The 72089-nt window shown below is 40.7% G+C and overlaps 1 long non-coding RNA gene across 1 annotated transcript; it reads right to left on the bottom strand.

Moving 5' to 3' along the window:
- Positions 1–41276: 41276 nt before the first annotated feature.
- LOC310846515 lies at positions 41277–56820 on the bottom strand. The gene is made up of 3 exons (XR_014565372.1): positions 56714–56820; positions 42149–42252; positions 41277–41319 (listed from the first exon to the last, which is right to left on the bottom strand). It is a non-coding gene; the product is annotated as an uncharacterized lncRNA (long non-coding RNA).
- Positions 56821–72089: the final 15269 nt, after the last annotated feature.

Genomic DNA, 72089 nt, shown 5'->3' with positions numbered 1-72089 from the left:
TCAAAAGACTTCCTGAAATTAAGATATACTACGTCCTCAAAATTCCCCTGATCCACCAAGCTTGTAACTATCAAAAAACCCAAATGAGATTCATCTGGCATGATTTGTTTTTGACAAACCCATGCTGGGTCTTAGTTATTCCAGCATCCTTTCCCAAGTGCTCACAGACTGACTGTTTACTTATTTTTTATTCGACCTTTCCTGATAAGGATGTCAAGCTCACCAGTCAGTGGTTATCTGAATCATCTTCTTTTTCCCTTTTTGAAGAAGGGAACATTTGCCCGCATCTCCCCAAACCATCACCCCAAACTGAACAGAATTCTTCATTAGAATTCTTCACGTAATTTGAACTTGAAAAATCACAGTGCCTCATAGTAGGGCCAGTGAAATAGTGAATAGTGATACCTTAATGTAAAAAATATATATAATTGAAACCTGTGAGAACACAAGCCAAAACTGTTGCTGCATTGATAATTATTGATTATTGTTGGTGGGTGCGGTTTCAGGTCATGTAAATTGTTTTAATTTTATCATGCTTTTTCAACAGTTATTTGTTCTGGGATCAAGAAAATGATGGGCAGGATATAAATCTAAGAAATAAAATAAATAAATAAATAACCAGCTTCTAGTGTCAGGTCTCAAAGGAATATAATGTTCAGATGCCTGGATGCTTTCCCCCCAGTGATGTTTGGATATTTCCTTACCTGATAGACAGTTGGCAGCCTCAAAGTCTTGTATTTAATTTATTTATTATTTTAGGAATCTTGCTGCCTGAGTTTGACTTATTCATTATTTAACTAATCCCTTGCATCTTTGGTTCAAACACAGCAGAGGCAGGAAGTTGATTCCGAGGGCTGAAAAGTGGTGCACTCAGGCTAAATGGAAGCCTGAAAACCAGAGGAGAAAAAAAAGCTCTTTCAACTGGCATCTGCACAAGCATATCAAAGAACTCCCTGCATGGTGAATTATCCTCACACACTCCCTGCAGCAGGAAGGTTTTGCAAAGTCCTGACAACACAGCATTTGAATGCAAAGCTCTGAAACTCCAGGTCAGACTTACACTTAAAGAGATGGGCTCTGTGTTGTATATAAATGAGTCTCAGTACTGAGATTTTTGCATCGTTGTCTGCCTTCTGGCAAACTCAGGAACAAACCCCGCCGAGTCTGACAGTTTCCTTTATTTGCCTGGTAGGCCAGCTTAACTTTCCCCATTATAACCATTATGGAAACATTAATGTTTAAAGGTCAGATCAGGAGAACTACAGCCTGCCTTTATTTGCACAAGAAAGTTGCTATGTTGTAAATGTTTCAGAACTTCCACACACAATTGTTCCAAGTTCTCTTTGAAAAGCTGGCATAGCACAGCTGAGATTTCTATGGCTCAGGTTGCCTACAGAGATCGCTCTTGTCCACTCTAGACCTGTCTACTGCCACAAGTTGTGGTGATCCTGCCAGGTCTGGAGAGTGCAGAGAACATTTATTTATTTGAAAAATATGTATATATCCTGCCTTTCCTCAATGGAACTTAAGGAGTTAACCATTATAATTTGACAGAAGAAAAAATGAAAACAGCAGAACAACAACAAAGAATAAAAGCAGCTATTAAAACATTTCAGCAATCAATGTGCATTTGTTTAAAATAAAAATTGAATAAAGGTAAAGGTAAAGGTACCCCTGTCCGGGCCAGTCGTGTCCGACTCTAGGGTTGTGCGCTCATCTCACTCTAGAGGCCGGGAGCCAGACACTTCTGGGTCACGTGGCCATTGTGACAAGCTGCATATGGCGAGCCAGCGCAGCACACGGAACGCCGTTTACCTTCCCGCTGGTAAGCGGTCCCTATTTATCTACTTGCACCCGGAGGTGCTTTTGAACTGCTAGGTTGGCAGGAGCTGGGACCGAACGACGGGAGCGCACCCTGCCGCGGGGATTCGAACCGCCGACCATGCAATCGGCAAGTCCTAGGTGCTGAGGTTTTACCCACAGCGCCACCCGCGTCCCTCTAAAAATTGAATAGAATGATAGAATTATAGAGTTCAAAAGAACCCAAAGGATCATCTGGTCCAATCTCCTGCAGTGTAGGTATCACAGCTAAAGAATCCCTAGCAGATTCCCATCCAACTTCTGTTTAAAAACCTCCAAGGAAGGAGAGTCCACCACCTTCTGAAGTAGTCCATCCAGGGGTGTAGGAAGGGGGGCGGTGGGGGTGGACTTCCCCGGGTGCCCTCACAGGGGGGTGACATTTGGCGCACTGCCCACCCGCTACTCCCAAGCCTACCCTGAGCCGTTGGGGTAAGGGGGGAACTGCGGCATTCACCCCTTAACTCTTCATTTTGACAGCTTGGGGGAGGCTTGGGAGTTGCGGGTGGGCGGCACGCCGAATGTCCGCCATGGACGGCTTGCTCTACTCCCATGGGCGGCTTTCTCCACCCCCTGCCTGCAGGGCGCACATGCCTCTCCGGGCACCAGAGTGGCTATCCTGCACCCGGGAGGGTACCCTCTGTGCCAGGCCCCCCTTGGGAGCGCGCCCGCCCTGGGCAGCGCAGGCATATGCTCCACCGCTGAGTCCATCCCACTGTTAAACAGCTCATACCAGCAGAAAGCTCTTCCTAATGTTTAGTCGGACTCGCCTTTCTTGTAATTTGAATCCACTGGTTTGGGTCCTGCTCTCTGGAGAAGCTTGCTCCATCTTCCATGTAACAGCCCTTTAGATATTTGAGGATGACTACAAGCCCTCAGTCTTTTCTTCTCCAGGCTAAGCATACCCAACTCCCTCAACCATTCCCAATAAGGCTTGGTTTCCAGATCCTTGATAATCTTGGTTGCCCTCCTCTGCACATGTTCTAGCAGCATAGAACTGCAGCAGATGGGGATGAAGAGTTGAACCTGCCTGCCCCATCTTACTGATGAAAACCAGTCCCCAGGAGCTGTCATGTACAGTTTTTTTAAAAAAAAATATGTAAAAAAATATGTTATGTACATTGTATTCATGCAGTTGATGTCACATCCAGTTCAGCCCTTCCTCTCATTTTTCTTATGTGACAGCAATAAAGTAATTGCTCTGTTTGAAGAAAAAAAACTTGTGTGACCATTGCCTGTTCACCATCACCACCCTGCTCTGCCTCTTGGATAACTGACTGACAGGTTCCTTGGGTGCAGGGTTCCTTGGCCAGTCAAGTTCACCATCACCACCCTGCTCTGCCTCTTGGATAACTGACTGACAAGCATCACTGATATACTAAAAGGCTACTGCATACACAGCCACAGCAAGTAAATAAGAGGTGGGAATCAGACGCATGCAACACCCGTCTGGGTGCAGGGTTCCTTGGCCAGTCAAGTAGGAACACACAGAAAACTGCTTCCTCCCTTGTCATGTCCCCAGCTTGGTTGAGGTGGCAGGACTGTGATGTATAATTTGGGTACTCCAGTGTCTTTTCAATGTATTACACAACCATACCAACCAGGTGTAGCCATATTTTCAAACGTATGGTGGATCATTTGGTGAGACCACAAGGAATGGTAAAGAAAAGGTTAATGAGAAATTTTAGTTTCAATTGATTCAAATCAATGCAATTTGAGATTAAGGAGTCAGGAACTGATTCTAAAATTTATTCTTGCTTTCTTTCTTCTCTGTGCAGCAGTTAAATGTTCTATTGTTGATATGCAATTGTCAGTGTTGCAGAAATTGCCTTTTGAGAACTAGGCAAGTATCTTGTATGTGATACACATTTTTAACCCCAAATGAACTTTTGGAAAGGAATAGATTGAGGTTGGATTGAATTGCCAATTAAATTATTCTAACTTTTCATAAATCAGCACTTCATGAGCTGTTGATTATAGGATGCAGACCTACAAAGGAAGGGCATAATTTTTAGACACCACTGGAATTTGCATTCATTACCACTGCAGGGTTAATCAAGAACCTCCCAATTAAAACCACTTCAGGTGCCTTTTTCATTAACCACGGCTTCAGTGCACAGGGTAGATAATACAATTATTATAACTTTTTACTATACAGCACCATCCTTGTGGATGGCACTTTAAAAAACAAAATGAAGATGGCGAAGCATCTGTGCATGTCTAAGGTAAGACATGCAATCATCTCAAACAGTAATCATCTCAAAAGCTGTTGCTCTAAAAAAAAAAAAAAAAAGGATTCCAATATTAGGCTCCATTTCATTGTATCCTTTTATTTCTTATGTGATTTGTTGCATGTAATACAGATTATATTTCCTACTGTTAGCACAATAAATCCGTTGCCCCCTTGCACCAAAACCAGCACTCCGTATCAATCTAAATAACTTTAGCAGTGTTCGCATTCAATGAGTGCACAATCTAAAAACCTGTGTATATAAATAGTTAAGTGTACAATCCTAATTATGAACACTTAAAGTTCAATGAGTATACAGTCTGTGTACCTGTGAATAATAATAATAATAATAATAATAATAATAATAATAATAATAATAATTCCACCTTTCACCAGCAGGTCCTAGGGTGGGATACAACAATTTAAAATTTAGAATTAACAATAGTTAAAACAAATTGGAGTCACAAAAATAGGGTGATTCCTGAAAACACACATCTCAGGTGGCAAAGGTCAGGGTAAAGAGGTGTGTCTTCAGCATTTGCTGAAAACTTTATAGTGACATATACAGTTGAGTATATGTGTACATTCTTTCTCAAGAACACTTATGCATATGTAGAGACAGCTTGTACCTACATTCTGTGTAACGTACCAACAAGCCTATCTGGTATTAACCAGAAGTAAACTTCTCCTATATTGAGGTTCCACTTCTCCATGAATTTCTCCCGTGGTTTTTTAATCCCTTTCACACATGCACTTGAAGGTGCTCCAGATGTTGAAAGGGGCATCTGGGTGTTATTTCTGGCTTCACACTGACCGGATACCGCATGTCTTGCCTGGTTCCACCCCCAGGACCCTCGCATTCAGCAAGGATAACTGGGCTAGGGATAGGGATAGGGATGGAATTTTCTGAATACCTGCATGTCGACACAAAGTGTTTCTTACACCCATTCATTCCTTAATCTTGACAAGATTATCTACTATTGATCATCATCTATTATCCTGCACAGGAGTGAGGACTCAGGTTTTGTTTTCATTTTTTTAAAAAAACTAGACTAATATTTTGAATCAGGTGAGTGGATACTACCTGGAATAGGAAAAATGACATATCACCATGTATATAAACTACTGTGCACATCTGGTGCATTTCTGCTAGTACATAATCATTTCCTTCTTAAAAGAGGGTTAAAAACACACACCCAACAACCCGATGTCATTTAACACAAGGAAGGAAAGACATCAGTGCCAATCCATGGCTGATATTTTTACACAGCATAAAAGCCGTAAGAGGGGAATATATAAAATCCATCGCCTTTCCTTCTCAGGAGTAAAATAATTTATATTCTCTATGTTTTGTTTAGAAATACTAAATTGACTCACTTGGAAGTCTCAAAGCAAAAACTGATCAGTACAAGGACATTTTTTCCAGATGGGTTTTGCACAAAGCTAGTTATCAGGTCTATATATAAAAATGACATCTGATAAAACCTAGCTTGGTTTATAAATTTGTGCTCAAGTACAAAAGAAAATTTGGTGCATTACTCTGTAGCTTGTTAAGTAGCATTACCCTGGAAGAAACACTGTCCTGGTGAGATGAAAATGCTGACTGTGGAACTCCCTCCCACAGGATAGACATTGCTCTCTACTTGTTGCTTTTAAGTGGGCCTTAAGGACCTTTCATTTTATTCTGCTTTTAATTGCTGCTGTTGGTTTGGAGTTTTAAAATTCTTATTGCTCTGTATATAATTTCTGCTGATCTAGATTTGGATGCTTTTATGCTTCTGTCTTAGTTAAATGCAGATCATACATTTTAAGCTTGCATTTTAAACTGCCTTTATCATGCTGTCATGTCTTAAATTATATTTGCACAGTCTGCCCCAAGAGCCAGGAAGAGGTAGTAACTTAGGAGCAATAAAATGACATGACAAGATCTTGGAATTAAATTGGCCACAACTTTATTTATTACAGATGACAGTAGGCTTTGGCATACTCACTGGGTATGTATCCTGCATCATTCGGCCTGACTGTTGGATGACTATTCACATGGGTCTGTCCTGGGTTAAGGATCCTCTCAAGATGCAGGTCAACTAAGGTAAACCGCTTCCCCACCCCCAGACCACCAAATGGAAGTCCTATGACCTGCCAGCCACCATCTGGACCTTCAGATAGAAGCCTTTTATTGGGACACCCTGTGATTTTGACCTGTATAAGAGGTGAGGCTCCCTCTTGCTCCTTGGGTTGACCAAGGCCTTTTTTCCACCAAAATTGTGACAGTTGCCATGAGGAAAGCAAAACTCCCAAATGGGCCCAATTTGTCTGCAGGCAAATTTCTCCCTGGCCCTATATACAGCGACTGATTGAACTCCACAGCAAGGACATACACAAATAGAGCCAAACGTACAGGGAGGGAGGGAGGAAAAATCAATTGCCAACTGCACCTTGGCTCAAAGCACAGCCAGCTTAAGTGCGGCAGTGATGGACTGGAGTGAAGACTGAGTTCACCTGGTCAGCAGCTGAAGCCCCCCCCCCCTCCAAAGGCCATGATTGGCCAGTTTGGATTTAAGATTTTGATGGGCTATCCTTTTGTCCCCCTTGGGCTGGCTGAGGCTAAAAATGGAGCTGACTGGCCCCAAGACACAAGGCTGACAGGCTCCTGCACCTCCTGCTTCCCTAAAAAGTTAAGCAGTCTTTATACTAATTGGATTGGATTGTAAGGCACTTTTGTGGAGGCCTTCTGCCTGGGAAAGCAGGCTATAAATTTCTAAAGAAGGAAACCAGCAACACATGCATTATAATGTTTGTACCTGGAATAGAAAGACTAGGCACTTGTTGAGTTGTTTAGGGCTTTATCCTTAGCATTAAACAAAAAGGAGATCTACAATGGTGACTGGGGGGGAAGTTGTAATAATGCAGGAGCGAACTTTCAATCGCCCTTGCTTTAAGTCAGGGCAAGCCTGGCTTGGCTAAAAAAGGGAAGACAGATGCTCATTAATTGGTTCCCAATGCATTTAAAGATATTCTCTTTATCAGGGGATATTTTCTCCAATGCTTCCTGAAAAAAAACACCTTGATATGACTTCTCTTCCAGCTTATCAAAGCGCTCTCAAAGCACATTGGGAAACAATTTGCATGTGCAGCTGTCCTGCTTAATGTGCCTGGTGTTTCTGTTGTTCTAAGTATCTTTCTCACGCTTCCACTGTGACACTGCTCAGACACTGAGGTCCAGCTCCAAGGGCCTTCTGGCTGTCCCCTCACTGCGAGAAGTGAGGTTACAGGGAACCAGGTAGAGGGCCTTTTTGGTAGTCACACCCACCCTGTGGAATGCTCTCCCATCCAATGTCAAGGAAATAAACAACTATCAGACTTTTAGATGACACCTGAAGGCAGCCCTGTAATGTTTGTAATGTTTGATGTTTTATCGTGTTTTTTAAAATTATGTTAGGAGTCCCCCAGAGTGGCTGGGGAAACCCAGTCAGATGGGCGACATACAATTATTATTATTATTATTATTATTATTATTATTATTATTATTATTATTATTCCAGTTTAAGTGGCAAGTGATGAACACAGTTTCTCTAAGCTCAAACTTATAAAAAACAACATACATTTGCTCAACTATGTTGAAAAAGAGACTAGTTGGCCTGGCAACTATATCCACTGAACACGCCCAAGCATCAGCAATTTTGCTGAAGGAACTGGTGACACAATCTGCAAAGGAAAAGACACACAAAGTGAAATTTTGATGTGCTTGAAATTGCAACTTTTATGAGACTTAAATTTTAACACCGTAATTCATGAGATTATTCTAAATGATTTGTGTGCTAAAACATTTTCTTTCGCATCTGAGAAAGATAATCAAAGATTTGTTGCATTACTTCCTCTTGCAATTTAAAATAAATTTAGCAGTTTTAAGTATTGTGATTTTACTACATGGCATCTGTTTTTGAAAAGTGAAGTTAGGAATTTTATTATATTTTATTTTGGTTCCTCTGTGTGTTTCCCCGAACTATCTCCGACGTGTTGAATCTTCTGCTTGGAGTTTATAACATTTGTAGGAGGAGCACCACATTCTGCTCCCTCAGTGCTAGTTTCAAGAAGAGCATAGTCATATTCTTGTTCTTCACTTGCTTTCTGTGTACAAAGATATTTAGGGGGGGGGGACCTCTCTTGCTTTGCTTGCTGCTTAGCTTTTTCTGCCTTACGTTTGCACTTCTGAGTTGCAGGTGGTAATTTTTTAATCAACCATAGCTCACTAGAAAAATGAATACGATTCAAAGATTAAGATGTTTCTGTAAGATTTAAAATTAAGCACATTCTCACTTGTGTGTGTATATGTATAACATAGCCTCCAATCAACTAGGACCTATCTGTTTCATATACAGGCAACCCCCTGTTCACGCATGTTCAATACATGCATGACCATGGGAAGTGACCCAGAAGCATCATAAAGGCATCACTGAAACAAGGATGGAACAGGGTTGGGTGGTGGAATGGGGGTGGAGCAGGGGCGGAAAGGGGTGTCTGTAGGCTTTCTCAATGGGTTTCAATTATATGCGCTTTCACTGAGTGTGCAGTGCCTCATAATAATATAATAATAATAATTTATTATTTGTACCCCGCCCATCTGGCTGGGTTTCCTCAGCCACTCTGGGCGGCTTCCAACAAAGATGAAAGATACACTAAAATGTCACATGTTAAAAACTTCCCTGAACAGGGCTGCCTTAAGATGTCTTCTGAATGTCAGGTAGATGTTTATCGCTTTGACATCTGATGGGAGGGCGTTCCACAGGGCGGGCGCCACTACCAAGAAGGCCCTCTGCCTGGTTCCCTGTAAATTGGCCTCTCGCAGTGAGGGAACCGCCAGAAGGCCCTCGGAGCTGGACCTCAGTGTCCAGGCAGAACGATGGGGGAGGAGACGCTCCTTCAGATATACTGGACCGAGGCCGTTTAGGGCTTTAAAGGTCAGCACCAACACTTTGAATTGTGCTCGGAAACGTAGTGGGAGCCAATGTAGGTCTTTCAAGACCGGTGTTATATGGTCTCGGCGGCCGCTCCCAGTCACCAGTCTAGCTGCCGCATTCTGGATTAGTTGTAGTTTCCGAGTCACCTTCAAAGGTAGCCCCACGTAGAGCGCATTGCAGTAGTCCAAGCGGGAGATAACCAGAGCATGTACCACTCTGGCGAGACAGTCTGCAGTCAGATAGGGTCTCAGCCTACGTACCAGATGGAGCTGGTAAACAGCTGCCCTGGATACAGATTTGACCTGTGCCTCCATGGACAGCTGTGAGTCCAAAATGACTCCCAGGCTGCGCACCTGGTCCTTCAGGGGCACAGTTACCCCATTCAGGACCAGGGAATCCTCCACACCTGCCCACCTCCTGTCCCCCAAAAACAGTACTTCTGTCTTGTCAGGATTCAACCTCAATCTGTTAGCCGCCATCCATCCTCCAACCGCTTCCAGACACTCACACAAGACCTTCACCGCCTTCACTGGTTCTGATTTAAAAGAGAGGTAGAGCTGGGTATCATCTGCATACTGATGAACACCCAGCCCAAACCTCCTGATGATCTCTCCCAGTGGCTGCATGTAAATGTTGAAAAGCATGGGGGAGAGGACAGAACCCTGAGGCACCCCACAACTGAGAGCCCATGGGTCTGAACACTCATCCCCCACCACTTTCTGAATACGGCCCAGGAGGAAGAAGCGGAACCACTGTAGGACAGTGCCCCCAGCTCCCAGCCCCTCAAGACGGTCCAGAAGGATGTTATGGTCGATGGTCTCAAACGCCGCTGAGAGATCCAGCAGAACTAGGAAACAGCTCTCACCTTTGTCCCTAGCCTGCCAGAGATCATCAACCAGTGCGACCAAGGCAGTTTCAGTCCCATGATGAGGCCTGAATCCCGACTGGAAGGGATCCAAATGGTCCGCTTCTTCCAGGCGTGCCTGGAGTTGTTCAGCACGTCAGAACGTCACCCCCACGCAAACGGGGGGTGGGGGTGGGACTACCTTTTTTCATAAAAAACCATTCTAATGTATGAATGACTTAAAAAATGAAACAACCCTTCAAAGTATAAAATAAAAAGTGAAATATAATCAGAAATTTATAAGATATAACAAAACTCATCTGTATAAAACTGTACCCCTCAAGGGTCAGTACTGCACCCCTTTGAAGAATTTGTGTATTGCCTGAGGTTCCCAAGCCACATTTTAAAGGGAGATCACCTGCTTTCTCACATGCACAAATGCAGAGAAAGGACACAACATTTTTGAACTCATCCACAGAGACAAACAAAGACCTAAAATTAGACTTTCGGAAGCAGAATAAAACTTCCCTTCCTTAAAGCTTGATTGCTTGGTTCAAGCCTGATCATTAATTGATGGATTAATCATTTGTTGTGGGGCAGCCCTCGTGAGGTAAGTATCTCATGTTAACCCCACCTGCACTTGGTGCTTGCCTCTTTCTGATACTTTCATATCCTCAGTTACATTTCTACCTGTTGCTTTTTTATTGTATGTTCCCTTCCTTGGTGTCACTGACTGATGATCTTCCTTAATGTTTTCTAGGAAAGATTCTGCAGCAATGGTTCAAAGAAATCGTAAAGCTTCCCTCCTCACCAAAACTTTAAGACTCACAGAACTGAAAGCGGTCAAGGATGTGAAGATTCCTTACCTCTACCTTCCCTAGCTGGCAGTGGCATGTTTTTTCTGGTGTTTTTTTTTTTTTTTTTAAGAGGAACCATTTATTTTTGCCTTCTCAGCATGAGAGAAAAGTGCAGTGTGTGTGACTTTTGAAAGCTGTTTTTAATTCAGCAAGATTCAGTCCCTGTCTCAAGGATAAAGACAGAGAAATGGTCCACACTCCTGCTATGTCACTATTCCTGCTGGATCTGTCTGCTTTGTAGGAGTCCATCATGCCCTTTCAACAGATATGCAATCGCCTTGAATGTTAAGGTTGAAAAACGTGTGTGATAATTTGTTCAATAAAGGTCAAGCTTAACTCCATTTCTTAGACGGAACAAATAGATCTTGCACATTTGGGACGACTCCTTTTCTAAAAGTATTTGTTAGGGTCTCTAGTGATTTATCAGAGGACGCTTTTCTCTCCACCCACCCCCCTTTATTGTATACGGTATTTGTTTCTTAACACCCACATGCAGTTATCAAGCATCTGCAGAGCTGAACCAAGCATTTGCAAATTGTTCCTTAATAAGACAATTCCCACAGGGGAAGCTGTTATAGCTTTCTACTTCACCACCTCTCCTACCTTCTCCTTTGTAGCACTAAACATTTGGGATCTGAGGGTGAGAAACGGGCCTTATTTAGCCTCTGTGATCAGGCCTTAGAAAGTTGACATGATCTAAAACTATATCAAGAGCCCCATGTAATTTGCTTAGAAATACTAAGATGATATCTTCAGGCTTAAGAGCCACTGGGAGATTCTAGCGGTCTAATCTTTCATAAGCCTAATAGAGCACTAATTCCCTGAATATTACATGCTCCTTTTAATTCTCAACTAACAAAAGCCCGGTTGACATGTCCAGAGATGTGAATATGTGCAGTAAGAGAACACGATCTGTCTGCTGGCTTGCTTTTCTCCTTCAGATCAAATTGTGTGTGAGAGATGCTGCTGGTGGGAAATAGCAGGCATGATACCATTACTCCTGTCCACACATTCATAAGAACCTGAGAAGAGTGCTGTTGCATTAGGCCAATGAACTTTCTAGTCCTGCATAACGAGGAGATGAATACAACAGCACAGCCATCTCCCTGGATATAAGTAGGTGGAAGAGACCCTGTTTACTGTAAAAAAATAAATGGTCCACCTCACAGTAGTGAAGAGAGGGATCTTCCATGTGGTGGCAGCACCTATAACTTTCGGAATGATCTCCTCTCAGAGATCTGGTGAGCAACCAAGTGTTGGGTGCTTCCACAGGCAACTAAAAACATACCTCTTTTCTTGGTTGTTAATACTGGCTCCAGACATCTCTGATTATTGTAACTGGCTTTTGTTGTTGTTTTATTGTGCTGTAAAGTGTCTTGGCACTTCTTTGAAATGAAACACAGTATACAAATAATATTATTAATAATAATTAAAATCACCTATTCATGGTCTAAAGTGACCTTCATCATGGAGAAGAGAGCCTGAGAGTCAGGGATGCAGCAAAAAGGAAGATCACACAATATAGCAATACAAAAAGATTACTAATAAAGGGGGGGGGGAGCTCCTTGCAGGCCATAATATATGATAGTAAAGCTTGTGGGGCAGACTAAAAGAGACTAAGGAGAAGCCCAGTAACTCTTGAGAGAATGCACCTGTAACCTCATGAGGTAGAAGCCTCATTGGTAAAATCCTCCAATTTCTTGCTAGTTTGTGGCAATATTAAGTTCCATGGATATTAATTGCTTGAGGTTTTATGGATTTTTAAACAATAAAAATAGGCCATATGAGCATAGACTCTTATGAAACTATCATCTAGTGGAACCCTAGGTTCTGGAGCTCAGGATAGGAACTTCTTGAAAAGGTCATGGCCTTGAACTATGGGTTACCCCCCATAGTTCAAATCAGTCCTTTTTTTTCCAACTAGAGCTCAGTGGAGCTCAGCTCCAGCACCCCTCAGGTGGATACCATTGGCATTCTCAGAGAACAAGGGAGAAGTTCATGGTGAGCTCCAGCACTTCTTTTTCTAGAAAAATAGCACTGGTCCAAATGAGTGCAGAGAGTGAGCGTGGGTGGGATTATATTATTTATTTAATGCATCACAGTCTGTTTTGTTTTTTTCAGGTTGTTTTTATAATATGATTTACAGTGGTACCTCAGGTTACATACACTTCAGGTTACAGACTCCGCTAACCCAGAAATAGTGCTTCAGGTTAAGAACTTTGCTTCAGGATGAGAACAGAAATCGTGCTCTGGCAGCACGGCAGCAGCAGGAGGCCCCATTAGCTAAAGTGGTGCTTCAGGTTAAGAACAGTTTCATGTTAAGAACGGACCTCCGGAACAAATTGAGTACTTAACCCGAGGTACCACTGTACTTATTCCTTTTTGTGACCTCTGGTGGGATCACTTGACCACAAAGGGCAGGGTTTACATGCTATAAATGTACACCCATATTAGGAGCCACAAAAGAGCTCTCAGAAAATGCAAGTCCACCCCCTACACAAATAGATATCCAAGAGAGACGATCAGTAATGCTAAGCCAATTCCCCATATAGATGAGGGGAGTTTGTCCACATCTGTTGATCAAATAATGTGACTAGTGGGCTTCACAGAGCTTGGTGGATCATGAGTTGCATGTACTTGTCTTAGCACAGTAAGTTCCCCTTTCTCTCTGTGTTTGTTTTTTTTAATATGACAATTAAAAGAAATCCCTCACCCTGAATAGCATGGTGTCACTTTCTGAAATGTGACAGAAAATGGTTACATAACACAATTTGATTGATGTGTCCTGAAGCCAAGCTCATTCTTTCAAAGAGTAAAAAGATAAATCTAAAATATAAGTAAGCAGTATCCACACACTGTAGCTTGAGAAATCTGAATTATGGACAGATGGTGACAGGTAAAAGATATCACAGGGCTCTGAACTCCACAGAGACTAGTTGGTCTGTCTTGCTAAGATTTTGCAAGGCAGGTCTAGTCAGTCACTGTGAGGCACCTGCTGACATTGAAATGTACTAAAATATATTAGGGGGAGAAATGCCCTGATGATCTTGAATATTATAGCACTGGTGACAGAAAGAATGAGAGAGAGGGAGAGGGAGAACAGCAACGACCCATGTCCAGGATATCATTATAAATCTAAGTTTTTTATTTTATTTAATGTCACCAAACACAAAAAAGCAATTACTATTCCTGAGAACCTAACATATCTAGACACAATGTACATTAGAACCACTCAAATGCCTTGGCAACTTTTATCATCTTGCTAAAGAATGCAGAGTGTCAAGTATAGGCAAAGTACTGAAGAGTAAGGATATTGATGGATTACCTCCAACCCATCATATACCACTAGTCAAAAGATGATGAATGGCTCTTTGTCTAGAAATCAAGCAAAGGGGGAAATGTCAGGTTTTAGTTTCCTCATGAGTATCCAATTATGAAAGCTGTCTGGTAGACTGACATTGCTAACAATTAAGGGTTGCATTTCTACTTATTTACTTCACAATAAAGTTAATGTAGGCATCAAATAAGTGGTCTGTGTATCTCTGAAAGGGTCAGGGAGTTTTTTTACAGAGAGTTTCTCTTCCTCACCTGCATCAACCAATAGACAACCCATCATGTTAAATGAAATGCAGAGATATATGTCAAATATGCCTTTAGTCGCTGAAAGGCAAGGCAAGAGCCAGGATGCAGGTTTCTGTAATGGAAAGGGCAAATTTTATTTATACAGAATGTCACATCTGGTGAGCAGATCCAATTCTTCTGAGATGATGACAGACATGAAGTGGTGCATCAGAAATGAGTGGGGATTACCTTATTCATGCTACAGAAGCTTCTTATTGGCAGGGAGACATGTAAAAGGGTTTGTTTTCCCCACCAACACACACACACACACACACACACACTTGATTCACCCAAAAGGGGACAGCAACTAAAACACACCACCTTCACACATTCTGTTTCTGTAGTCTGTAAGGACAGAGTGTCAGTTAAAGAAGAAAACATGAAGAAAGCATGATTTGGGGGTGGATGTGTGCCATTTTCTGTTGAAAGTCTTGATTCTACAAACAAAACTAAACCACAACACCCTTCCCTATCACTGCAATTTGGGGTAATCCAAAACTTAATTAACCTGAAGTGTGTTATCATAGAACAGCTTGCTTTCCATTCTGTCCTCACATGATCCCCTTTGGTATATAATAATATCCATCTTGTTTCAAACAGCTAGCTAGCTAGCTGTTCCAAGAAGACTTGTGGCAAGAGCTTTACATTTTGAGTGGCTAATAATAGGCTTTTGAATGGAAAAAAGAGAAGACTTGAGTTGCATTGCCCGCAGTAGAAGTGCGACTGCCTCTGTGCATGGTGCTTCATATAACTTTTTTTTTCTCCCTATACGAACCGACCTGAACCCTGCGATCATCATCTGGGGTCCTTCTTCATGTGCCTCCCCCACAAGAGGTCCAGAGGGTGGCTCCCTGTTTGTAGTATGCTCTCTCCAGGGAGGCTCGGGTGGCGCTGTGGGTTAAACCACAGAGCCTAGGACTTGCTGATCAGAAGGTCAGCGGTTCGAATCCCCATGACGGGGTGAGCTCCTGTTGCTCAGTTCCTGCCCACCTAGCAGTTCGAAAGCACGTCAAAGTGCAAGTAGATAAATAGGTACCGCTCTGGCGGGAAGGTAAATGGTGTTTCCATGCGCTGCTCTGGTTCACCAGAAGAAGCTTAGTCATGCTGGCCACATGACCCGGAAGCTGTACGCCAGCTCCCTTGGCCGGTAAAGCGAGATGAGCGCCGCAACCTCAGAGTCAGCCACGACTGGACCTAATGGTCAGGGGTCCCTTTACCCTTTACCTTACTAGTATCCAGTGCTCCAGTCTCCAAAGATAAAGACGTAGGACCCTTATACCATTAATGTAAGAGACATGGCCAGCAGAGGACTCTGCAGAGGGGGAGGAAAAGGCAGAGGAAAACAGGAACTTGTTTCATTCACACCACAAAAGTGAGATAAACCCTTCTCACTCTGGGATGCTGCCTGTAAGTTTTTGCAGCAGCACAGAGATGAAGCAGCAGGATGCAGGTGGTAGGAGTAGGTTGGATTCAACTCCACAGGAGGAGGAATTGGCTGCACCTGAGTCTCCAAGAAGTAGGAGGTGGAGCAAGCGATTAGAACAAAGGAAGACCAGTAGGAAGCGGGGGGAAGGGCTTGGAGTATATCTGGCCTTGGAAGGGGCCAGAAGCCAGTCAAGTCAACTGACTCCGACAGTAAGATATGAGTTGTGGGAAGCTTGGATTGCTGAAGGCCTGTTGTTGATAAATAAACCTCAACTAGTTGAACTGTCGGCGTGTCGTGTCTTGTGTGGGAGAAGTGCTAAACCTGACAATTAAGCTGTTCAGACATGAGGTCTGCTTTGACTGACAGTGGCTCTACAGAGCTTTTCCCTCACAACCTGCTACAAGGAAAACTGGAATCTTCTGCATTCCAAGCATGCGATTTACCATTGAGCTATGCAAATGCTGACTTGAAAACTGTAAACTGTTTCTAACTTACAAAAAGCGTGGTCCCTTTCTATGCTAAAGGAAGAGGGGAACATTGGAAGCAACTTAAAATGGGATATTTTAAAGGTTTAACAGCCAATATTGTCATGCTCTCCTTTGCTGCATATTTTGTGATTTTAAAACTCTGATGAGGCTCTCTCACCAAACCTGGAACTAGACATCCAAGGAATTCTCATTTTGTATACCTACTTTTTCCTCTAATCAAATTAACCAACACGAAGTAGTTAACATAATTTTGGAGGGATGTATTAAATGTAAGGCTCATGTCCCACTCTTCACTGAATAGCGTATTACCCTGCTAAAAGCACATCACACCTAGGCTTGCCTAGGGTCACTTTCAAGTAGGTCCCCAATTTCCACAAATCTTCCACACTGTCACACTCCTTCCCTGCCCCATTATAACACTGAACACTGAAGCTTCCACCCTTTTACTGGCTAAGATTAAAATGGTTGCTCATGTTTCTGTTGACATGTACATGCGGAAAAAAAATTCACAGAAGCAATTTTTGAGGGGATCTTTAATCTGGAAACAATTACACACCGCATGGGTTATTGCACTACGTAACTGCCAATTCCCCCCGCCAATCCATTCTGGAGGGATTAACAAAAGTCAACCAATGTCAAGTTCAGCACAGAAAAAAATATTTAATTGTACGAAATGGCAGGCAGTGAGTAAAATGGTTACAAAATAGTCAGATGGTTACTAGTTAATTAACAGGCTATCCAAACCTATATTGCCTAGAACAATAGTTCAAGCTGTTTCTGTAATGATGACAGGAACTGATGGAGCCTGGAGAGTTTGCCATATAGGAGGCAGCGAGGGTGCTAGAGAACCCGGAGGGCTGCATCAGGGGAAACGTCTGAATATGAATGACTGACATTGGATAGTGAGAGGGATGAAAAGCAGTGAGATTTTAGAAACATAAAAGATGGAGATGAGGAGAAGAAAGGCAAAAGAGAAAGTGCTGGTACAATGAACTCCACTGTCTCCTGTATTTGCAAGGAACAAAGTCCAATCACTATAAAGTTTTTCCAGAAACAGATGAAGCTTCTCTAGCTTGTGTTTCTAATCCAAAATAAAATAAGAAAGATGGTTGAAAGACAGGGAGGGAGGCAATGAAAAGGGATAAATCTTTTTCCATTGGCATCCAAAGGGGAGAGCAAGACTGAAGAACAAAAATTCATGGATCAGCCTCCTGGTGTATCCAAGAAGAGAACTGTTTACAGATCTCCATGATGCCCAGTTATAGGGAAGAAATGTCCTGCTGGGCAGGATGCCATAATAATAAAAAATGAGTACCTTGATGCCAGACATGGAAGGGACACTCAGTGCTAATGTATCTAGTATTTTATGTTTATGTGTTCAATCCCTGGAATCTCTGGGCAGTGTAGGCTTGGGAGAGACCTCTGCCTGAAATGCTGAATAGCTACTGCTGCCAGACTACCTGGACCAAAGGTCCCAATCAGTATAAGGCAGCTTCCTGTGTTCCAGACTTGAAGGTGCAAATTAGGGCACTGGTGGTCTGGCAAGGTTGGTGGAGATCCTCTATCTTCACAGAGAGTATGAATATTCAGAAGTTCTCCACCAGCTCCACAGGCTCCAAAACTATGTCACCACAAGGGATCCCTGGCAGTGGAGCACATCAGCACTAATCTTCAGTGCATAAGACACTAAGATGTTGCTACCTAAGGAGAAGTCTGGAACTTGCTTACCCTTGGCCTGGCACAAAACCCTCTGCTGACTAGTTCAAGAGGGTTAGGTTGCACCACCAACCTATTCTTCAAAGCAAACATTGCAGTTTGGTTGCACATCAGAGGAGGAAGGTTCTGTGTCATGCTTCCTCTACCAGCCTTTCTCAACCTGTGGGTCCCCAGATGTTGTTGAACTACAACTCCCATCACCCCTAGCTAGCAAGGCCAGAGCTCAGGGATGATGGGAGTTGTAGTCCAACATCATCTGGGGACCCACAGGTTGAGAACCGCTGCAACCCAATCTACCCCATTTAGGGAGGGCTCTTTTGTGGGCATGCACTTATGGATTGTTGTAATAAAAACTGTTCTGTGAATTAATTTATCATGCCCAGGTTATAACGGGACACCTTATTTGCTGGTATCACTGTTTGACGCTTCAAAGAAATGGGGAGCACACTAAGTGAGCAGACAATTTAGAAACAACTTCCTACATAAAATTTTGTTATTTAGTTAATCCACATTGGATGACAAAGCTTTCATATAGGCAACTGACTGCTGTAGTCTGTACTAGAGAGTAATTTGAGAGCTGACATTCTTGGAAGATCACATCTGCCCAATCTAAATAGCAGTCTTTCTGTGATGTGTACAAGGTTTCCCACACACCATGAACAAATTTTGTTTTGTATATTTAAAGTGTTAATTATTTAAATATTGAAAAGACTATATCCCAAAAAAAAATCCAGTCCAGATTTCTTTTGACAATTATATCAAGAGAAACTAGATGGTGCCAAGTTTTAGTTTTCATACGCTAATTCTCAATTGTGTTTTGCAGGCATTGGTTTGCTGACAACCATCTGTTTCAGCTAAATTTCTTCCTCAAAGTCAGCCCAGAGGAAATTAAAATACTGAGATCAGATATTTGTGCAAAGAAAAAAGAAGTGAAGGAGGAGGTTATTCAAGGTGTAAATAGCTTTTGTATTAAAGCTTCTTTAAAGTTAGTTTTACAACAAATCCAGTTCCATCAGTCAAACAATGCCATCCAATATTCTATCAGTTATGGGTGGATCAGTTTATTTTTTTGTCTACAACATTTTCAAGTATGTTCATTCATAAGTCCGTTCTGTCTAGTTTCTACATTAACCTGCCATTTTTTTAAAGTAAAAAATACATAAAACATAGAAAAACCAATCATTAATATTTTTTTAATATGGATAGAATTAAAACTATAATCTATTCAAACCATACAAACCATTATAATAAGAACATCATGGCACTTCGTTATAATCTTCAAGCAATATCTACATCATGTTAGGTAACAATAAGTTGCTCCTGCCCTGAATACACTTAATTCTGACTCTCATCCATTGAAATCAGTATACACAATCCAGGCACACTTCCTTTAAGCATCTAAGATACTTCCTGTGCATGAGATTCTTCAGCTCAGGACAGCAGAACTGATGAGCCCTATCAACTTGTAGTGTGTATTACTGAATAGCCAGGCTTTACTGTTTTATCTCTGCTCTTCTCAAGGTCTTTCCCCCCTCCCTTCACTGCTGGCTCCCTTGCCCTTTATCCTCCATGCCACAAAACTTTGGCAGACACAAGGCACTTCCATCTCAACAGGTGCTCAGTATTTCTGATGTTCCATTGAGGGCACTGCTAAGAGACATCATTCTCAAGCACCCTGGGAGATGAATGTATTTGTCAGCCCCAGTGACAGTCAACTTGGTGCAGTGTTGGGGCTTGTTAAATCCTTGTGCCAGTTGCAGCTTATAAAATGTGTTTGCCAACAAGTGTGTGAAGCATGACACATGCATACACTACGAGTGCACATAGCAAATTATGTGCCTCTCACAATTGTGGCTTGCTTGTCATGTTCCAGTGTGATGTTTGCTAATTAGCCCCTACCTATATCTTGTATGTATCCAGAAATATAGCTCTGAATAACTCCAGGGATGTCTGAAATAATAGATCTCTCTTTATATACCATATTGTATCAACAGGGCAAAAAAAGAAGCTAAAACCTCTGTTTCTAATGTATGCTTATTCAGGTAGCAACCGACTTGGATGCCCCTGAATGCTTATTAAATCTATTTTTCCTATCAATTCCCAGTGGTACATTAATGTATGCTGCTGGGTAATAGCTAGAGCAACATGTTTCTAAGACAACTGCTTTTTGATTTACCAGCTTGCAGGACAGAAAAACAAAAGACACACACTCTCTCTCTCCTTAAAATCATTGAACTGTCAAAATACAAAGCTATCTCAGCATAGATTATTTTATTTTTGTATATTTTATGGGACAGACTGTTTCTTACTAAGGAAAACACCAGAAGCACTGGTGGGCTAGATTCTGGAGCAGTGGTTTTCAGACTTCCTAGTCGCCCTTTCTGACACCCACTTGTTGCATTGTGGAACCTTAAAAAAATGACATTTTTTATTATGACACAAGCTTTCATGTGCTAGAAACCTCTCAGTCAGATGCATCAAGTGCTACCGTATGTTACAGATACACATATATACTGTATGGCTTTCGGGGATGAGGGGAAATGGAAGCAGAATGGTTAGACGAAGACGAAAATGAAATGCAGGGTTTACGCACAGTGAAAGTGATGCTAAGGCCCGTTGGTGACCATTCAGAGGCAGCGTGGATGATAACACAAACACTGTGGAAGCAGGAAACATTTTCATTTGGTAGAGCCACAGAACATATCAGGCTCAGTCCTGAAAATGTGAAACAATAATCTCTGCTCATGTGCAGAGTGTATCACACTGGTGAGTAATCATAATCAGCCTCCGTTGTGCCTGAGATTGGGAGACATAATATCCAGAGGCTTAGATACAAAACTTTTCATTTTAGAAATTCTCCGACAAACTCACAAAAAAGAAGGCAATAAAAAAACCACACACATTACCAACCCATAATCAGGAACAAAAGGAATTGAATTAATCCTACTCCCTACCTCACACTACAGACATTAATCTTAAACACTGTAATTACTCCTTTATTCTCCCCACTTTCTGCAAATAATTTCCCTTCCCAAAATACTCAGATTTATTTAACCTAGTCTAATGTAAGGTCATAGCTGTCAAGTGTCCCTTATTTGAATGGACAGTCCCTTATTCCAGCGCCATGTCCCGCTGCTGTCCCTTATTGATGGATGTCCTTTAAATGATGTCCCTTAAAGTTCAAACGAAGCAGCTCCTCTCCATGCTGGCCAGGGAGGAGGGAGGCTCCAACTGTGTTGCTTGGCTGTGTTGCTCACCCAATAAGAAGTCTAACAACGACTGGGGGGTGGAGCTTGCATGCCTTGTGTGTGGCTAGTTAATGCAAGCTGAGGGGTTTTTTGAATGCTGGATGCCATTTTGTTGCACATGCTGCTGCAAACTTTGCAGTGCAAAGCCAGGCCGGGGAGCCATCTTAAGTTGAGGCTGCATAGGCCTTGTGGTACATGTGATTCAGATTCTATTCAGTTGAACCTCTGGTTACAAAGTTGGTTGAACAGTGTTCTCGAAGCTACGAGCATGAGTTTGACCAGACCGCAGGAGGACAGGAAGACTGGAGTGACTGGAACAGGTGAGGCTGCAGGTCCCTTATTTTGGCTGCTGGTCCCTTATTTTCAAATCTGTAAGTTGACAGCTATGTGTAAGGTACAAACCTTAAGCCTTTGTTTAGTGGACTTTTGGCTTTGGAAAAGGTTTCACCTTGTCAGTTGCGAATTTTCCATGTATTCATTCATGATTTTTTTCCATTCCTTTATGCATTATCTGCAATTTTAAAATTCTGTACAGAAATTAGCACTTAGAAATGTATTTATAGATATTATTCAATTCCATGTTTTATAACCAAATACCCATTTAAATATGTATTTGTATCTTGATGGATACATTCCTAAGAACAGTTTATCCTAAAATATATGTTTCAAAAAAATGCATTTTGCTACTTTATTGGAAGCCATCCAGAGTTGCTGGGGCAACCCAGTCAAATGGGTGGGATAGAAATAATAGAATTATTATTATTATTATTACTAGTGTGCGTGTGCTGACAACTACTTGCCAAAATGTGGAGAAATGCAAAAACTGAAGAATAATTACATTTAAATATGAACATTAGTCTGGGAAGCATACATAAGGTCAGATCACATGCGAATTTACAGAAAATGTACCCTTAATAATTGGGTTGGGAATGCAGGGAAAGCCTGCATGTGCAGATGTCTGCATGTGCAGGCTATTCCTTACTGACATCCATGCTCAATGTGTGGATGTTGAGGGTGGAGCCAGAAACATTTCTCCACATACCAGGCGTGCCAACTTGGCTCCATGACCATGGGTGCCCAAGGCCATAAGTGCCATGCAACATGCATGGCCATGGCACCAAAATTTGTGGGTGCCCGGTCCCTTCTTGGGGAATTTTGTGGGTGTTTGGGCACCCATGGCCCCAGGGAGTTGGCACCTATGACACATACCCATTCAGTACTTGTTGCCCTTCAGGCAATGCCAGGGTCGCCTTAAGCATATTTGGCACTGTGGTGCAAAGATCCCTCCAGCGCCCCCCCCTTCCCTAGAGTTGACTTTTTTTTAGGGCTGGAGGAGGTAGGCAGTGGCTGGAGGGCGGCTCCTCCGGCGGGGAAGAGGCGGAGGCTGGACGCAGCACCTCCTGGCTCATCTGGCAGCTTTGTACCATGGTAGCCATGGCAGACAGCACACCAAGCGAGCGAGCGGGCCCACACCAAGTGAACGAGGGCACTTGCACCATTCCCGCCAAGCGTCGGCTCGGTTTTTTCCCTTTTAGCCTTCTGGCACCCCACAGAATTCAGCACCTGCAGGCTAGAAGGGAAAAAGCCAAGCCAATGCTCAGCGGGAGCGGTGCACGCACCCTCACTCACTCACTCAGTGCGCTCATTCGGTGTTCCCCAGACTCTCGCCTGGTGCCCTCCAGAACTTGGCGCCCTGCACCCTGCGCCACTAGCCTCAATGGGTAAGACGGGCCTGGGCAATGCTCATGTGCAGAGAGAGAGAAAAATGATGAGTGTGAATACTAATAGCATTTCGTGTCCATTACCAGTCCACTCAGATAAATTATTATTGGAAGGAATCCTTTGTTAAAATGCAACAGGGAATGTAATAAAGCTTGATCACATTGCCATTAAGGTCTGAGGGACTTTTTGTATTAAGAAAGGGTTCAGATGGGCAATTTTAAACAGCATCTGCTGTTCACGCACACCAAAATGTCATCTTTTTCAATATTCATAGGAAAAGACGAACCTCATTACCGAATCGACACTATTCCACACAGGAAAACAATAGCATAAAAAAGGCACTATCGCTAATCAGTGTGAAACTGTTAGTTTTAATTGAATTATAGCAAACGAAGTCAAGGAGATAAGTCCTAATCCTGTAATGCTTTAAATTTTCTTTCAACTATATTTCTAATATCCTAACGCACCATGTTACTTACTCTGCTGAATCAATTTCATGTCAAATTTGCAAAACGAAGTGATATTCCCCCCACCCTTGTTGTCTGAGAGACAAATGCAACAGGATTGTAAATGTCGAAGACTGCAAATGCAGCACCCCAAGCAAAGCAGAACTCTGGAGTTGTGTGAAAGGGCAGAAGGGCTCCTGATTATAGCAACGGAGAGGGGATATACTACAGAGTTGCAAACACACATTTGTGCTATTTTCCTATGACTCCTGCATTTAAATATTGCTAACATTTGAAGTGAGAATGTTGGTCCCTTGAAACAATTAGGAGCAGACCCTGAATTGTTCATCTCTCACCCTCTTGTCAGGAAGGATCCTCCTGCTCCTCTGTTCATTGGGTTCTTGTTGCACGTTAAATTATCTCTTCATTTGCTTCCCTTCTCCGTTTGAGCCTGGCAGACTGTGCTTCTCTTCACAAATGACTTTAGAGCCTGGAAAGGCTCTTTTAAAAATAAATGAACTGCTTGACGCTCCAACAGATGTTCCTTCCCTTCAAGAGAATGGTTTCGGTCATTTTAGCCCCATCCCAGGCCAGTGTCTACTCTTTAAAACGAGGAAAAACCAAGCATCCTATGGTTTGATCCCAGGAAATGGACATCTTGAGTTCCCATATCTGGAAAGGCAAAGTTTAACCAAAGAACACCTTTAATTCCTTCCGCCAATCTGCCATTAAAAAGAATTATTCATTCCGGGCGGGAGGGAAATGAGTCCTGTTTGATACAGACTAACGGTGTTTAATATCCTTTTTTCACTAAAGCTATTCAAATTTTAAAGACCTCATTTGTATTAATACCAGTGGCATAATATTAGACATTTCCTGGGTAGACAGACATATACAATACACAAATGGAATAGGCCCACTGAGAGCTCTCAGAGGGCAACATTCAAAACCTCTTCCTAAGAAAGAACTTGAGTACGTTCTTGATTTTGTTTTGGAAATGATTAATTACAGCACCGTAGGACTAACTGCTTCCACTAAAGGCAGCGGTGTTTTGTTTTGTTTTTTTAAAAAAGAAAAATTAAATGTTGTAACATAGAAGGCTATGTCTATATAGTACAGAACTAACTGTGGGGGTTTTTTAAATCACAATCAGATCACAGACTGTCTCAGCTCCAGCCCCTCCACATACATGAAACACTCCATTTTGAGGCTCTCTGCTGGCTCCCACCATCAGCTGTCTGCCCACCTGCATTTTCCATGGCCAGTGGGAAGTTGGCTGAGCTGAGAGAGCAGGATGGAGGGTCTGTTCCACCTAATCCAACCCTTTCCCCTCCCAGCCTAGTGTGGGAAGGTGTGGGGATGTTGAATGGCTCTGTCATCAGAAATGAATCTGAATAAGTGCATTTCCTCCCCCACAATCATTCATTTATTTATTATTATATTTAACCAAACTTACATATGACTTCATTGTAACACACACACACACACACACACACACACACACACACACACACCCCAATCCCCTCAGCAGTTTACAAAAATAAATAAATAAAAACTTTAAAATAATCCCCATAGTAGTCAAAGGGCATATGGCTGTTGCATCCTTCTCATGCCTCCCTTCCAGCCCTGAGCTGCTTTCCAAGGCTTGGATAATCCTAGCTGCGCAAAGCGGCTTGGGGCTGGTATTGCTCCTGGTGTTAGCGGTGAGGGCTGGGTTGGCATGGAGGGCTGTTCACCCTCTGTGCCCTGCCCCCCCAGCACATGTGCCTGCCCCAGGCACTGGCAAACCATGCTATGCCTCTGGGAAGGAGTGTTTGTGTGTGTCAGGATAATTCCCATTGATTCCACCCCTGCATTCATCGTAACAGCACTGTTTAGATATTGTATCCAGATCCCCTGCAAAAGTACAATGTGTAGGCGCTCAAGTGTCGTTCCGAATTTAGGATGAATATCTGATCCTAGTGAGCACAATCCTAGGTCTCTCTCACTCCTCACAGACATTCAGTCAAAATGCATAGGTTTCCTGAACAAGTCTATATAGATTATTCTTTCTCCCTTGCCCTTTTCCCCCCTAACAAAAGCTCCCTTGAATTTTGTTTTGTTGTTGTCAGATTCCTCAGTGATTGCTTGTGGAGCAGATTCTACATTCTGATTAAAACTAAACTATTAATGTTTTTAAAAACCAGCTTACATGTGCCGGATCTATTGCTTTATTATTACGGTACATTACTGTCTATGGGTACAGCAGAGAGAACATATGGGCAGCGTTGAGCTTTGTGGAAATTCTGCTTATGCATCATTCTATGTGAATGCTTCATCAAGTAAAATGAAGATTTGTTCCAGGAATGCCTGAATCATGGGGCAAATTGTAGTTCAAAGAGAAGGAAGAAATTATTAACACTTTGAATTCAGAAGCTATTATGTGCTATCAGCTTAAGCTAAAGAGTTTCCTTTGTTATTCACTCTGCTTTACACACACCCGGCCTTATCCTGTGTATGTACCTGAGCAGGAAGATAAAATGAGTCAATATTAGGATAAGGACTTCGAGTTTGTAACAGGATTCAAAATCTGTTGAACACACACAATTTCATAAATAAAGGCTTGTTTTTATATGGGGGGAGGGAGGTTTAAGGCTGGACTTATAGAAGGAATGCCTATCTGAGAAATGTCTTTGAAGACAAAATCCAGATGAAGAAACCAATTCAGAATGCAGCTGAAAGATTGCTTTTAAGAAGGTACGATTATCTGGTCTACTCATCTGTTGTTCTAAACTGATTTGCCATTTTCCTTCTCCCCTCGCTGTCTTCTTATGACACTTCACACATTATTTCTGGGTGAAAACCTGATTACTCCAGGTTCTAGTAAACACTGGTTTTTATGTATACAAAATATTTCAATGTATAGGAGGGGAAATCAATATCAACAGAAAGTCCTAGAACAGTCTGCCTCGAATTTATAACCCTATATTACAGAGCTTTATAAAATGAAGCACGTGGTTCTACCAGATATATGCCAAGAAGAAGGAGAGAGAGCTATATGAGCCAGACGTTGAGGCAGCTAGTGCATTAGCAATGGAGCACATTTTTAATGACTGCCTAATCCTTGCCAGGGTTTGTCCAATATTGCACATAAAACTTCTTCCAGCAGCCATTTGAATCTTTAATGAAGATTCCTAAAGCATGTTCTCACCCTATTTTGAATTGCTCTCTACAAATGCTAGAGCAATGGAATTTTATTATCAAAAATGCCCGCAAGAAAGAAATTAAAAGGTCATGAATACTGGCTAAAACTGAATATTAATTAAAGCCACTAGTAGGAATTACAATGGATATTAACTAAGATGGTGGACTTGCATGCTTTAGTTGACCATAAGCTGTAGATGATTGGAAGTGAATGGTTAAGAATAGAGAATGGTTACTGATTTGTGCAATTGCTGTTATGGGAAGATGGTATTGTGCAGATATATTAGAATGGAGAAACATAAAACAAGCAGGGATTTTACCTTTTAGAGCCAAAGCCCCTTCCCAACTTAAAACCTGTCTTTCTGAAAACAGAAAGGCTCTATATAGAAGATTTTCATCAGCTGCTGTATGGTGATATGTGTTCATGATTCAGAATTCCACAGCAGGAGGAAGAAGAGGTAAAAAGATGTCTTCTAAGGATCCGTTTACTAGGCATGTGCACTGGTTTGTGATGAAGGGAAGGATCTCACATTTCCAGGTTAGATTGCACCATTAAAGAGGCATCTCAAGGAAGATCAAAGAATCCTAGAATTGAAGAGTTGAAAAGGGACCATCTCGTCCCACTCCTTGCAATGCAGGAATCTTTCCCCCCATTGTGGGGTAAAGTTCATGTTTTACTAACTGAGCTATCCCATAGGCACCAAGACATCATACGTTTTTGAGAGTTTGTAGAGGTGAGGTGTATAGAGATATGTAGGGGCATTTCATTGTGATAGACATGTCTAGCTGTTAATCACAGTGAATTACTTTCCCAGGGTATCCCAATCACAGTCTTAAGGGGGTACAATGAAAACTACTTGTTTTTCATGTGGATATATGCCTTCCAGGATATATGCAAGATGAATGCATTGTATCCCCCAAGATCCTTTGTGGAGGTCAGAAACCTGCCCCTACTAATAATCTTTAGACAGCAGGTTGTAGCCCCAAAAATTAAAAGTAGAAGGCAGAAGTCCACACTCCACCACTGATGCTTGGAGTAACAAGGCCATAGCTGAGGAATGCCAATTCCCCACTCCCACCCCAATCTTTTCTAGAGACCATACTCTTTTTTTCCCCCTCTCCCAAATGATTCCTATTATACCCTTGCCAAAGTCTGCCCTTGTGAGTGAATCACTTCAGGTATTATCCAGAAATTTGGCAGGTTCACACCCACAGCTGGGTGCCCATGCCTGCAAATTGCATCCAACTTAAATTGCAAGTCACTTTGAGACAAAATATTGTACTAAGTGGCAAAGAAGTATGACAACAACAATAACTCTGACAGACAATGAAAAAATCTAGATCCTCCCTTAAAAAATAATTTTTGAAGGTGCCCCAGGTAAAAAAAACCTGCAGGTGTACCTACAGTTTTGCAGGTTTAATGCACCCCAGAAGGGCTGTGGTGCCTGCAAATTTCATCAATTTCTGTACAGGGGAGTTACAGACATTTTTAGATTTGAATGAAGAAGAAACAGAGCTTTATTTTTAACAGGTATAATTCAGTCCTCAATAACAAGTTGAAATGGAAAGAAATAGAACAGTTCCAAAATAGATCAGACTGCTCCCCAAAACTACAGATAGAAGTCAGATATTTTGGACAGTGCACACCCCTAGTATTTGCAATAGTGGTGTCCTTGTATGCATGTGTGTTTAAATGAAACCCTGGTCATGCTGCCATTGGAATGGTATAGTGTCTGTGGAAGAATTCCTAAACTAGGTACTGTATGGTACAATTATGGAGAACTTAATACTGGGTATAAGACTAGGAAATACACCATCCTCCTTTTCATATTGAATTAAATGCCTAGGCAGCAAAGGCTGAAGAAGAAAAGCAGATCTGGTTTGGACAATGGGTTCCTTTCAGGGTAGAATTCAACTGTGATGCTCATGTTAACATTTATTGACCATTTAACTTACATTTTCCTGTTTCCAAGACAATTCGGCTCACATTACAAAAGACTGAAGCTACTTCTGAAAGCAGTATCCCTGTGTTGACTTCTCCACCTTGATGCCATGGTATGTGCTTTCAATATAGGAAAGTCAGTATGGGGGTGTCATTTGTGGTGTCAGTTTATTGTCTGATGACTGCCCCAGTAACACCACCAGAAAAAAGTAAGCAGTTTTGAGTATTTCAGTCACTTGTGGCATAAGACAAGGGAGAACAGACATGAGACTTGTGGGATCAACTTTATTTTATACTAGAATCCCCATATATACTTACATAAAGTATATTTTAGCACCAAGGCAGGAAGTCATTTTGTTTCTGCTATTGTGACAGAAATCTATGCCAATCTCCTGCAAATCACCCAGAGATCTCCCATTATATCCAAATCTCTGCTTTGTCCACTCCTAGATGTCAGTTTTATTGAGTCAAATTTAATTAGTAACATTTTACTTTCCACTATTTCCATCAATCACCCTCATGTTATAAACAATGAGACATTATGTTATGAATTGTGAATTATCACAATATCAAGTTACATTGTGTCCAGAGTAATTGTATTATAAATCAATACCATGTCTCTAAGCAAAATATTTCATAGTCAATGAAAGAGCTAAAGTATCTGGTCATGTGTCTATACTTTAGGATGATGGTAAGAAATGGAAAAGGGTGTAGAGATAAGCAATGGCCTTGTGCTGTGCCACAAGAGATGTAAGCAGCTCAGTCTATTTTATGTTACTTAAAAGAAGAGAGGATGATTGGAGTGCATTTGGAGAAAAATAGCCAGAGCTAAGGAGTTACTCAATGTGGTGAGAAAAGGTTGGGGAAAGGACCAATAGATGGGCATTTAAAATGACTTTTAGAATGACAGTCACATTTATTTAAACTGCAGAAACTACCTGAGACACCAAGGAAGGATGCGCATTACAATGCTCACCTGATCCCCGTTGACTCTAATGGATGCATGTGATTGGATGAGAATGCAGAAAAATATAAGGAACTACTAGCTGCAGGAAACAAAGTAGCACTGGAGATAGATGTGGGGCATTATATCTGGGAGTGAACTGTAGAAGCAGGTGGGAAATCTCTCAACCTGTGCAGATAAGTATTTCCTCCTCAATAAAAGAGAAGTATCAAGCAAATGCAAATCAGCATAAAATGTAAAGACCCATGTTTACCAAGTTGCTCAGAAGATACAATCTCAGATGCCTTCCTTAAAGGTGTTGCATACAACTATTTGCCAGGGAAATATCTTTAATGTTATGAATGAGAAGGTTTCAATGGCAAATGTGGGAGCTGAGACAATGAAATTTGTCCACATTATTATAAGCCAGGTTGCTTTTGAACTTGCAAAAGCTACATTTATCACCTAGTAGTTTCAGCTCTGCTCCAGATAAGGCAACTAACAGGAAGAAATTGTTTATGGGAGTGCGACAATTAAGTGTGTCAGCATGCATGATTTATAGCACGTGCAACAGAAGACAATTATCCATCTTTCCCTTATTGTTATTTACAAATTTTTATCACTCTAATTTCCTTTCCCTGAATTAAAAGGACATAAATTAGCTCCAATATTTGTGCTAAATTATCTCAGGATTTAATATAAAGGTTGCATTTAAACAGAAATGAAGAGAATTTTCATAAAAGGAGTTTTCAAAAGTGCAGCCCTTTTTAATGAAGAAACTTCTACCGGTATTTGTTTTTCCAGCTAAACCTGCAAAAACCTGGCTCCTGCCTTTGATCACACAGCTAATTGAAATGATGAGAACTACACATCACTTTAAATTAAAGCAGACCTGCCATCAACTTCACTCAAGAAAGTTCACATGCAATGTGTACTTATAATACACTGATTAACCACCCACACACCTAGGCGAAGGAACAAAGTATAAGAAGGAGAGAACGTTGCTAGTGTGTGTGTACAAATATTCATAACCTAATTAAAGCTGTCATCCTAAATAAGCTGCTTACCCAAAAAGAAGAGATGCAGGAATAAGTGGGACATCCTCCTGCAGAAATATGTTCAAGTTTTGGGCAGAAAGGTGACAGTCCTAAGCCATATCTTTGGAAATCAGGGGTGAAGTTGGTGAGTTTGAATACCATACTGTGGTAAAAGTAACAGTAACTCGTGTGTTTTTTTCACCTACACACAGCTCATGGGAACCTGGGAGGTTGCATTATACTGAAGCACACCATTGTTCCATCTAGTATTGACTGCACACTGACTTGTAGCAGCTCTTCACAGTTTCACACAGGAGACGCCAAGTAGATGTGGGATCTTCTGCATGCAAAGTATGGGGTCCACCACTGAACCATAGCCTTCCTTCAAATCTAAAATGTTGGATAAGTGAAATGAAATCCACTTTGTGAACCCAGAATGAAAGATGATTCCTATAACTGCATGGGAAGATCCAAGATGCAGAGCTAAGAGACTGCAAGGCAACTCCACTCTTCAGCACATGCTCACTTGCAAACCACCTATTTGATTCAAGCTTTGTACCCATCTGTAAAACGGGAGTAGATCTTCCTTAAAATGGGGGTCTCAAAACATGTGAGCTTTGAATCCAAAGAGTAAAGAACTATAAAATTACTGGTAATCCTGCTTAACCCTCTGTATTCTGAAAATCCTGGTCAGTTAAGATTTCATTAATAACTTTCAGGTTAACAAAATACATGGGAAATTCATCCTTTCTCCCCTCTTTTATTTATTTTTTAACACAGTTTGACAAAGACAGGACACCAGACCTGGTGAGATAGTGTATTGTACACAGTAGAATGATCCTATCTTCATAGCAGAGCTTTTGAACAAGTAGAGGCTTGCTTATCAGCCTGCTCAGCAAAGCTGCAAACATTGCCGTAATCTAGGGTAGCGATGATTAAAGAATGGACAAGCTTATCATGGTCTGTCATGGAAAGCAATGCCAAAAACATAAAAAAGAGAAGTAAGCAGATTCTTTTGTATGTCTAAAAGGGACTTCCAATGCTGTGCTGTGTACATCAAAGCTCGTGAAAATAGTCCTTGAATGGGGATGCAGCATGTGTTAGCTATAATGCTTGAGAAAATGGTTTCTGGATGGTTCAACCATGTGGAGATTATCTACGCCGTGGTGTTACGTGGGGTCTACCCCAGTAGCAATGTGTGTTATGAGGTATTTCCTCCTGACAGTGGTCTTGCTGTTTTCCTCGATGGGGTTGGGCAAGGGACCAGCAAGGTGGACAAGGGAGACAATTTGGCAGTACCACTGGTACACTCATTTGGTTCCAACCTCACCACCACAATCTCCTAGTTCCCATGTAGGTATGTGGTTGTGACACTGATGTCAAGAACGAAGCTCCACTATTCTGCCCCAACACATTCAGTACTACTGGTCTACACTTCTTTGGTTGAACCATGTACTAGTCACTATGTGAACCATGTGTCCTTCAAGCAGAGCCAATTGGATTCAGCATTCCTTTAGGCATTGAGAAAGATGAGCTGGGTTTCCTAGGATCATCTGATCTTTCATGCACACAAGGTGTCTGATAATTTGAACTTTGCACACACGAATGACGATCTAATATATATTTACTCTTGCTATTGCAGAGAGGAGGGAAGGATGGGTGACTGGCTACTTTTAATATAGGAAAGAAGACCTTCTCTCTTGGATTGCCAAAAGATTATTTATACAGGTTCTTTGGAAGCTGGAGTTAAGAGCAAAATTGCACATTATGTAAAAAGTACACTTAAACTGGCTACATCTATTTTGAAGAAAAAGCAGCCTCAGGATACCAGTTAAGAAAGCATAGTTACACTGGTCACTTTTATTTTGAGAACAAAGTAGCAGCAACATCCTGATCTCAAATGTGCCTTCTGTCCAGATTGGGCCCACTCACCAATTTTCTGCTGAAAAACACTCCCTTTACGGATGCTATTTTGCAATAAACAGCACGCTTGGGAACAAATAGCAGCGGGGGGGGGGGGAGTAATGGACAGCAGGAAACTGATATGGGCTGGTTGAGGTGTGCTTTTACAAACAAATCATGAATAATGCATTGTGCAGTTGAGCTCTAATAAAGCCAAAGCATAGACCACATGTGGATATAGTTAATACCAATCAGCAATGAATAAACACAATGTGTTAGCCACTTCACAGAAAATGCAATGCATGACGGATCCTTGAGATTGCATATAAACCTTTGTATCAAGCTCCTTCCCTGCAGTACTTTGCATTGTATGTGTGGCTGCAGAAGGGGCAGGGTTAGTTGGCATGGCTCTGCCATTGGGGACACTTCTGAACCCCACTTGTCTCTGTTTAGAATAATAATCTTCCCTTAGAATTGTTGCTGAACTGAAAACTTTCAGATACCTTTCAGGTCAATTGGTGGCAGGGAAACCCTCCTGGAAAATTTCAGTAGTGGATTTGAGCACTGACATTTTGTGTAACTCAATGCCTCCTACAATAGTTCCTCCCAGGTGCCCAATTTTACTCATCTCCCTTTTCGTTCCTCTCTCCTCCAAATTGACCAAAATGGCCCTATCATTTTGGTATCAACAGATGGGGTGATCAGAAGAGGTGCAATTTTCTTTCTTTCTTTTGAATTGCATTCACTTATTTATTTGAAACATTTAAATCTTGCACTTTCTGTACAATTATGTTCCGAAGACACTAATGGAAATATAATAAATGTGATATGAAATAATAGACAGTGTTGGGGATAATTAGGAAAAGAATCCAAGATAAAGCTGCTAATATCCTAATGTGTTTCTACAAATCTATAGTGCAACCACACTTCAAATACTTTGTGCTGTTCTAGTCACTGTCCCTCAAAAATGATATTGTCAAACTGGGAAAGATGCAGAAGAGGGTAACCATAATGATAAAGGGGCTATGTTAACTCGACTTTGAGGAGAGTTTACTGTGTTTGGGTCTTTTCGGATTAAAAAGAAAGGTAAATAAGGGTGGGACAAGATACAGGCATATAAGACTATGTGTGGTGTGGAGAAAATGGATAGAGAGAGACAGCTTTCCCCTTTTCTCATAACAACAGAGGCCAGGGTTATCCAATGAACCTGCATGGCTGGAGATTCAGGATAGACAAAAGGATGCTTTTCTTCACACAGTATATAGTTAAACAATGGGATTTCCATATAAATGAAGGGATTTCCAGAAAATGTAGTGATCGTGCCAATTTCTGTGGCTTTAAAAGGGGATTAAACAAATTCATGGGTCATAAGACTATCTAATGGTTGCTACTCACAATGGCTGTATACTGTCTCCAGAATGAGAAGTCAGCATTGCTGAGGAACATGAACTGGAGAGAGTTTGGTTCTGCTGTGAGATCGCCACAGTCAACTGGTTGGCTACTGTGAGAAAAGAATGTTGAACTATACGCCACTGGTTTGATGTAGCAGGACTTTCCTTATGTTCTTAATATAGGACTGTATCCAGAGCAGATCCACTGAAATCAATGCACTTCAGTTAGTCATTGAAACAATCACCTTCAGTGTATCTCACTTTGATGCAACCTAGAATACGGTAATTAAAATAGCAAAGATATACAGAATATAACTGCTTCCAGAGCAGTCCATTGGCAGTGTGACATTTCATTGCTGTCACTTCTTGCTCTAATGCCAAATATATTTTCCATGTCCACAATGCAATGCTATGTGTGTCTAGTCAGAACCAAACTCCATGGAATTCAATGGGACTAACTTCCAGGAAAATGAGTGTAGTATTGCAACCTCAGTCAGTAAGACTTAGTTTTTTATGCCTTTAAAAAACTGAAAAGTTGAGTAAGAAATCTCTAATATAAAGTTGTCTAGAATACAGAAATCATAATATTTTGAGATGAATACAGAAATCAGAATATTTTATGATGAATGGGGAATTGAGATAGATCACATTTTACATAAAGTCTAATAAAGGAAAGAAGTTATTGAACTAGTTTTTGTGTACAAGCATCTTCAGTATAATTATAGAAATGGGGAATAAGCCATGAGCAATAATATCAGGATATTGATGATTTTTAAAACAAATCTCAAGAAAGGGCTAAGAAATTCCAAAAAATATTAATTTTGTTAATGAACATTGTAACAGGTAAAAATGTACTCAACTGAAACAAATTAAAATTTCAAGGACAGTTTGGGTTGACATTGCAGAGGTTTTGTTTTGAATTTAATCACATTAATTATTGTAATAATTAAAAATGTTATGCTAAAGTGGGTTGCAATCAGCTTATTAGTTGCTGTGTTTATGTTCCTGACAGATTATGCAGTTTTGTTACTGTAGTGAGTTTGGGGCAAACTTTTCTAAGGCTGCCAATGAACTTGGATTCTTTCAATGTTCAGGTACAGCATTATGTCTTCATAAACAACAAGCCCACTTAGACTCATAGAAGCTGAGAACTGTAGAGTTGTAATGGACCTTGAGGATCATCTAGTCCAACCCCCTGCAGTACAGGAATTTCAACTAAATATGACAACAGCCATCCAACCTCTGCTTAAAAATCTCCAAGAAAGGAAAGTTCACCACCTCTCGTGGGTGCTCTGCTGTTGATGCAGCCTAGACTAGCATTAGTTTTTTTGCTTCTGCTGCAGCCCCCCACTTGTCACTTTTTTCCAGCAGGATGAGGAATTGTTACTGAGTCAACCAGCTCCAAATCCACCGAATGGTTACCTCATCCAGTCCACATTTTACCAGGTCTCGTAATAATTTCTTCCTGTTTTAATTTTCTGTGATAATATTGCTTTTTGGAGTAGACTTGAAGAGCTAGCAAAGAGTTCATTAATCAGAGATAAAGTGGATCTTAGCTATTGTTAGCTTCTGTTCTGCTGATGCAAAGATACAGAATGAGGGCTCCATATACAAAAACAGTTAAAAACAAGATGGCTAACTTATCAAGTAATGCCAAGACCAGGAAATCTTACAGGCCCTTGTGCCACACACTAAGAATGCCTTTACAGGTCTAATATGTTTGGTACACACCTTTCTTCATTCTTCATCATTCTGAAATTCCAGTTTCACCACCCACACATGCAACGTAGGACTGCCATTACAAACATGAGTATTTGTTGGTTAACTTGGATGACAAAACTTGTGTTTTCTATCTTTCACTCATTAGCTGAGATTACATATCATGCAGGGATTCCTATACCAATCCACACAATCTTAAAATGTTGCCTGCAACATTTCCTGGAAAGTCTTTGTATCAGTGAAGTAGCAAACCATCTTATTTTTAACTGTATATAAATAAATCAGTAACTATGTTTTTTATGAAAACTCTGATCTCACTAGAATTGTTTCATAGTTTTATACTATGTAAAAGCTGCATCAGTTTCTTCTAGAAAGTTCTCTTTCTGACAGCACTTATTTCTATTAAAATTAACCAGCTGAAGTAACATCACATTTATTGCTAAAAGCGTATAGGTTTTAATTATAAAAAGAATTATAATTCCCCCTAACACTGAACTTGGATGGTTGATGCTGCTCAAAAACAATGTAGTGGTTTTACTGGCACAACTACAAGGAATTATATCAATTTTCACATTTAAATATATGTATTTTAAACCCAAAATCACCTGACAAACTCCTGTGAGCTTCTATAACTGGCATCTGAGCCACAGAATGCAGAATATGTCACTGAATGGAGAAGTGGGGGGAAGGAAATGGAAGGGGTACGAAGCGGAATTGGTCTTCCCAAATCCCTGATAGCTCATAGCAAATATTTTGGAGGAAGTGGAGATTATGATCAAGGATAAGTGCCATGAGGTCAAACTCCCATCCTTGCATTAAATGAGGACATTTTACAAGACAGGAAAGGGACAATAATACTTGTTTTTTTTTACTTCTACAGAAACCTTTCTATAAAGCAATGGATCACTGGAGTTGTCAACCAACTCAAGCCCCAGCTTTTTAGCACTTCTGCGTGCAATTCAAATGAATCTTGAACCAAACGGGCCACTTCGGAGAGATTCAGGGCTTGTTGAATCTGAAGCAGTATCACTCCAAACTGAATAAGAGACCTCTGAAACAATCTGGGCTACTTCAAAAATCTGGATGTTGAACATTTGCCATGTAAGGAAAATACCAGGATGGGAAGAGGGTGGACAGAAAGTTCTTTTCAGGCTGAACTGATTGGGGAAATGAAAAATTGAGATAAAACAGAACCATTAGATCCTCCCATTCCAAATTGTACATATCTGTATTCTGTTCTTACATGGGGCTTGCAGTAAACTCTCCTTCAGGTTTATGGAAACTTAATTTTATGCCAATTTAACTTCAGCAATGTTCTAACATCAGGTGCTTACATCACAGATACTAACTGTGCTACTAAAGTGGTAAACCCCCATGCAGCACAAAAACAATGCATATATAAGCAAGCATTTTGTTGAGCTTCTGGTCTCATTGTTTAAACTGTTCTTTTAAACTACTTTTATTGCCTTTTAATTGACTTGTTTTAATTAAGGGTGTTTTAATGCTCTGATGGCATTGACACTGTGTATTTTAATTATGCATATCTTTTTTAATTGGTTTATAGATGCAAACTGCTTAGAAGTCATTTTGGTAAATAAATGGTATATAAATATAATAACAACAATTACTTTGGTACAATGTCCCAGACACTGAAGATTGATAATTTCCCCTCATCTATGTAGTAAGGTCAACTTGGTTAGCAATAGAGTGCTATTCCTGGAGTCTACTGGAATCCAACACATTAAATTCTACCAATACGGTCCATTTCGCAAGTTGAGCATCTTACTTTCTTATTTACAGTATTTTGGTTGTAACTTTGCTCACAGAACAACTTCTGCTTGTGCAATGGAATCTCTCTTCTCTCTCCACCTGCAAATCTGGTCTGGGGAAATTGGAGAAAACCCCAGATCAGTTTGGGGAGATGATGTAGGGGCACATGGGATGAAAAGAGGGAGTGGAAATTGTGTTGTGCAGGCAGAAGTCATTTTACCAGGGTAGTTACCTTGTTGGATAGAACTCTCAGTATGCCACCAATTAATTGGGTGGCTTACAACTGTAAACATTAACATTTAACAATAAAACATTAAAATTCAACAATAAAACGTACAGTAGGAATCAATTAACAGAACAATAAAAGCAACCCTTAGCAAGCAGCATTCAATGTTTTATAGGGAGCCTCATCATGGAGGTCAGTAATAATGTAGGCGTATAAACATGCCTGTGGGTCACTAGCAATGGAATGCTGTAGGGATTCTCAACATTTCTTCAACCAGCCCGAGGCTGTTCTCTTCTTTTTCTGCATCAAGATGAAAATCAGATGCTGTGAGTGAGGATATTAATGCAGCTTGCTCCATAATAAGCTAAAGCAATGCTCCACTCAACACCTAGCACCTCGTCTCATTTGTGTATATCTTATGAAACTGACACAAAATTGGTCCAAGCCCAACTCAACACAGAACTGATCTTGGCTGTGTAATCAAAAGTGCAGTTGCCAAAACTTAAAACATTTGCTCTTTTTCTCGTAAAGGTGATTAAAAATCAAAGTGGCTTCTTATTTATTTATTTATTTATTTATTTATTTATTTATTTATTTATTGCAAGAGTATTTCAGTTTCAAATTTAGCTCATGCTAAATGTTAAATTAGCTCATGCTAAATTAGGCTGGAGGAACTGCAAGACACAGGCAGAGCAGTGTAGAGAAAAAATATGCATGTTTAAAGTAAAAACAAGAGAGAAAACTATGTGAAGGTTTGTGTATGTATGTGTGTTCTCAGAAAAGTCACTATTCATTTACACTGCCTTGATCTTCGCCTTTTTTTCCCTGTGGAGCTGTCTTGGAGCATGTTATGGAAACGTTTGAGGAGAAATGCTCACTTGCAAAAGAAAGTAAACAAGTGGAGAAGGAGTAGGGGGGATAATGGTGACCTAGTCTTCCATTCTCTTGAATGTTACTCTAGAAATGCAGAAATTGTTAAACCAGATGGTGGCGTTGATCAAGCTGTATCTATGGGCAGATAGTCATATGCAAGAACTGGTGTTCTCAAGTGAAGGTGTACTTTTCTATTCACATCTAAGGAGACATCTAACCAGCTTAACAGACATTCATTATGCTATGACATTTGGTCAAAGCAAGTAAATTTGATGGATTGAAAGAGAGTCAAAGGCATGTCCCTTCTATATGTCAAAGCAGGTCTTTGGATCCTGGCCATCAGATATATATATATATATACAACTTCTCCTACATTTGTACCAGGCATTTCACTAGAATACTTTAATAAATACATCCCTGTCCAAAAGACCTTTAAGTCCAAAACAGAAATGGTCAATAAAGGAGAAGATAGCAAAGATGTGTGAATATGTAGGCAAATGGTCATTTGTTTTCTGTATCCATTTATTCTGACTTTGAATAGTCAGAATACTAGATTACTTGAAAAGTAGAGTTCAGGGAACATGGAATCTTTATGTATAATGATGCATTATATCCCCAGCCCCCAATTCTTCAAGCAGTTCCAAGGCTTCCAAACGTAAGAAGAGCCTTAGTGGATTGGACCAAAGCATCATCCAGTCCACCATTCTGTCCTCACAGTGCACGAGAAGACCTGAATGCAACAACGCTACCCTGCTTGTGTTCCCCAGCAACTGGTATTCAGAAGAATGCAGCTTCTGACACTAGACAGAATATAGCTATAATGACTGGTAACAATTGCAGCTTTCTCCGCCATACTTTTTATAGACCTGTGTTTGTTTACAAATACACAGACTGAGCGTGGGTGGAAGTTGAGTGTTGAATAAGCCTCAGCAGATGTCCCAGAGTCTCTGCCCATACATGTTTCAACAAGTTGGAGCAAGGAAGTGAATGTGGAATTTTGAAGTGATGCCAGCCCTTCCCCAAGACCCCAGTGTTGTGTGTTTCTCCCCTGACATTCTGATGTACTGTGTGAAAACTTGTAGGGAGGGAGCATTTCATGTAGGGTTGAAAGTGCAAAGCCCCCCCCCCCCAGGCCTCAGGCATTATTTGTTTTAGAAACCCAGGATATAACTAACCTAATCCAATTTTAAGTCCACATGCCATTTTAAGACTCTGATAATTTAGACTACAATCCTGTCCCTATTCAGGAGTAAGTCCCACTGAATTCAAGAAGACTTGCTTCTGAGTAATAGAAATGCTTAGGATTGCACCATAATGTGGCTTCAACATCTACCTAGACATTTCTCTCCCCTTCATATATTTCGTTTGAAAACCAGCCTGATGAAAACTTCTGTGAAGTCCAAAGTTTGCCAGCCATTTGTGACATTTTAGTAGATATTACCTGAATGAAACTTGCTTATGCTAAGTTCATATCATAAATGTACAGCATAGCTATAATGCTAGCATCAACCATAATACTAGAATCAATGTTAACATCCACCAAAAGTCTTTTTCCAATATCAAATCATCTTGATTTAGTTTTAGCTTTTCCGTTTTTTAAGACATCAATAGTGCACTTATAATTTGAATACTTGTGCAAAAGCTCCTTAGTTCCTCATTTAGCTGTTCTAAAAATAAAAGGCAAGCAGTTATTTTAATTATAGAGTACATATAACAAATTGACATAATTATAATTAATGCAGGAAAAGCAGTGAGAACTTTGGGAAGTGGGAAATTAACTCAAGACCCAAGTTTGTGATAAGAAGATGTACTCTGTTCTGCTCTCACACATACCATGCTCAATGGATATAATTCCCTATCTCTTCTAATTAACCAATATGTAAATTAGGAGTAACCCAATGCTGTAAGTTAAAGAAGAATTAAATATTAGCCACAAACACACACACACGGGCCTCTATCCAACTAAAGTTAGTTGAGACTAACTTTAATGAAGCCAATTCACCAAGCTGATTGTAAAAAAAAAAATAAAATTGTCCTATGAGATTGAGGCTGCAATCCCAGCCCCATTTACCTGGGAGTAAGCTCCATGGAATTACATGGAATTTACAGTTGACAAGTCATGCTTAAGACTGCAACCTTAAGCTGTAACTCCCAGTGAGGCTTACTTTTGAGTAGGCATGTATTGAATTACATTGCTAGCCTCTTTCTACTAATTAGGCTATACTGACACAATACTTTTGTATTAAGAGTAGCATTCAAGAAACCAGTCTTATGACATCCGAACCCACACATCTGAACCTAGGAAGAAGTAGAAGATTGGTTTATTACATGGAAATGAAAGAGATAAGAGTATATGCATGCTATTTTAGGGGTCATCCACACTTGCAATTTCTAGGTTTCTGATAGGTCGGGAGAGGTTTTTCTTTTGTCCCAGTGTTTACTGCTGAATTGGAACATATGTCAATCAGGATTTCTGCCACAGCCCTAATTTAGGGAAGCCCACATATTTATCTCTGAACTATAAATTTACCTTAAAGGCGATTCCATTGTCTGTTTGGAGTCTGGTTCCTGCTTACAGGAGGCTGATAAACAGTAATCAGGTCTTCCAGGCAAACACTAGTCCAGTGCTCTGATCTTTTCCGCAACTATTAAGGTCTGGAGGTTAGCTCTTATTTACAGATCACCTGTAAGACAGGAGCTTGTACCAGGGTCACGGATTGTTCACAAGAGGTGTATTTTATATTAATTGCATACCAGCTGTTCCATAGTCCATAGAAACAAACCATGTGAAGAGTCCAGACTAGCACCCATCATTACACTAGCTTTTCATTTGCATATATTGATGTCCTTGGAAAATGTTTGCTAGTATTCTTTCTTCCCCTTGTAGACTTTAACCAAATTGACTTGGAAAGATCATAATCTGGCAAAAGAAGAAAGGAAAACATGCGAGATGGGGTAGCAGAAGAAAAGGATCCTAAGTAACAAGGAGGGATATCACTAGATGATACAGAAATAATTTGAGCATTTATTACTAACGTCAAACAAAGTAACATTGATAAATGACAGCTTTGATGAGTCTTTATTGCAAAATTCCTTGCGCCTCATTAAATATGAAGAATGCAAGAGTCAAAAGACAAATCTCGACATACCACTAATGAATGACATAAAAACGTAAAGACAAAGAGCAAATCAGTGCATTTGGGAAAGCTGTGTTACAGCAGGAAATGTGCCTAATGTGAGTTAAGTCTTTTTAAAAGATCAAGAAGGAAAGAGGAAGATGATGTGAAGTACATTGGCTGTTCCTTGGAGCTGAAGAGCCAAATTGTATTCACAAATTCATTACCTGGCAAAGACAGAACTGCCAGCACCAAATTTTTTAAAAATAATAATGGCACATTGTAATAAGAATTTGTAGCTTTTAATGCACATGTGAATTGTGCTTGTCCTGCAAGAGAGGAAAGGCAGTTAGTGTGGTGTGCTGGCATGGGGGTCAGACTAGGACCTGGAAGAATGGACTCCTACTCACTGATGGGCTGGTTGTCCACAATTTGTCTTATTCCCTTATAAGGCCATCTAAGTTGGTGGTCATCATCACATCCTGTGGTAAAAACTCCATAGTGTTCAGGGATGAGGGACCCTTTTCAGCCTGAGGGACCATTATCGCTTTTGGGCAACCTTCAAGGAGTCATATGCCAGTTGTAGATAGGGTCAGAAGCAAATGCAGGCAGAACACTGAATGCGAAGTTTACCTTTGCAAAGTAGACCAGTTTCATACTTCCCTTCTTTTATTTATGTATGTAAATATATCAGCCAGTGGAATAGGAATCCTTCCAAGAATCACCAGACCACATTCCTTCCTGGAGGAACAATGCAATTATGTTTAGTATGCAGAAAATTTGCAACTGTAACCAAAGAATGGTAGAATTATCCAGATAGAAAATATACCTTGGTCATCCCATTAAACCCTGCGCTCAACACAAGATCTTAAATATCTTCAATATCTGCCTCTGCTTAAATACCTAAAATGAAATACTCTACCACTTCCCAAGGCAGTCTGTACCCCTGTCAAGCAGTTCTTATTGAGAGGAATTTTCTACTAATGTTTAACTGCTGCTTTCCTGTAATTTCCACCCATTGGTTCTAGTCTTGCCCTTTGGAGCAGCAGGAAGACAAGCTTACTGCTACTTAAGTATGACGTCCCTTCACGTATCCAAAGATCACTATTACACCTGCTCTCCATCTTTTCTCCAGGTTGAACATACCCAACTGATTTTTACCAGTAGAGGAGTGTTGTAGTTCAGTGTAGACAGACAGATAGACAACAGAAATAAATAGTCTGGTAATAGACTGCTAGTTGAAATAATAAAGAACATTAAGGGTTATTACTCCTGGAAAACAAAGCCATTCTGAGTGCAAGCTTACATGTGCCATCACAGAATCAATCAAACCAGTGGCGTAGCGTGGGGGGTGCAGGGGGGCCGGCCGCACCAGGTGCAACATCTGGGGGTTAGGGTTAGGGGGCACAAATTACTTGTCTTGCCCCGGGTGCTGACAACCCACGCTACGCCACTGAATCAAACAAACAAAGGAAGGTTCAATGCAAACACTAAAGGAAGAAGGAAGAAGGAAGAAGGAAGAAGGAAGAAGGAAGGAAAGCCTGAGGAAACACAATATGCAAGACAAGAAGTTAGTTACCCAAGAAAGAATCAGCGAGGGAATAGGTTGCCTTTCTGTCTATCAGCCTCCACTGGTTCAAGTAACTGACTACAAGCATTGTTGCTTAACTCCCAACATGGAAAAGTATTCATGTGCTACAGATTACTATTTACACCCAGTTCTTATGAAGCTGTCTCTTGCTGATACATCTGAGCATAAGATCAGAGGGGCATCCTACTGACATGTTTTTATTTGCTACCGTTCCTAAACAGCCGATACTGCTGTGACCAATAACCAAACCCCCAAATTACCATCACTCATTACATTCCCTATTTGGGATGGAACAGGTGCATCAAGTAGTAGCACACACCTGGCCCTTTTCTGATCCGACAAGTCTTCCTGCTTTCCGGCTGCTTCTTGCATCCATCCACCCATCCATCCAATTATATGTGATCAAATGTGTGTTTTGGGTCTGTTAGTCTACAGCAGTAGCCTTGTCATTGCAGGTGTCACTCGGCTTGCTTGTGCAGCTTCAGGAGAGATTTTCTCCTGCCTGTGAATTTATGCAGATCCCACTCCATAAAAGACATTTTATCTGTAGACTTTGGCACTGCAGAGAAGGAAGAGAGGTGCAATAGAACTACGAGAGAGATGACATAGCCTGCAGTGTTCTTGCTGATCTATGCCTGCACTCTGCGATACTGTAGTTTCCATTCCGCTCCCTTTGCCAATGTATATCATTCCTTGTCAAACGATTCACTGACTCCAGAGTCTCTGGCAGCTTAAAAGCTGTATCTTTTCTTTTTCTTTTTCTTTTGCCAGGGTTACTGCTCCGCTGTCTTCTTCTTTTTCAAATTCACTTCTCAGTTTGTTTTTGAGAAAGAAGTGCTTGTAGCTGATAAGTATTGGATCCTTCATGAGCTTATATTTTCAGCGAGGCAGGGAACACCATTGCCATGATTCAGATCCAGTGCCATCATTAAAGCTTTTGTAACCTTCAGGCTGGGTCACTGCATTGCATTCTGTCTGGTTCTGCCTTAAGGGTGGTTTGAAAACTGCTGCTGGTGCAGAATACCCTGCACTTTAGCATAGTGTTGTCTTTCCAAGAATTATTTGAAGAGCTGGTTTGGAGTGACCTACAAAGCCCTCAGTGGCTTGGGCTGCCCTCTCTTTTATATGTTTGCTGAAACTTTGGGGTCCAAATGAACCATACAAGCAATACAAAAACTATCAATTATCAATGCAAACACAGAAAGCTGACATAAATTACTGCTGGGAGATCCAAGGGGAGTTTGAACAATGGAGTTTTAAAATTCAGAGATATGTTGCTTGAACATGATTGGTACTAGTATTGGAAAAATGCAGAGCCCTGGCTTTGTAATGTTATAGGTGAAGTAATGTGGAATTTAGAAATTTAGAATTTAGACTTAGAGATCAACAATATTCTCCACAATTTGGTCTTCACTGCTTCCAAGAGGATGGAGCAACTGTAAGAACACAATTGTTAGTCTATAATAAAATTGGTGTCATTAATGTGGTAACGTGAAATATTAAACCACAAGGTTGTGGTGAAAGAAAATGGAGATACCTTTAAGAATGGGCCAATCCTTAGACAAAACAAAAAAAATTTCCTTCCAGTAGCACCTTAAAGACCAACTAAGTTAGTTCTTGGTATGAGCTTTCGTGTGCATGCACACTTCTTCAGATACACTCATGCATGCACACGAAAGCTCATACCAAGAACTAACTTAGTTGGTCTTTAAGGTGCTACTGGAAGGAATTTTTTTTGTTTTGACTATGGCAGACCAACACGGCTACCTATCTGTAACCAATCCTTAGAATCACACATTTCTGTCCCATTGAAACACATGATGGTAGGAGGAAGAATGACTGAAAGCAGCATTCAGGAAATGGAATTATAGGTCTGGGAGACACCCCAGAAGCGAACTAGTTTACCCTCCTTGGGAATATCTAGCCGATGACCAGACTTCTGCCACCCCTCCCTGGTTCAGCATTCAGAACAACTATTTATTTTTATTTAATTTTTTCTATTGCCCATCTGTTCTTGCAGGTGGAAACAGAATTATGCTAAAGAAATGCAACATTAAAAATATCAGATTGTCTTTGATATATTACAAATCACCTAAAGTTTTGCTTTTGCTGCTCATACCAGCAGCACTAAATGAAACACATCCCAGAATGCAATTCCCATGCATTCCCTTTAAAAGGGTGGTAGACAGTAATGGCAAAGTGGATAGTTAGCGTGCTGTGTAGACTTATTGCAGCATATAAAAATTGAAAAATAAATCACTTCATACAGACAGATGTACTTCGCTGCTAATTGTAAACCGCAGCATGCCCTTGAAAAGCAATTCAGTGCACTTTCTCCAGTTCGAACATATGTCTTTTATGCATTATCCAGATAAGAGTTGTATTTAGGTCAGCCGCAAAAGCCAGGATTTTTCAAAAGTGACTGGCTTTTGGATTGGATATTGAGTGCTGGGTGCGAGAACTGTTAAAAGGGACTGATTTTTTACAAAGTGCTAACAGCTGCCTTTTAAATAGGTGGCGACTTTTTACACGGAAAAAGTGCCTGAAAACACGAGATACTCTGAAAAACATGATCAGAGAATCCAAAGAGATGGGAAAGTACCTACATCCTAGAAGTAATATGATTATCATTAACAAAACCCTAGCAAATGTAAGGCATGCTCTAGAATTTGCTTCCTGTTCAAGCATCATTTGACCACTGTGTTTTTTGAACTTCTGGAGCCAAGGAGACATGTTTACCATCCCAACTGGATGCTTCCTCAAGTTCATGGGTAAGGGCCCTCGGGCCAAGGGGTCAAAGATTGCTCTCCATCAGGGGTGGAGGAAAGGGGGTGCAGTGGGGGTGGGCCACCCCACGTGATCCCACCGAGGGGGGTGACAAAATGCTGGGTGGCACTCACCGTGGGGCCTGCAGCATGCCCGAGCCATTCGTCTCTCCTGGGAGTGACACGGTGGCTTGGGCGGCCCTGGGCTTCGTGCTGCCCCAAACGGTCTGCCCGCTGCCTCACCCTCAGCTGTAGGGTGGCTGAGTGGGAGGAGGAAGGCAGACTCCTCGGAGGCACCGTGGACACAGGGCATGAGCGTTACCTCAGGCACCTGATTGGCTTGCTCTACTGCTGCTCTCCATGCCTCTCTATCTGGCCCCTTAAGCCATGACCCCTTCTCTGGCCATACCACTCTGCCTGGGTTATGCCCCTTGCTGAACCTGCTCTGTGACCTTTTCAAATGCTTTGACCTTGGCTAAAGTAATTCCTGCAAAATAAAGCCAGGGCTCCTGAAGGGAGTGGATGTGGGGGAAGGACATGTGATGGCCTGACAGCCAATAGAGAAGAGGGGAGCTGGTTATAGAAGGCTGCTCCTCCCCCAGCTTCTTACTCTTTGCCTCTTGCCAACCTGTTGCATTTTAATAAACATAGCATTCATTCCAGTTCTATCTTTTGAGTTTTCTTTTGAGTGTGGAGGTCAATGTGCCCCTGGGCTGTAATAATTCATCTTGCTTATTTGGATGGAGAGGTGGAGCCTATTGTAGAAAGGCCTGAGGGGAGACCCGGGTTCAAATCATTACTCCGTCATGAAGTTTAGTTGGTGACCTTGGGCCAGTTATTATCTCTCAGCTAACCTACTTCATGACATTGTTGTCATGATAAAACAGGGTTGGGAACTTGTATGCTGCCTTGTGTTCCTTGAAGGACAAGTGTGGTAAATGACAGCAACAACAGAAGTACTGCCAATAGGTAGGAGATTTCCAGTACCTTTGTCATCACACAAAACTGAATGGAGAGATTCAGATTATCTGTGCAATGTGAGATGAATTCCAAGCCAACTACAAAAAGTTTGGGGAACTGCTATCATTTGGAATCCCTGATTCAAAGGACAAACTGCAATAAGCAATGTCATAATAGTGGAGCACGTTCAGCACCTTGCGTTAGTTATATGAGAGACTGTAGTTCTGAAGTGAACTCTTTAGCTGCTGCTATTAATGTATAATGGCCATTCTTCAAAACAGATGGGCAAGGCTACACACATTTTAGACTAAGTAAACCTTGGGCAGAAATCCAGAGGCTAAACGGAAAAGCAAGTTTGGTGAATGAATGGTTGCGGTTTTTTCCTGACAAAAAGAAAGAAAGTTTTTGCTCTTAATACCATAACTCTGGTCAGAAAGGCTGGCTGCATTTTTCAAGCTTGAGCTCAACCTTCAGCATCTTTTATGCCGGGGGGAGTGCAGGTAGAGTGGTACACCTGGAAAAAAAGCCTGAACAGATATATAGATATCATACCAAGAGACCTCTTTGAGATTGCTATATACTTCTTAGGAGTATATAGTAATGGAAATTATGCTCTTCCCTAAATGATGTCATTCCACTCAAGCAGGTTTAATGGACTCGGTGCTCATCATAAACACATCACAAATAAATTGAATTCCCATTTTATCCATGTTGAAATGTGTCTAGATTGTATTACTGTACTGCAGTGTTCTCAGGGCTGTATAAAACAGTGGCATCATTAACATTTATCGTTCTTACTGGTAAAGAGGCAGATGACATACAGGCTACTAAATGATACTGTAATTCAATTGCTGGCACATTAGGAACTTTAACATATTAAGGCTTGTGATATAACTTTTAATCCTGTAAGTCTGTCAGTAACTAACAAATGCTGAATTATCTCCTTCCTTAGACATACACCATTGGAATCCATTTAAAGTACTTAATGATGTATTAATAAACCATGATTTTCCAGCAGAGTTTTCTGAACTCCACTCACTGGCGCCAGTGCCTGCGCTGCCAATCAAATCAGAATGTCATCATTCCCTCAGTAAATAAAGGTTAATTGGATGTACAGTTGAAAGGATCATGAACACGAGTAATACCTGTGATAGCCTTGTTCTAGGTTTAAAGGACTTGCTAGCTTTTTCTAAGAGACGCCTGTGCACTTTGTTTTCTGGCCACATTTATCTAAGGCAAAATGGTTTTTTAGCTAAGAGTATTTGTCATATGCCTTCCATATTATATGATGGGCATCTCTACAGCTAGTAGTGTCTTACATCTAAATGAATTATACTTAGCCACATCTCTCAGAGAAGGCTTGGAGCTCCTTAGAGGGGAACGAAACAGTGACCTCTTGACAAAGTGTCATAAGGGCATCACGACTGTTTATTTTGTTGACGTTTAGATAGTGTTTTAAATCTATTATTTTTTAATTGATCAGTTATACCATGAATTGTGTTCACTTGCCCATCCCCAATAAAAGATAACTATCAGTAAGTCTGCTAATGATGCTTCATCTGCGCAACATAAAAGTGTGTTCCAAATTGCATCACTGTCATCAGTATAGTCAATCTTCATATTCTGCTTACATGAAAAGATACATTGGCCCAGTTCACACATAATGCTAAACCATGCTTTGGGGGAAAGGCGCAACTTATGGAGAGGAGCTCGTGAACATTTTGTTCCTGCTCTGCTCATGTTGCTGCTGTGCTGCTGTGAGCTAAACCATGGTTTGACTTAGGTTTTGTCCAAACCCTGGTATATGGCTTGTGTTGTCTCAGTGAAATAGTAATTGCATTTTAGGTATAACAGTTCAGGCACTGAGTCAGGGCAGTGCCCACATACCCAATGTTCCAGTACAACAGCAATTTACAGTGCTGAGAGCCATATCACATGATTGCTTCACTATAGCTTTGCCAGGGCACAATCTTTCTTCCCACTTTCATTGAATGAAAGAATAATGTTCTACCCTACATTCCAAAAAGGCTCTTCCCACTTGTCAATCTAAAGATGAAATGATGGCATACTGCCTTCTAATGAATCCAGTTGTCTGAAAATGATTATCTTCTTCTGCAACAATTATGGCTGCATGAACTGTGGGAGCATGGCTTCAAACAAAAATGCTGAAATAAGTGGGTAACGCCGAGAAAGAAATAATGAGGTTTTCTTTCCCAGTTAGAAAGAGAGAGGTTGCCTCTTGTCCCCTATTATGAGGCTGACACATTAATGATACAACTGCTGCGGGTTAATCCTGCACCCTTGGTGCACTGGCTTGCCGCAGTCTCTCCTGGAATGACAATTAAAATACTTGACAATTAGCATCTAAGAAAGATTCTGTGGCATCCATGGATATGCATGAAAACTTATGATTTTGGGATTGGCTTAAAACGGCGATTCGGTTTCCTTCAAAAGTTCCATTTAATTGGAGCACAGCACCAACACAGAGAGTGTTAATGGACTAAAAGGAGTAGATGCAATGTCAGGGATGGATTGGTAGCATACAATGTGAAAACAACAGGTTCTGTGATCATAATATTCCTTGGCATGAAAGGTTCCATTTAGATCTTGCATTAGAGTAAAGGAGTCGACTCCGAGACAGGGATGGGGAACCTGTGGCTCTCCAGACTCTCTTTCATAGTTGTACTATGACTCCAATCATTCCTGACCATTAGCCATGATGGTTGGCGCTGTTGGGAGTTGGAGAGAGGGGTGACTGAATGTGTAAATCTTTATTCCTCTCAGGTTCTCATTTTTCCAGTCCTAACTTCAGATTCCCACATTTCCACACCAAGTGCAGGGTGAGGACCAAAGCTGGACAAACTACCACAGAAAGAGCACAATGTGTCCAGCACCAGAGGTAATACCCCTCCCCTAACACTTCATACACCCCTTGAGGAGTATGTTGCTACCATCATAGGCTTGAGGATTGAAGCCATACATAATCTACCATAATCCCCAGTTATTAGCATGCAAACTAGGAGATTTGGTGATGACAAAGCAAGTTTTTTTAAAAAAACAACAAAACATTTGAAACCAGTCTTCCTCATTCCTCTTCTTGTGGCTTTTAAAAATTTTCAGTTCTTCAAGTTTCCTTATCTTTGGTCAGGTACACTGAGCTTCCCTATCTCTTTCTGCTGTCCAAATTGGCTTTTTTTTGGGGGGGGGACCATACTTCCTGTCTCTGACTGACAAGAGGGGCTGTGTCTGGCCAGATTGATTTTCTCTCTCTGCCTTACACATTTTCCTTTTAAAATATATCCTGTTTTAATACCATTCCATGTCTCCTACCCCCCTGGAATTGCTACCTTTGTTACTTCAATATTCTCTTTTATTTTGCCGCCTGACTTTTGCTCTGATTTATAGTTCTGTTCCTTTCCCTCTTCCTTCCTGATACCACTTTGACCTTTGCTTTCTCTAAGAGTTTGCCACCTCTAATTTTCCAACAGCTCCCAGCAAGTGTTTGTTTCTGTTATCATGACCCAGACTCTAGATTTCTAAGGCACTTGCAGGAGGATCCACCAGAAAATGTGACAGAGAATTAAATAGTACAGTGCCTGTTCATGTTCTTTGCAAAGTTTCAGTCTTATGGTATACAGTGGTATATTGAGTTCCAGATGCTTCAGGTTACAGACACTTCAGGTTACAGACTCTGCTAACCCAGAAATAGTCGCTTGGGTTAAGAACTTTGCTTCAGGATGAGAACAGAAATTGTGCTCCAGTGGTGCAGCAGCAGCAGGAGGCCCCATTAGCTAAAGTGGTACCACAGGTTAAGAACAGTTTCAGGTTAAGAACAGACCTCCAGAACGAATTCAGTTCTTAACCCGAGGTACCACTGTATAATGGAACCTATTCACCAACTCAATTGTTTCAACATGGTGAAGAAGCTCTCAGCAACCTTTTAGAATGTATTGTTCAGGCAAGATTATTCTAAAAATTAGTGGAATTGTCCCTCTTTTATAAGAGGCATCAGAAAGCAAATGGAAAAGCTAGTGTACCTAGTCAACACCACAACACCTGTGCTCCAAGGCCCCCAAAGTATGAGAAGAGTTATACAGCCTTAAACACTCTGTGCAATAGTTACATCTGTCTGTGTTACATGGATCTAAGTTAAATGTAGCCTTTCTTAGTTCATACAAGTAGCAAATATGGAAATTAACAGTAAACTTTGGTTTGGACAAAAGGCTAAAAAGAGCACAACAAAACGCAAGACACTTGCTAATACAATTGCTTTTGTTCTCTATTCTTTGCCTTTATCTATTCCATATGTTCAAGTTTATTTCTCCTTCCTATCTCTATTGGAGATGAGGCCCTAAAGGCATGAGCTGCTTTTCCCAGTGCTTTGCAAAAATCCCCCAAACTCACTGTAATTGTTTCAAGCATCTATCAGAGAACATTGAGCTCAACCTGGAGTACAAAGATGCAAAAGGTCATCTTTAAACTTGACCTCAAAACCTGGCAAACAAACAAACACATTTCCAGAGTTTGGCAATGATAAGTTTGGGTTCCTCTATGATTAGCTCACTCATCCTCTTCATTATTTCCCAAATTTCTTTAATACTTCAGGATTGTTCTGTGATGGATTACCAATGATAGGCGTGTGTGTGTGTGTGTCTATATCTATCAATCATCTATCATCTATCTATCTATCATCTATCTATCTATCTATCTATCTATCTATCTATCTATCATCTATCTATCTATCTATCATCTATCTATATCTATCTATCTATCTATCTATCTATCTATCTATCTATCTATCTATCTATCTATCTATCTATCTATCTATCATCTATATCTATCTATCTATCTATCATCTATATCTATCTATCTATCTATATCTATATCTATATCTATCTATCATCTATCTATCTATCTATCTATCTATCTATCTATCTATCATCTATCTATGTATCTATCTATCTATCTATCTATCTATCTATCATCTATCTATCTATCTAACTGTGAATATTCTATCTTGCCTGCATCTTGCCAAGACACCCATGGAAATTAAGTTGGCTTCATAGTTTTACCTACTCATACCTGGATCCCTCCCTACATTTGGAAAGGTGCAAAACTGCACCGCCACAAATCTGGTAATACAAAATTGTGTACTTAAGGCAGAACTTGTACCTGTGCTACTCGTATGAAGCAGTTGAAATGCTTCTAGATTCAGTGCTCACTTTTCAGCAGAAGGGAATAGGAGCAACGTCTGCAAGAAGGTCCCAGAAAACTGGGATAGGCTTTCAGGGAGGTGAGCCAATCTGAAAAGCTGGACCAGACACCAGCAAATTAAAACTGATTGCCTCAAGAGGAAGGGTGGATGAATAGACTTTAGGCTTGGACCAGCTAGAATTTTCCTTAAAGAAGTAGTGAACAGGCAATCAGTTGAGGCACAATGCCTTCTCTGTACAGCATTTACCCATAATTTCTGATGGTGGCACTTTGTGAGACTGAGAATATCCTGGAAGATCCCACCCCCTAGACTACTGATGGTCCAGTTCCCTCAAAGGCTGCATGGGCATACAAACTTTATCTCAGTTATGTTTAGCAAGGGTATATTAATGACATAATCCTATACCCAAAATTCTATCTGTTCACCTTCAGTCCCTATAATCTAGCAATCTATCCTAGAATTAGCTGGTGAGATTAATTCACTTGGATTTTCTGAGGACTTGTTTTTCCCCAAGGAGGCCTGATTATCTTAGCCCTGGTGCTGAGTGCTCCGTTTCTCCAATTTGAGGACACAAAACCTCCATCTGTTTACTAACACATGTTCCAGTTATATTCCTACAATGGGATTTAGGAAGTCTATGATAAACCTTTGATTTCTACCATGGAAACATTATTTGTTTGCTCATTAAATCTATTCTCCACTCTTCTTCACTGAGAGTACCCTGGGCAGTTAGCAACAACACCCTATGTTATACTTGTACATTAATCAGGAGACAATACAGTACTTTGAGTTTCCCCAAGGCCAGTTCAGATGTACTGCATTCTATTGCATTGTTTGAACTGCAACATCAATGAAGTCAAAATTCCATTATCTCCAGTACTTGAACATTTCCAACTCACATCTACATTGCTCAGGAGAATGGATGGCTTTCACATCTGTTGTATTATTTACTAAAGGAATGGTTTTAGATCAGGGACATCCAACTCCCAATAGATTGTGATCTACTCACAGTATAAAAAACTTGCAGTGATCTACCCATTGTCGTAAAAAGACTGGCAGTGATCTACCCAAAGTTGTGGACTTTTTTTTTTTTAGTAAGCCAAAGTTTGGATTATTATTATTATTATTATTGCTTTTTTGTAAGGAGATTCCTGAAGGGCCAGAGATCAACCAGGATCTACCAGGAACACCCCAGTAGATTATGATCTACCTATTGGACATGCCTGTTTTAGATGATATTGTGATTTGAAAGTGTTATAAGCCAGCCTGAGTAGTACATAGAAGGTTGGGATAGGACAGAAACAAGTAAATAAATTTAAAATAAATATGAAAATAATATCTGAATGCTTCCACGGTAACTGACTTGTATAGAGATTTCAACCATGCTTTGGAATGTGAACTAAAACTCACATAAGATGGTAGGATTTCATTCTTAGTTAGCTTGTTTAATTTCTCTTTTGTATCTGAAACATGACAAGAAGGTTGATTTTCTTCCCAAACTTTCTATTTGAGTTTAAGGATATTCTCTCACGTTTAGTCAAGTTGTTGGGCCTTGATATTTTTGTTCTGTAGTCTATAGTCACCATTGGGTTGTATCAGTTGGTGCCATTGTGCAAGGATGTTTGTTTCAATAGGATGTGTGCAGAAACAATGAAAAAGGGCCAATTTTTGATGATTCCCTCTCCTCCTTGAAGCTCACCAAACTCTCTGAAAATCTATTCTGGAGGGTCCTCCAGTGCTCCATAACAGATAGCGAAGTGATGCAAGGTGTGGGGGCAATAGGAAAATTGATAAAAATTCCCCATTAGCAGATACTCAATGGGTTAGGAGGACTATTTTGTATAGTTGAATTGAGATACCTTGTGAATACTCTTTAGAGTTACTTCATAGTCACATAGACATCTGGCATTTGTAAAATGAACACACACACACCATTGCTTTGCTTCTTTGTCATTGAAAATCATTGAATAAGGAGATTTTTAAATCATTTGTACTTGCACATCTACTTATCTCATGAAACCACATTATTAAACTGTCTCTTCAAGCCCAGGAATGACTTCAGAAAGGCCAAAGAACTGTTAACAATTATAATGCATCTCATGTATAGAGAACTAATTGGTGCATCTCTGTGTGTACAATATATATTTTCAATATGGCAATGCTTGTATCTTGGCACCTCCTGGTAGATCTGGGGGAAGGAGGGGAACTGCCAGAGACTCAAGAGTGAAAGTTGACAAAGTGGTGTCCTTCAGATGTTGTTTGACTGCAACTCTCATTAGCCTCAGTAGAACTGCTGTTCAGCAACATCTGGGTGGTATCCTGTTGGTTCCCCCTGCCCAAAAGAGATGTCGCCAATCAAAGCAGATGATAAGGAGCAAGATGGACCACTGTTCTGACTCTGTATAAGGCATGCTCAGATGTCTACATAAGCAGCTTAAAAATGGCTGCAGACACATGGATCTACAATGACATCTGAAGAGTGAAAAAGATTTGGCCTCATATCCAAACAATAAACAGGGATACTTGCACTCACATGTATAACGCGAGAAAAACTAATTTGGGGTAAGGAAGTGTAAACTCTTTACTTTGGTAGACATAAATCCTGTAATATGTTCCATTGACTCATCTCAAGGAAATTAATTCATTTCCCATTTCTAGTTTCAGTCCTGAAGATTAGCTTTTATTTCTTTCAGCACCTTGTTTTTTGCCTAGGTGAGCTCTTTAAATAACCCCATTAAGCCCCTTTGGAAGCCTCATTAGAGCAGAAATTGACCATTAGGGAAGGTGAGGTGTTCAGCTGGCCCAACACAGCAAGTTGTTTCATGGGCTGTAGGTGGAAATTGTTTCATGCCTTCAACACACCTAAGGTGAGCCAGTTGTTCTTTATGCACCCAGTGTATTGCCGTTGCTGCTAAATATTACTTGATCAGTGCATTTTGATCTTTTAAATTGAAATGGCTCTGCAAACATGAAATGTCACAGCCCCACAACAAAATATCAAGGGAAAACATCTCTGCAACCCAGCAACACGGTGATGAAGCTAGGGAGATAAAGACACTCTCACACACACAAACATTGCCCTGATAAAAATAAATCTCACCTAATCACATAGCACAGGATTTTATTGTAAAACATAAATGTAAAAACAATTATGAATCTAGAAAGCCAGCAGCTGCATAGAGGACTGCATAATGTATCATACAAATTGTCGTAGAGTTGACTATTTTCCTGCTGGGCAGATTGTGTGAGTATGAGACACTTTTTCCCCCAAACTGAGGGCTATCTTCCCTTCTGGACCACTTTTCTAGGGCCACATTGCTCCACATGCAATGAATGTACATTTTTGCCTTTGTACAGGAGGCTACTTTCTAAAGACACACACCACTCTGTCCTGAATCCAGACAAGCAAGAAGCACAATCAAGGTCACATTCCATCCAGGCCAAAAGACTTGGATTGCAAAAGCAGAGCCAGTGAGGGAATGGCATGGGGAAAATTCTGTGGGTTGCATAGAGACCCTGGAGCGCTGCATTCATCCCCAGAGCCTGAGCAGTGGGTGCGGTCCGCCCTGGGTGTCATCCCTAAGGGGGGCGTGACATTGCTTCAGTGCCCCTCCCCCCGGGCCGCTCGCTGTGGGCGGCGCCCCCTGGGTCGCTCGCCGCTTACCACAGGTGCCACTCCCCTGGGACCCTCGCCCCGCCTCCGTGTGGCTAGCCCTGTGTCTAGTTCCGCCTCTGGCTGCATTCAGTCCCAGAGCCTGAGCTTCCCCACTCCTGCTGTAAGTTAACTTCATATCAGCCGGACACAGCAACACACAACAAGAAGGTGGTGAGAGTGCTGTGGAGAGCCAGCCTGCAGCAGACAATGAATAAGGCAACTTTAGGAAGGAGGAAAGCTGTACAACAGACTTTATACATCACTTCCCACACAGAGTGCTCAGAAATCGGCTTCTCTGTATGCCAATATCACGCTCAGGATGGAAACTGTGGTAGTAAAGTCCACAGGAAATCAAGCCCAGTTGTATAAATGTATGTACTGCAATACAGTGCACTATATGTAGATTACTGGGCAGTGCAGAGTGAATATTATAAAGGAAAGGAGACAGAAAGATTTCAAGTAGAAATGTCACCCTAGCAGCAAAGCTGGAATTGAACCAGTGACCTCAAGATCTAATAACAAAGGTTTTCATAACGGAAGTCAGAGGAGCCAAGGTTGTATAGTTTCACAATAGCCCAAAACTCATTTATAGTCTGTAGACAAGGGAAAGAGTGGGCTTTTTCATCAACCTTTGTGAAGGTTACATGTAGTTCGTGTGGTGCTGAACCTCTAGGAACATAACAAGAGAGAAGGAAACCCTGGTCTTGATGAAATGGATGGCTGACAGTTTTTAGGGGATTCTTCAAGTTTACTATTTCTCCCAGAAGAGATTTACTGTGGAAAGGAATGTTCTAACCTCAGGTTGATTATCTTACATATAATGTCATTATATTAGTGTGTGTGTGTGTGTGTGTGTGTGTGGTCTCTAATCATTTTTCTCTGACATTCCTTCTCACTGTCTTGAAATTCTTTGTGAAATTAGGTGACATAACACATTTCTCTCCCACACTTATCTCTATTTGCTTTTCAGATTTTTCAGATTGAATTTCTTTTAATGTAGACTTCCTCTCACCTGGTGCTCTTCAAAAAATTTGGATGACAACTTCCACCAGCTCCTGTCAGCATGGCCAATGGTTGAAGAAGATGATAGTTGGATTGCAACAACTTCTGAAAGGTACAAGTTTGGGAAAGGCTGTTTTACCAAGCCATTATTTAACTTGACATGGCATTTACAGTTCAAAAAAGTATTCCCTTATATTAAATGTATGTTTATGTGCTACAAAAAAACTGCCAGAAAACAAAAGTGGGAACTGCTTTGCTTCAAAATGTGTCCTCTCAACTCTAGCTACAATGTTCATTATCATAATGTGGTCATTAGGATCATGTTCTGCTTGCAATAACACTGACATGCTTTTTTAGTTATAACTAATTCCTGTCAGGGGCTTGTGTAAATATAACAACATGAATTCCTCAATCATATTAGATCATTGGAATGTAAAGTTACGCGATCCCCTTAGGTGCATTAGGTCTATGTAAGAAAATATTAGCCAGAATAACGTAATAGGCATTGTACTGATATTGAGTCGCACTAACAGTAAATCATGTCTCAGACTGCAGAAATAATTCAAGCAGAAAGTGGAAATGAAATACAATAAAAGTAAGAGGGCGGGGGGAACAGTATATATAAGAACTTGCATGTTTTTGAAACTTGCAGTGAAAGTCAAATATGCATATTTATCTCCAGAATTCATTTGGAGCTCTGCTACCCAATGAATTCCTATGATATAATATCTGAACCTTTATGAGTACTCTACAACAGGAAAGGAATGTCAATAAGGAAGCAATAACCCAGAACCTGCCCAATGAAATACCCTTTCTAAAAGTGGAATCACATAAGGTCAAACACTAATGTAGTTAATGTAGTAAAAAAGTATAGAAACAAGAGTACCTGAGAAGAATGTGAACACAAGCTAGAAGAATCCTAGTCCATAGAACACACTGTATGGAAATCTCTTAATTTGTATGTGTGTGTGTGCTTTTTTTTTATTGGGGGGGGGGTCTAAAAATCACTTAATCTTAATTTAGCAATGCACATATTAAAATGAAAAAGAGGTCTCATCATGTTATGGGTCAGTCACCTACCAAAAGATTTCTTTCACAACCCAGCACCTCCCCTCCCCCACAGTCTCTCTCTGGAGCAAGGTAGAAATAGAGGCCTAATATTAAGGGGTCGCTGCCAAAGTATTTTCTCCCAGAAACAGTCATAGTTGTGGGGAAGTTTTGACTCAAGATCAAAGTGTCCATGCCATGCATTTTAAAGGACTATGATAACACTCTAAATAGTCAAAAAGAATTCTGGCAGCTGTAGTTTATTAAGGGTCCTGAAAGTTCTTAGGAAACCTCTATGTCCATCCTAGAGCTACAATTTGCAGAGTGGTTAAACAACCCATTCCCTCTTTCCAGAGAACTTGCAGCACTGTGTGTGGGGTATGAGTCTGCCAGCAGATCTCAGCACCCTTAACAAACAACAGCTCCCAGAATTCCTTGGGGGAAGCAATGGCTATTTAAAGTGACATCATGGTGCTTTATATATATGGTGCTGGGGTCATGTACCATCTATATATCATTTGCATAACATTTTCTTTCAAAGCATTACATGCAGTGAAATTCAACCCAGTGGTCCATAACCTTTCCCAGTCCTCAAACATAATATTATGCCCAATATCCTGTGCCCATTTTATCATAGCCGATTTGACCGTTTCATCTTGTGTGTTCCATTTTAACAGCAAGTTATACATTCTTGAGAGTACCTTAGTCCTAGATTCTAACAGTTCTGTTTCCAACTTCGATTTCTCCACCTGGAACCCTAACTTTTTGTCATTTTTAAAAACTTCTTTAATCTGAGCGTAATATAACCAGTCTCGCACTTTATCCTTCATTTTCTCCAAACTCTGCAATTCCAATTGTCTCCGTCTTTTTCTAATATTTCCCAATATTTTGGCCATTTGGCCTCCATATTGAGTCTTTTTCGGGCCTTAGCTTCCAAAGGTGAGAGCCACCTTGGAGTTTTGCTTTCCAATAAGTCTTTATATTTTGTCCAGACATTAAACACTGCTTTTCTGACAATATGGTTCTTAAAGGCCTTATTGATCTTAACCTTGTCATACCATAAATATGCATGCCAACCAAAAGCATTGTTAAAACCTTCCAAATCCAATACGTCAGTGTCTTCGAGAAGTAGCCAGTCTTTTAGCCAGCAGAAAGCTGCTGACTCATAATACAACCTTAAGTCTGGCAGGGCAAAGCCCCCTCTTTCTTTCGCATCAGTTAATATCTTAAACTTAATTCTGACCCCAGTCAAACTTGCAAAAATATACCATTTATCTGATAATAAATGTTGGAAATGCAAAGAGAATGAAGGAACATTCTTTCACCTCTGGTGGACCTGTCCTAAAGTGAAGGCCTTTTGGGAAATGATATATAATGAGCTGAAAAAGGTATTTAAGTATACCTTCCTTAAGAAACCAGAGGCCTTCCTTTTGGGCATTGTCGGTCAGACCGAACCTTTTTTCTGTATGCAACAACGGCAGCAAGGATACTCATCGCTAAATACTGGAAAACCCAAGATCTACCCACACTGGAAGAATGGCAGACGCAACTGATAGGCTACATGGAACTGGCCGAGATGACTGGCAGAATCCGAGACCTGGGAGAGGAGAGGATGGAAGAAGACTGAAAGAAATTTAAGATCTATTTGCAAAAACATTGTAACTTGGTTGAATGTTAAGAAGGATGCTGGATCATAAACAATTTGGCACCACTAAACTAGATGGAGTAATGAGGATAAGCTATTTAAGAATTTAATTTTTTTTGAACAACTACTAGATTATATTTAAATTATTAAGATTTGGCTATAGGGCGTTGGAGATTAGAAAGTTAGATAATAAGAGTGGAATTAAGAGGATAAATTGCTGGCAAAATTTTATTGGAATGAAGGTAGGAGCGGGAGATGAGAGGAAGTCCAAAGAAGTGGTGAAACTATGTTGAGATATATGTTATATTGTTTATTTTTATGTATTGTATTAAAAAAGTCTTAATAAATACTATATATATATATATATATATATATGCAGGTTTTGGTGTCCTCGGGTGTCTTCCCGTGTAAAAGTTGGGGTGTCTAGGCGACGTTTCGACGAGGTCTCACTCGTCATCTTCAGGCTGGTGCTTTCGGCTTCTTGTTACTGGAACAGAGCGGGATCTCAATGTTTGAGTTCCTATAAATACTGTAGAGGGGGTGTGGTGTCTAGCCTCCAATGTTCTGGGCAGAGAGGAAGTTCCCAGGCTAGTGTGCCTTTTCTTCTTTTGTTCCTTAATTACTTGAGAGATACCTTGAGTGATTTCTTGAGTGATATCCTGAGTACCACTTAGGTGGGTCATTAGGTGTGGATTAGTTGCTAAAGTCTTTGTGTCTTGACCTCTTGAACTTTGTGAAGAGTTTTCCTGAGAAGATGGCTGTATTGCACTTAGTTGTGCTTTGGCTTGGCTTCGTGTATAGGGGCGAGCTGTGGTTTTGTGGCTTGTGTCAGCCAGATCTGTGTAGGGATTGCAGGGGGGTGCAGCATCCGGAGGTGCCACCATGGATTGGCTACTGGATGGTTAGCAACTAATCCACACCTAATGACCCACCTAAGTGGTACTCAGGATATCACTCAAGAAATCACTCAAGGTATCTCTCAAGTAATTAAGGAACAAAAGAAGAAAAGGCACACTAGCCTGGGAACTTCCTCTCTGCCCAGAACATTGGAGGCTAGACACCACACCCCCTCTACAGTATTTATAGGAACTCAAACATTGAGATCCCGCTCTGTTCCAGTAACAAGAAGCCGAAAGCACCAGCCTGAAGATGACGAGTGAGACCTCGTCGAAACGTCGCCTAGACACCCCAACTTTTACACGGGAAGACACCCGAGGACACCAAAACCTGCATTCCTGTACCCGTGAAAATCTACGAAAGCAAATATATATATATATATATATATATATATATATATATATATATGGTGCTGATATGGCCTAAGAATAAATGGAATGGTGGTGGTGCAGTGCTGGGAACAGAGCCATCAAGATCTTCTCTAAGAGATGCAAGGTCTGCAAAATAGGAACTTGCCTCACATGTTCTGATGCCTTATACTTCAGCCTGGTTCTCTTGCTGTAGTCCACAAGCTGCCGGTCTGGAACCACATGGCATTTTATATTTAGTGCCTAAGATAATAACCTACCCACATGAATGCAATTTCGTTCTTGCATTCAGGACCTGAGGGCAGTATAAAGTTGATTCAAGCACTTATCAATGGTAATTGAAAAAGTGGCGACCGTATGGGAATGCCGAAACCTAAGTGGAAGCGATTCATAATGCACATTCTCCAACATAAGCAGCAGCAAGAGGAAAGGCGCAAAACTTTCAAAAGCCATTATCGCACTCGCTGCATGCTGCAAAAACAGAATCGGCCATCTCAAAGCATACCAAACATAAAGGGAAAGCTGAAAAGAAGTACTGTAAAAGTTTTCTGTGATATATTTCACAAAATTTCATAATATTGGGGTGGGGGACGAACAGACTACAATCTATGAGTGTTGCTAAAACAGTTAATCTTTTTCAAATCTGTGACCCATTTTCAATCCAAACATTCATTTAGGAAGTCATTATATACGTATACATATACCTATACATACACACACACATGGTGGTATTGCTGCTGTGGCCATGCTGTGACGCCATAGTAGACATAGGGGCCAAATACTAGGCACCGAGGTCTTTTAGCTTAAACATGGGTAGGTGAACAGCCAGGGTTGGCTTGATATGTTTCGGCACCTGAGGTAAAATGCTTCACTGTTGCTGCCATGATGGCTGGAGGCTGTGAGGCTCTGCAAGGGCTTCCCCTCAAGGCATTCCACAGAGCTTTGTCCCTCCACCCCTAAGAGCAGGGAAGACCACCAGCAAAGCTGGGCAGCAGAATGCTGTGACTGTCTGCTTGTCTGAAAAGGGGGCTTATTTGCTTTTAGATTCTCAAAAGTTAGCAGATATTATGTCTAGCAGCTGGTTCATATGATTTCTCGCTCAAAGCTGCCCCAATTCTGCCCCCTGAAGAGACACCTTCCCCTCCACCTGGTCAAGGTGCATGGTATTGAAAGTTGGGGTACTTGTTTGGGCAGGAGAGGCATGAAACCCTACAAGCATTTCTTCCTGGGAGTAAAAATACAATAATGTTTTGCTATCTTTTCATGACATCCAAAATCACTTCACTCTGCCTAATGGTGAGGCTGGACCTCATATAACAACACATTAGCTCTGAAATTAATTTGCTTTATAGGTTTATTTTGAGAATAAGCAAGGAGGAAATTCAGAACCCTCTACACAATGATAATGCTGTCTAGAAATAATAATCATTACAGGCATTCTTAATAAAGTTTACTTTCATTCCAAATTCATTTTATCCTGCCAGTCCTTGGCATTTTATTCCACAACATTGTTCACTGTTTATATAGCCCCCTTTTCGATTTTTATGTATTTGTAAAGTATAAAACACTTCAGAACAATAAGTAATTAAAGCACTGAAATAACCATTAACGTTTCATAATAACCAGTCAGCGAAATAAATCAACCAGTATTACAGCAGCTGCTAATCCAACATGTTTAAAGACTATGTGCCTACCTAATTAAAAAGTCACAACAGCACACCTAAATTGGCCAAGGACATAGACTCTGTGATCCACAGTAAATATCACATGCCTCCTTTCAAATTCTCTTTGATGGCCTTGATCCAGCTTGTCTCTCTAATTTATTATCTCCCTAGAAATTCTGCAAGAAACTTTATGCTCAGGATGCCCACCTTCTGTTTGTCCCTTCACCTTATAGGAAAACAGTGGGTGCCACAGCTTTCCCTATCTTTGTTGCCATCTGGTCTGAGTTCTTGAGTCTCCATAAGCTTCAGAGAACTTATTTTTTTTGCCTTTGCTGAAATCACATCTGAAAACAAAGTCACTCCCTAGGAGAAAATTATGAATCCAGCATAAATAATTATTTCCTTTACTTTCTTTGTCACACTTGCACACTACATATCCAAATACCATTGACACAAGTGTCGATTATTCCCTAAAGGATGAATTATTCTCAAGGATGAAATATTGCATTATGGGTTCATCTAGGATATCTATTCCATACTTTGTTCTTGGAATGCAAGAAAACCAGGAATTGTAGTGCCAAATAGAAACAAATGTGGAAATAGCCTTTCTTCTAGTTATCTTGTGTGTTTGCAAGAGAGAGAATATTGAGCTTAGGCCAATGAGACCAGGAGCACAATGTTTAAATAGATTTAGATCACACTTAGGAATTACAGCTATCCTTCAAAACCCACACTTACCCAAATTAGCAACAACCCAATGTTTACAAAAAATGAATTAGGGGAAGAGTCCCTAAAAATGAATATATTGGTGAAAATATTATAGATACATCATACTATGGAAGATTGCTTGCAAAAAGATGTACATTAGTCAAAACCACATACAGAAATGTGCCAGTTAGGAGAAATTCACACTAAACTGCTGGTAGATTTTCATGAGGATATTAAAAAAATAAAAATAAAAACATCTAAAATTCCTGTAGAAATATTGAAAATTGACTTTACAACTGAAAAAAATGAGAAACAGAGAACTAAAATTGACAAATCCTACCATCCTTACTCTTGGCGATATGTATATTTATTTAATCTTTAACCTGGAGCAGAATGTTACCATTCTGGCTTTTATTATAACTGACACCCCCCAAAGTCCCCACATAAAAACCTCAGCCATTTCCATGACCATTGCAATCTTCCCTCCACCACTGTCCATCTAAGCACTCTGCAGCCCCAAGTATTCACCTCTTTGACCATGTGACACTCCTTCCTTAAATACCAACACTGGTTTCCTGACCACCTTTGAATCTTGAGCAGGCTTCAAAACTCTCCATGGCCTTGCTCACCCTAGCTATCGCTCTCTGATTTTATAGCTCTATCTATATGTGTATAGAAGTGCATTGAAAATCAGGATGCACATTTTCTAGTTTGGACCATCTACAAAGCAGAAGTTGCATGTAGCGTACAATAACACTTTCCACCAAAGGAATATGCATCATTGGCACTTGGCTGGTTTCAAACACAGGTCACTTGCAAGAAGCAAGTAACAACTATCATCTAGGGACTGGGGACAGGGAAGCAGTGCTGGAAATGACTTGGTCTAACCCAGGTTGCTAATGCAATGTCAAGAAGTGCTCAGGTTACAACCCATGTTGTAACACTGGGATTGTAAATCACTGCTCTATATGCTAAGCCCTGAAGGGAGAAGCTCTAGAGATTTCCCTAAATGTAGCAAAAGGTCCTTCCTGAGGAGGGAAAAAGCAGATCTGGGACAGCTCACAGCTATCAGGGCACAAAGCATAAATAATTATAGAAGTCTGCAGCCACTTCTGTTATCAGAAAACTTGTTTTCACACACTCTTAACATTTTAAAACATGCCTTCTTTGGGATGCATTTTTTCATGCTTCATCTCTCCTTGAAGGTTACATTACTGTGTTTTCTTCAGAAGTTTTCCTTCAGCCATTTTAACTTATGGGAGAGTGTCCTAGGAATAACAAGTATGATGCTTCACAGGCAAAGAGATGGTTTCATAGTGTAACATGTAGTTTGTCCTTAGTGGGGAACACGAAACTAGTACGGTACCATTTTCTTCCCCCAAACTTACTTAAGAGTGACATGGGGCAAGACTAAGAACTCTCTCTTTTCCCCATCTCCTTGGAATATCTGTGTCAGGTTTTTTTTTTATCCTCCTGGTCCTTTCTCTGGTAGCTAGAAAGCTGCAACAGCAGTATGCCAAGCACAGGGTGCTTAAGGAACTTAGTTCTCCAGGGCTCCCATGACAATGGTTTTGCAGCATTCTGGGTGCTGGAGAGTAGAAAGTGCTGACAGTGAGGTGGAGGTGGAGGCCTTAGTAGCAGTCCACAGGGCAGTCATCTTTGCTGAGATCCAGTGTAGCATAGTAGACAGATTGCTCATAGTAGATAGATACCTTAGCTCTAAAACTTTCTAGATGATGTATCTGAAGAAGTGTGCATGCACACGAAAGCTCATACCAAGAACTGACTTAGTTGGTCTTTAAGGTGCTACTGGAAGGAATTTTTTTTGTTTTTTCTGGATGATGTTGGCCTAATGTTTGTCTTAGAGGCTAACCTACTCCACCTGTTTTTTGTGAGACTAAATGGGCAATGTGGGGAGAAACTATGTGACGCCTCCCAGCCCTTTGGAGACTCCCCATAGGTTTCCCCTTCCCGCTTCCAACAGAGCATTGCACAGACTCATTTTCTCACTGTAGGAAAAGTACTATCATTTGTGTTGTTTATTGCCCCCCTGTTTGATTCCTCTTTGCGCTGTGCTACATTTTTAAGGACCCAGAGGACAAATCTGGGATTTTATCCTCAGGGCAAGGTGATCAGTATAAAAGAGCTCTGATCCTTTGGCTGCAAGAAGCCATTGCAAGAGGGTGGAAGGGGCTACATAAAATCCTAACCCCCCTCTCCAAAAGTGAGAGTCCTGAATGTCACTAAGATTTTTTGATTACCCCTGCAGGCTATACGGTCCTGTTAATAATCACCGGGCTATACGCAGAAATGAGTTTGGGTCAGCCAGAAGCTCGTACTGGCCCTGCGAGAGTACTAAAAGAGTGAAATATGACAAATTGCTTTGTTCTGAGCAGTCCTTACTCCGCATTCCCATTTTTCTCATTGCCTGCAGCAAAGTGTCACCTCCCCCATACAAATGATTAAGACAGATAACAGGACTTCACAACACAGGCTGTCTGACAAGCCTGTCCCATTGACACATGCTACTGAACAACCAGACAAGCTGTCTTTATTGACATCTGCTCTTGTTTCAGCACATGAATTATCCTCTTGGGTTATCCCAGTTCCAGCTGCTACAGAGCTGATGCCATCTCCTCATTCAGCGACTCCTTGCCTTCGTTACCACAAACTACAGGATATAAGCGATCAGGCAAAAACTATTTGGAACATCAGCAGAGTATTTTTATTATTATTATCATTCCATCTTTAAGACACCTGTGGGTGATTCTGGCCCTTTCATCATTCACTAGCTGGTCAACATGACACTGGGGCTAACCAATGCATGTATGCATAGAGAAATTCTCCTCAGTTTTAGGCTGCAAATAGCAATGCCAGTCAGCAATGTAAATATACCTTTATGCTTATTCATCTTCTTTGAAAGGTAAAGGAAATCGTGTACAAACACAAAGTGGAATTTGAACACTCTCAAACTGTGCCACTGTTGGTTTTACACAAGCCTAATCCTAGATGGGCACTGATTCTGTTCTTGTACAGATGTGTTGTGATCAAAGCTTTGAGTAAGATTTTATTTATGGGGTGGCCTCAATGTGGCCTCAAGTTCCGAACTTTTGTGTCATTATGATGCTTTCAGTCAGCTACACAGCTGTGTTGTGGTAAGGCCGGACTTCACAAATGCAGTGCATAGCTTAAAGGATGAAATTTATTCTGACAAGATGTAGTGATGGTTTTAAAAGAGGATTAGACAAATCCATAGGGGATAAGGCTATGGCTATGTTCTCCCAGTTGGGGGCAGTATGTTTCTGAATGCCACTTGCTTGGAATTTCAGGTAGGAAGAATTCTCTTGTGTTCTGATCCTGTTTGTGGTGTTCCCATAGGCACCTTGTTGGCTGCTGTGGGAATAAGTTTCTGGGCTGGATGGGCTGTTGGTCAGATCCAGCAGCCCCGTCTCCTATTCTTAATTCAGGTAGGTAGCCATGTTGATCTGACGCAGTCAATATATATATATATATATATAAAATAATAATAAAATAATAATAAAATTGTCCAGACGATGAGTCAATCACCCATCTCCTACTGTCCTCAGTGGCGTAGCGTGGGGGAGTGCAGGGGGGGGGGCGGCCACACCGGGCGCAACATCTGTGGGTTAGGGTTGTTAGGATATTTCCGTTCCACCTTAAAAGGGAGCAGGCTTGTGAGTCACAGAGTCTGCGTATTTCCTGTTCTCATGTTTGCTATTGCTTTTGTTTTCTCTCTCTGCACCAGAACATGCTAGCAGGCAGTCATGTTTGTTCTTTGTTCTGTCCAACGCTGAATAAACATTCTAAATGATACCCTCCTGAGTGCAACTTTTGCTGTGTGTGAATTCTGCTGACAGAGTGTGCATCAGCCCAGGAATGTGGCAATCTATTTCTGGAGCTCATGCCGCTAATTGCTGATACTGTATCTACGGGAGATCGATGGACGTCCGGAGACGACGTGGAGGCAGTGATGGCCTTTGTCTCCCTGGCAGTATCCCAACAAGGGTTAGGGGGCGCAAATCCATGGGTTAGGGGGGGCGCAGATTACTTGCCTTGCCCCGGGTGCTGACAACCCACGCTACGCCACTGACTGTCCTCCTGGGAAAAAACCCTACCCCACCCTCCCACTATATATAAGGGTCTGGTGACTTCTGTTTCAGTGTATCTGAAGAAGTGTGCATGCACACGAAAGCTAAGAACAAACTTAGTAGGTCTCTAAGGTGCTACTTTCAAACCTCTCCATTCTTAAGGAAATCAGCCCTGAGTGCTCACTGGAAAGACAGATCCTGAAGCTGAGACTCCAATACTTTGGCCACCTCATGCGAAGAGAAGACTCCCTGGAAAAGACCCTGATGTTGGGAAAGATGGAGGGCACAAGGAGAACGGGACAACAGAGGACGAGATGGTTGGATAGTGTTCTCGAAGCTACCAGCATGAGTTTGACTAAACTGTGGGAGGCAGTGGAAGACAGAAGTGCCTGGCGTGCTCTGGTCCATGGGGTCACGAAGAGTCAGACATGACTAAACGACTAAACAACAACAACAAGGTGCTACTGGACAATTATTTTTATCTCTATCTATCTATCATCTATCATCTATCTATCTATCTATCTATCTATCTATCTATCTATCTATCTATCATCTATCTATCTATCTATCTATCTATCTATCTATCTATCATCTATCATCTATCTATCTATCTATCTATCTATCTATCTATCTATCTATCTATCTATCATCTATCTATCTATCATCTATCTATCATCTATCTATCTATCATCTATCAATCAATCAATCTATCTATCTATCTATTCTCAAGTGATGCACACTTCTGCTATAGTGGTACTATGAATTGCGAAAGTGGATGAAAGCGTAGACCCACCAGAGCAACCCCCCCCCCCCAGCCTCACACGCAATGTCCTGGTAAGCTCTCAAGGGCAGCGGGGGAATATGAATGCCCCTCTCTCTATTTACCATCCCTGAATATTATGGTGCATTGCTCCCAGGAAAGAAGCCAGCCACATTTTCAAGCTGAGTTCCAGGAGCCCGACACAATAGCCATTCCAGGCAGGTAATATCTGTATAAAAGAAAAAGGAAAGGAAAGGAAAAAGAAAAAGTCAGCCCTCAGAACACCTCCATTTTTTAAGGATTTCCCTTAACAAAAATCCATGTGGAAATGGGATAGGATGAATTTATCAGCAATTCTTATTGTTGCATGCCACCCCAATCTCCAAGCTGTGCAAGATTCCAGGGGTTCCTTGCACTTAGCCAGGGTTCACTTTCCTTGGAATGAGGGACTGTGGTGTCTTTATGATATATGGTTATGTATATATATACAAACAGAGCCTACGATGGAGGGCTTCACAGCTTTACACCCCAAGAAGGTCTTGTTTCTCCCATAGCCACAGCCTTGGATCCCAGCAGAAATCAGGCATGGCTCTGTCTTCCTGCTTCTATCTTCTAGCTCACATACTTCACATACTTTGCCTTTCTAACTACTGGTCATTTGAGGGAGAGGAGGCCCACCCATTTGTCTTCTGGTGCAGAGCCATTTCCTTTGTTACCTTAATGACCCATGCTTAGGCCACTACCTGGCTATTCCAGCAACTGATCTTCCATTAGTTTTTAACCCTTGCTGGGTGCAAGAATTAGAAGGTACTCAAAATGGCTGCCATGCTTTCTCTCACACACAAATGGGATGCCCTGGTTTTCCCGGAACAGTTGAAGGGTATGCAATATGGAAGGGGGACATTACGAAGGGCATCATGCCTCCACTAGCAACAGACATCAGTTCCTTAGAGAAGATTTGCCTCACAGTTTTTGGAACTGTTTGTCTTCAATCAACTTTGCAGAATTTTATTCCATGCTGGACCTAGAAGAGATGATAAGAAAAGGAGCTTTCACTGTGTGTTTTTTAATATAACTTGTCTCTCATTCTTTAATCTCTTCCAGTTTCCATGGTCATAAAAGTATTTTCTTCACAGTTATTAAACATCCTTAAAATATAATTTCAAAAATGTAATAACCTTTGTCGTTGGTTCTACAGCTTGCCTTCAGCCAGTGTGCTGCTTGTGAAGAGAGAATTTGAAATTAAATTTGTTAATCTCAAAGAAAAGAGGCACTTAACGTTAAATATTGCCTTTACATTTATATTGCTTTGGTAAGCTAATAATAACTACTAATTCTATCAAGTTAACAAAATGCTTTGGTTAATTTTCTTTCTTTCTTTTTTAAAATAAATATCATTGTGAGATCATCAACCAAAGGAAATGCAAATTCACCATCCATTTATGAAAAATGCGATGCCATTGTTTATTAAGTAGTTAAGGAAAGTAACTGTTACAACAGAGTCACAGAATTTAATGTCTATTAAAGACTACAATATATAAACATGATGAGGAAAAAATGTACAGAAAGTTAGCTTGACTGACACCCAGAGCTAGTTTTCAATGGGCTATGCATTAATTTGGCTGTAATATATTGGAACTCTCAGGCTATGTGTTTTCTGTACACAGGTGTTTTTATTGTTCTTCATTCCCCACAGTTTTAATCTTCCAGATTTTCTTTGTATTCCCACAAAGTATTTCAGGCAAATAAACAACATGTCCCTTTTTTAAAGGAAGAAAATTGCTTTTATTTTTTTTTTTAAGAAATGCAATGAGAGGCAGTTTACATATTATGTAACAAAGTGGGTAATTTGTTAAGAACTTGAGAAAAACTGAAGTTGAAAAGACAAATTCTGTTTTTAAAATAAGACATTTGAATAACCTTACATTAATTATAGTATAACAAATATTTTATTTTAAATGAAGGTACTTTTGGGAAGCAGACCACCTTGAGATACAAAATTTAAAGAAATGTGCACGAATAGAGAGAATATTGTCAGATATTATTCACATTTCCATATTTTTCCCTTGTGGCACATCACTGACTGTTTGAGGCCAACTGGCCTAAAGCAATGAGAGGCCTGCCAATCAAAGCAATGGATCTGAGCCCAAAATGATACTCTTGATAGGCTTCAATTTTTAACTAGTAAGATATCTTTTTTTAAAAGAAGGGGGGGGGGGGAAAGAAAAGTCAAAAGATTTCCCTGGTGACATTCCCAAAACTTCATAAAACAAACATAGTTGAACAAAAAACGATGCTCAGAACAATCAGATTGATTGTATAGAACTGTAATTGCATAGTACAAGGAAGGATTGCACATATCTGTTTCAGAACTCTGAGGTAAATGCTCACGAAGCATGCACTGAGTCCAAAATAATCTGTATTCTGAATCAGGATCCGGGAGCATGTTGCTGCCACTGGAATATCTATCTTTTGTTCAGGACAAATAGACCATTTTGTTTGTTTGTTTGTTTATTCATTTATTTTAAAAGAGTTTTATGCAACCTTTCTGAAGGCAATACTTTTAAGGCGGCTTATATAACACCGTTAGGATAGCAACAGCATAAAAACAATATAAAGCTGCTACAATTTCCCTCGCAGTCAATAAACTAGAAGTAAAATATACTCCAAGCATAATATGAAACATGTCTGCCACAACACCAAACAGTTAAAAACAAAGAAAGCATAACATCCCAGGTGAAAAATGTGAGGTACCACATGTTTGCTGCAAGAAGAGCAAAAAATCTGGAATCAAGAAACTAGTCATATTGGGAACATATAAGAAGCCACTGTATTCTCAGACCAGTGGTCCATCCATCCACCTCAGCATTGTCCACAACAAACCTGATTATAGTGACATTCTATTTACCTTTTGTCACAGATTTGAATTTCTGAAATCTACACTTTGAATATCAGACTTTTAAAAATGTCATACACAACCTTCTTTTGAATTTGAAATGTGATGAATGTAGACAAACATTTGTTTCACTTAGGTGCACATAGCAAGGGGAGGGGAAAAAGAGGAGAGACATCTGAAAATTTCTGCATCTATCAGGTCTTTTACCCTTTGAGCATCATTACATCTCTACAGTTTCCTAAATCTGGTTTTCCAGAGGTTTAATTATAATACTTTTAAAAAGAGAGAGAGAGAAATCATTTTAGAAATGTGAACTATATGAAGTGAAAGATAGGATTGTTTTAATTATCACAATCATCATTACACACTTGCCACTCTGAGACAAGAAAAATAGTAGCTTTCCAAATGAAAGGAGGGGGGGGGGTTCATCAGGTCCCACTCACTTTTCATAAACTAAAAAATTATGTCAGTGACTGTCAGGTTCAAGTGATTTTCTCTATAAATCTCCTTTTTACCAGCAAAAGGGAATCATTGTTCCCTAACACTGCACAAGCTTTTTGTTCAGGTTTGCTGTGTATAAAATTTAATGAGAACAGGCATAGACCACATCAAGAGCTGAGTATGTGTCAGCTAGAAAATGTGTATGTTTGAAAACCTTTCCCTATAATTATCTGAACTTCCAGTAACACACTGAAAGGAAAGATGGAGAAGCACAAAGCGGGTGGGGCACCCTTATTGAAAACAAAAGCTTTCTGCTAAGCTAGAATGACAATTAATTAAATACAAGATGACTGTGAAGGAAACAGAGGACTCATGTTCTTTACAGTTAGAAGGGACTCCACAAGGTACTTCAAACTGTATACTCGTTTTTATTCATGCATGCACAAAAGATGACAGTGGTAATTGTTTTGCTATTCACTAATTTCATTGTTTCGTTATTTATGCAGTAAATATAGAGAAATACAAAGAGCTAGTGTACATAATATAGCAGTTAGAGCTGAGGTAGTCTACATGATATTATTTAGATGTTTTGGACTACAGTTCCCATCAGGCTCAGCGAGCATGACCAATGGTCAGGGACGATGAGAGCCGTAGTCCAAAACAAACAGAATACACCATTGGGGAAGTCTGGGTTAAAGTGTTGAATGAGCACAAGGGAGAACTGATTCAAAACCCCACTCAATGCCCTTGGCCAATTACAGTCTCTGAGGCCAACCAGAGTAGCAGTTGGATCTTCCTTCAACACAGAGTATGGAACTAGATTAGGAAGTACAGGGCAGGTTGCATGGCAT

This window comes from Podarcis gaigeae (assembly GCF_964106915.1).
Source record: "Podarcis gaigeae genome assembly, chromosome: 6".
NCBI classification, from domain to species: domain Eukaryota; kingdom Metazoa; phylum Chordata; class Lepidosauria; order Squamata; family Lacertidae; genus Podarcis; species Podarcis gaigeae.
This window is presented reverse-complemented; position numbering and strand designations above follow the sequence as displayed.